General features: G+C 47.4%; 2 protein-coding genes and 1 long non-coding RNA gene across 5 annotated transcripts; 1 reads left to right on the forward strand and 2 right to left on the reverse strand.

Annotated features, from left to right (window-relative positions):
• Nucleotides 1-11126: 11126 nt before the first annotated feature.
• LOC122382608 lies at nucleotides 11127-12238 on the reverse strand. The gene is made up of 2 exons (XM_043368165.1): nucleotides 11938-12238; nucleotides 11127-11395 (listed from the first exon to the last, which is right to left on the reverse strand). Exons 1-2 carry the CDS (start codon nucleotides 12229-12231, stop codon nucleotides 11240-11242), a joined length of 450 nt encoding a protein of 149 aa, XP_043224100.1. The 5' UTR covers nucleotides 12232-12238; the 3' UTR covers nucleotides 11127-11239.
• Nucleotides 12239-24523: 12285 nt separating this feature from the next.
• Nucleotides 24524-37396, reverse strand: LOC122382609 (WASH complex subunit 1-like). 2 transcript variants are annotated; one of them, XM_043368167.1, is made up of 9 exons: nucleotides 36863-37396; nucleotides 36160-36428; nucleotides 35783-35935; nucleotides 35356-35483; nucleotides 34021-34162; nucleotides 33248-33655; nucleotides 26443-26574; nucleotides 25402-25470; nucleotides 24524-25082 (listed from the first exon to the last, which is right to left on the reverse strand). In XM_043368167.1, the coding sequence occupies exons 2-9, from the start codon at nucleotides 36424-36426 to the stop codon at nucleotides 24933-24935; spliced, it is 1449 nt and encodes a 482-aa protein (XP_043224102.1). In that variant the 5' UTR covers nucleotides 36427-36428; nucleotides 36863-37396; the 3' UTR covers nucleotides 24524-24932. The 2 variants fall into 2 exon arrangements, with proteins under 2 accessions (XP_043224102.1, XP_043224101.1); XM_043368166.1 differs by having other exon boundaries at nucleotides 36160-36469.
• Nucleotides 37397-42470: 5074 nt separating this feature from the next.
• On the forward strand, nucleotides 42471-45575 carry LOC122382610. 2 transcript variants are annotated; one of them, XR_006256706.1, is made up of 3 exons: nucleotides 42471-43754; nucleotides 44068-44313; nucleotides 44725-45575. It is a non-coding gene; the product is annotated as an uncharacterized LOC122382610 (long non-coding RNA). The 2 variants fall into 2 exon arrangements; XR_006256707.1 differs by having other exon boundaries at nucleotides 42471-42757.
• The last annotated feature ends 20986 nt before the right edge of the window (nucleotides 45576-66561 follow it).

Genomic DNA, 66561 nt, shown 5'->3' on the forward strand with positions numbered 1-66561 from the left:
CTAACTAACTACATGAGATGGCACTACAAGCATGTTAGTGATTATCAAGTTTCAAACTCAATCGTAAAATCACTGCCGAGTTCATCCTCAGTAAATTGTTTGTATAGATACGAACAGCCTCTACACAGCCTCATCCAACAGTGCGTGCTTGTGGCACGCACACATCGCTATCGTGACTTCCTGACATGCATTAATTCACTCGGGTAAATCACGATTGCGACTTACTCACAAGTGTAAGTGTGTCGGAAATCGGTCCTTGTCACACAACAGTCGCCGGGTGGCAGCCGAGTGCCGGGTGGTCCTGTGGCACGCAATCCCCAACACCTGTTGACATTACCTCTGAGCCCCTCGTGTTGGCAGGGTGTGTGGAAATTCAGCGCCGACTGCATGACATGATGGATGACGTCACAGGTCAACTATGGAACGTAGACTAACAAAACGTCCGTCATCCATTTGTGAGTTGAGGTAGTTTGAAGTGGGGGCGTGTAGGTGGCAATAAGAAAGTTTGCAAGTTAGATACATAGGCGTGCATTTGCGGCGGTTAGAGCCAGCATTTATGGGTAGCACAGCTACGCAATTTGTTAGTTGATTGAGTGCAAAGTAAGAAAGCTTAGCAAAGTTTTGCCATCGTACTAAAGTACATACATAAGAAGCAATCTATTTGTCTTCCATGTAGATTTGCGGTGCCTTATGCCTCATAAGCGTGATAAAATTTTCATGTGTGCGTGTTTGAGATGTTTGAAAGCTACTTACCTACCTTATGCGGTCATATTTTATGGCTCTTGTGCGAGTTGATGCTGTGGCTACCTGTGGCGCAGTTTAGCAAGGTGCAACGGTGCATTTTGAAGCCGAATAAAATATCCTCGCTCGTAAACCTCTGTTGAAATGCAAGTTATGGTATGTGGTAAAAGCATATTTTGAAACTTTGTCTTACAACATTCAGCTTCGCATTGATTCATCTTTTATGCTAAGTGACCATTTCTCATTGACTAAGGTCGTTAGGTATACTACCGTTCAATATCTTAGTAGAGGTACACTGAAAAGCGATAAAACATTGGTTATGTAATAATGACTTTGTTATGAGTTGTAACATTTTAATCAAGAAATTTCGCCGATAAAATATGATTTCAACAAAAGACAAAAAACATTACAAATACTTAGATGAAACAATCATTTGAATTTCCTTCTCAAATCAATGTGTTTAACTCGAGTTAGGTTAGGTATAAATTACATTGAATAATGAATATTGTTCATTGCAATGTTTCCGATGGCCCTGCTCTATCAAGTGAGGCAAAAACATTCATTTCATCGTGTCAGCGTCCATCAAAACTAAAAACATGGCCTTTGTCGAAAGCCATTGGTAGCTCAGGGCTGAAATGTGGCTAATTAAATCATTATTTTCAACCACCTGCCAGAGAAACTACCGAGGGCAAATGGCAGCCTTTTGAGTTCAGGTTTCGTTGAGGGACGCAGCTGGTGATTTTCGCCCTGTGAGGCCGCACGTCTGCCGTCCTCTGACCCGGCGTTACAGTGTCTCCTCGGCAGCGGCACGGACAGGGACGTCGCCGTGTTACGGCCAGGGTGACAGTCCTCGTATTGATCCAACAAACTGGCCAGCCGAGCTCTGCACCGTCGTTCAATGTCCTGCGGAGTGGCAGACAATGTCGTGCCGTGCCCCACCCCGCCCCGCCCCTTCTGTGCCTCCATGGGGCAGGTTTCGACCTCGAACTGGCCAGATTTGTGTGGCCAGCCGTTACCATAATAACGAAATCAATACATGCAACAAAAGGCCGCCGACCGGGCCGTCGTAAACGCCAAACAATCGGCGCATAATGACACGGCAATCTGCAGCCGGCTGCCCGACTCTTTCGAAAACAGCCTGGCCACGGTCGAAAGGGTCCGTTTTTATTTGATTGGGCTACCCTTGAACGATATTGAATCACTGAACTTATTAGCAATCTGTGGAGAAAGGATTGTGATCTGTGATAAAGAAGTGATTGCTATGCGCATGAAATCTGCCAGGATCATAGCATTTACGAAAAACAAAAATAGACTTATTAGATGTATCGATGTTATAGATTAGTTGGAATGCATAGCGCTGTTTTTAATTTCCCTTAACCCGGTAAATGGTCAGGAGCTAGGTCGATCATGTTTACCGAAAGGATGTGTGTCTGAATGTTAGCACTATGACATATACGACGCATATGACATATACGAGAAGTTGGATTCGCCGTGCTTATCTTAACCCTCGCCGGACCTATTGGTTTTCTACATACGCGCCGGCCGAGGGGGGGGGGGCGGGTACGACCCCCCCCCCTCGCCGTTTCGCCCCTGGTGGAGCTAGCGCGTCGCGGAAAAAACGAGCGTGTGCGCCGTTACGAGACGCAGAGATTGGTACCCGATTTTAAGGTCCTAGGTCAACCGGTGACCTCTGAGGTCAGGTCAAGTGCCCCAGGGTACGGTTCAGTTTTTGGTGAATAACTTCGCAAAAAAAACGGCCGCAGAGCGCCGATTTTGGCAGCATCGTGTTCGCCTCGCTCAAGCGCGTCGAATGATATACTTTTTGTCCGGGTCAGGTCAACTTGGGGTGTTGACCTCAGGTCAAGGTCAGGTCAGCACCCCCAGGTCACGAAGTTGGTCGAAAGAGGTCATGTCGCATATCATTCGATTTGGCAGGCCTTCCTGAGTCCATTGGTGCCTTTCCCGACTCGCTAGCTCAATTTGATCAAGAGTTATTGACGAAAAACTAATTTGACCTTGATGACGTCATAAATGACGTCACGCAAGGTCAACATTGCAAAAGTGACGCATCTAACCTTGCAAGGAGTGCATCAAATCACGATTCTGTGTGCTTGAGATAGTTAGAGATCGTTCCCGGCGCCAGAATAGCAGTTTGAATTTTTCCCCATTGACTTATAATGGTGAGGTCACGAAAATGACCTGACCTCATATGACCTTTAGGAAAAATCCGAGATATACAAGTTGTGGGACTCATAATGGATACTAGATCCTGCAAGTTTCATTTCCCTGTGACATCTCCTCTGGCAGTGAGGGCGTTGCGAAGTTGCGACATCTGAAGACCGTGCAGAGGTTCACTTATGACGTCATAGGTCAGTGACCTGACCTGACCCAAAAATGCGGTTGGTGTCAAAAGATCCGGCTTGGATCAAAGGTCAGGTATGCCAAGTTTCAGCTCTCTATCGCCAGCGTGTTCGGAGCTATCGCGAAAAAACCCTATGGGGGGGGCGGCACCCGCCCCCCCCCCCCTCGGCCGGCGAGGGTTAACCTTCAAATTTTCAGCGCTCAATAATTCACTTTTATGGGTAGCATAAATTTGTGAAAAAGTTCGATATTCAATATTTGTTGCTATTTGCTGCTTATATATTTTGTCATCATCTATCTACATGCCTAGCTTTAATAAAAAGTGGTGAAATAGGGAGGAAAATTTATTTGCCCCAACAATCAATGCTAGTTCGATAATGGAAGCAACTACCAAGTTACCTGAAAACCGTAGAAAAGTAAGACTTTTACTGAAAACGAATGAGGTTTTATAATAATGTGATAATTCTATCAAATCTGTCATGTAGCTCAGTTGGAAGAGAAGAGCCTTAGGCTACCGGTGGTAAGAGCCCGGGTTTGAGTCGATCCGGCGCTCGATTTACGAGACTCTTGACGGAAATGATCTACCGGGTTGGTGAGAGCGACCGCAACCAGTTGAAGTTAATTGAGTGCGCCGGACCACATTTGGCTTTGATGGACTCGCTAAGTCTTATCCTGCGCATGACTGGGGGGCTCTACAGAGCCCCTTCCCATTTTTCGGCAATATCTTCCAAACCGTTCAACGTATCAACACGAAACTTGACGTACAGCCCACCGCTAAAGTAATGTAGGGTTTTACCAATCTCAACGGTTGGCTTTGACTGGCGATTGTTTAATGCGGAGTGATCGAAAAGAAGATGTCAATAGCTAAAGTTGCAGCTGCAAGGGTGACGATACATATAAGCTACATTCAAAGTTTCATTGTAGTCTGGTTAATCGTTCCTAAGCTTCAGAAGCAGAACATACCCATGACTGAAACCTCACATTACTTCTGCTGTGGAGTGTACCTTCAGCAGCATTAATTTGACACTTTATATTCAAATTTCAACTTTCTTACTACCATAGGTCGACCGAAAATGACGTCACAGTGACGGAATGTCGACCGATTTTTAAGCAAAACATTGAACTACGCAATCGCTCTCAAGAGCTCAGTTTTCAAGCTAGATCTAATTTCTTTGCATTAGTGGACTCAAGGAACATGGCTATCAAACTACTCTCCTTGATTTTCAAAATTTTGAAAATTTCTTAAAATATACATATACAATTACAAAAAATATATTTTTTCTAAACGTTTTTGCCTTTTCAAATAGACCAGAATATGTAGGCAATAGACCATCCATCGATGACCAACTTTAAAGCATTTGAGCGCAATATCTTCAAGAATGGCCAAGTTATATGCATTATAGTAAAAAATTCACAAATATAGATTTTTAAATTCATTTTGCAGTACGTCTTTGACATCATACAGCAATATGTTTAGCACCAGCGTGTTTATGAGCTCAAATTGCATCTGATAGGCACCTTTTTTGTTGAAAAATTTCATTTTCAAAATTTGACCTTTTTTACCCGAAAGTGGCCTGCTGACCTCAGGTAAATTCAGCTGAAAATGACCTCAAATGACACAGACGACATTGTTTTGAAATCTTTGAGTAAAATGGACCATAAAACATGCGTCACGTGACCGATTCATGATATAAAATTACCGTGACCTAAGATGACTTAGCTTTGACCTTAAAAATTCGAAGTACAAGCTCAGCAAGGCATATACCTATCAAGGAGTGCGTAAACCAAAAAAGAGCCTGATCGGACTTGTTAGCCGGCGGCCAGAGCCTGAATTGTGAACAAGCCAAAATGCTGATGATTTTTACTTTGACCTGACCTGTGACGTCAACGGTGACCACGAGGTTAATGAAATTAGGTTCCCATCGACAGTTTTTCCAGGGCTATCAGATGCTGTTTGAACTTTTGACGATCGGCCTAGTGGTTTTGGAGATAGGAGGGGGTAGCTCTGTTCAAGTCCCCCCCCCCCCCAGTCACTCGCGTTATCGAAAATACCCCAGCCATGCGCGGGTTAACATCCGAACTCTACCGATCCCAGGAATCAAGTCCGATCGGGGGCCTCGTAACAAGATATGTTTAACTTAGGTTCCGGCTCGGTCAATCAGCCTTTTTAACCGTTTAACCCTATTCCTGGCGGGGGGCCTCAGGAGCCCCCCCCCCCTGAGGTTTTTTTGTTATTTCTCCCAAACGCGTTGAGCTAGGAAGCTCAAATTTTCTGACTTTTCCTATAAGGCTTCTACGCAACATGTCTGAAAATTTTGAGTTGATCTGACCTCAGGTCAGGTCACCAGAGGCGGTTTGGTGACCCTACCTCAGAAAAGTTTGCAATCACGCCAGAGCTAGAGTTTTTGACCGATCAATTTCTTCTCTTCAGGCTTTAGTTAGGGTACCAGTATGTGCAATTTGTATATCTCGGAATTTTGATATCGGTGACCTAAGGTCAGGTCAGTTTCGCGACCTCCCCATTATAAGTCAAAGGGGGAAAAATCAACTCCCTGTTTTTACCACTAAAACGGGTCGGAATGGCCCCATATACCATACATGACTTCATATACGATCAACCTTCACTACCTTGAGGTCTGTTTTGCTGTTGGGCAGCTGTGAGGTCATGTGACGTCATCAAAGGTCACCAAAGGTTTTTGGCCAATAACTCCGTACAGGAACAAGATACAGACGCGTGGATGGTCTCATTGTGTTCAGCTCGTCAAGACGCATCGAATGATATACATGATGACCTCGAGGTCACGTGACCTGAGGTCAACCTTTGACCTTGACCTTTCGAGGTCAACATATATATCATTCGATGCAGATTGACGAGAGGATCACGATGATGCCCTTAGTTTGTTCCTATCTTGACTAATTCGAAAGTTATTCGAGAAAAACTCTCTCCATATCTAGCGCCGCCATTTTGACTTTTTCGACCCCTGTGACGTCATCTTTGACCTGACCTGAAAATGACCTTAGTGAAAATTGTAGACCTTGTTCATGCGTATCCGATGCCGTTTACCGCTTGTCGCTATCTTGCTTCGTTCTCGAGATCTCAGGGGGGGCCGAATCGGCCCCCCCGCCAGTTTCTTGTCCCGGCGGAGCCCGCCAGGAATAGGGTTAAGCACAGATAACAGTAGTACTACTGTACTACTGTTATCTGTGGGTTAAAGGTAGTGTGCCACCTTTGAAAGATTTCCCATTTTATTTTTCCTAGGATAAGAAGCTTCTGTTTTTACCTAATATCGCAAAAAAAATCAAAAATGGGCCTGGAATAGTGCCTTTTTCGCCTAAAAGTTTATCGGTTTTTCGATATGTATAACAACTGTAGTGGGCTGACCTGCAAACAGGCGTCGGCAACAATCGCGAATGCGGCGCACATGTGACAATAAGCAAAGGTCATTATGGAGTTACGACGTACGGGAATGAGTTATCAGCTGTCTAATCGTAGACAACACAATGTCGAGCCTTAAACTGCAAGCCTGTATTGGTATTGTTTCTTTTATTTGGCTGTCGAACATTATTTATGGTTTGAAATATGATTTTATGTAAAATAATTGATATGAAAAAGCCGTCTCTTAAGTTATGACCCCATTTCACCACACGCAAGTGGCAGAAATGACCATGATCAGCTGACGCATTTTTCTTGGCCGAAGTCAGAGCGCGCGGCCCGACGCACCACCACCGCACCACAAAGTATGAGCAGAAGCCGCGCCCAAAGCCAGGGCCCCGGTAACGTGAGGTAGCCGAGTCGGGGCAGCGTGCGCTGACCCAAGCCGGGGCCGCAGCTTTGGGCGCGGTCTACCGCATCCCCGCGGGCAGCCCCGGGCTATCACATGACACCGGGAGGACGCGCGGCCCCGGCTTGGGTCAGCGCACGCTGCCCCGACTCGGCTACCTCACGTTACCGGGGCCCTGGCTTTGGGCGCCGTCTACCGCACCACCTAACAGGCGTGTTCGAAACCGCAGGAGATGATGATGAACGGGTTTATCGAAACTTGATTGGATGAGCATATCGGTAATAGCGATTTCAGTGTGTGCATTCATAGTGGTGTGAAATGTGGTTGGGGTACGACCGACAACCCGTCGGGGTGAATTTCGCACTGGGGTACTCAAAATTTGAAGAATTTAAGACGTTTCCATGAGTTTTGAAGGTATGGATAAATTCTAAAAATCCGGTTCTCCTTATCTGGCCCATTAACTCCATACGGTCCAGGAAAGCTGGCACACTACCTTTAAGCTAAGAGCGAAGTCCACACTCCATATGAAGGCTAATGATTACGGAGCGAGCGAAGCGAGCGTAGTCTTTCCTTAGATTAACGGAAATTTCTGAGTATGAGCGGCCGGCCGGCCGGCCGGCCGTGGTCACGCTTTTGCGAGGCTTATATCTCAGCAACCACTTGACCGATTTACATGCGGTAATTTTTGTAGGGTAGCTTCATTCCTTCTACCAAGTATTGCACTATTCCCGATGCATGTGGGTGACCCCTTATGCGCGTGCCACGTGCAAAACCAAGAGGTGTCACTTTTGTAATTGTTGCAATATCTCGGTAACTACTGGGCCGATTGCGCTGAGAGTTAGCATGTAGGTAGGCACCCACTAGGCAATGCATATCCATGTGCCAGAGTTGGGGTGCTGCTGCACGTGCGCACGTGCAGGGGTCGTTTCCAGATCTCGAGAACGGCTGGACCGATTGCGCTCAAATTTGGTACACGGTTACGGAGCAGTTAGTAGGGTGCCGTGCACAAGTCAGTTGGGACCCATTTTGCACGTGCGCACGTGCAGGGTGCTGCTTCCAGATCTCGAGAACGGCTGGGCCGATTGTGCTCAAATTTGGCACATCGCTAGAGACCGGTTAGTAAGGTGCCGTGCACAAGTCAGTTGGAGGTACCCCCTCGCAATTTCGCACGTGCAAGGCCCACCCTCTCGCTCGCTCCGTTAGTCGCCACAAAAGGCGTTATACTGGTATTAAGTAGTATCCATATCTTGACGTCGATGATTCTCGTCAATCGTGGGAAAATGAACATCTTGTGCCAATTAACGTCCGTGGACTTCTCAGTTGTCAATGTGTCACATGCTAACCTCTCCCCAGGTCTCATAGTTATTGCCATAGTGCCGGTTGCGTGTTACAAATAAAAACGAAATCAATTGCCAATTGCGTGATACCAACAACATCTCTTTACTATGCCTAATTATAGCTAATGAAACACACTTTTTCCACATAGGTGTATCATTATGTGACGGTTGATAGTCACGTGTATTTGACATAGTCGCTAATAATTTTTGCTACATTTTTTAACGTTTCGCGACGGTACAGATACTTGATGCAAAAAAGAAACCACTTCGATATGAACAAAATATAGATTACATTGGATTAAACAGCTGCATATGAAGTAAACGAACAATGTATACCATGTTGGGAAAAGAGTGTAATAGCATTTGCGTAAATAAGGGCGCCATCTACATTCGGCATACAATAAAACGGACCATAAAATTGTATGCCTGTAATACAATGCACAACTGCAATCGGGCAACAGAAAAATCATGCATATGTTCAGATACATGCAATCATACATGCTAGAGACCACAGGACCAATACTTTACCATTACAGGGTGTCTCAAAAGTTCGTTCACAGGTACCAGCCATGCTTTTTTGTCAATAATTCTGAATCAACAGGAAATTAACAGTCGAAATTTTGCATGGGAATTGGTGACAACCTTCCTCAAGCAGCGATATTGTTTTCAAGTGCATTCGACCCTTCATGAGCTCACAAAAAGGGTTCACCTCAGACCATGGGTCAGGCACGAAAATGTAGGTTGCAAAGTCGGGTATGTTGTGAAACTCTCTGTTTCAGGAGTAATGGGAATGGTTAAGTCGGAAATGACACATGGCTAAGTGTCGGCGAGGATGAGTGCAACATGATGATCATCTCATAAAAACGGTGGCTAAAATTTTTGAAGGACGAAACCATGCGAGACTAACGGCGTTTTGAACGACCCTCGCACGACAGCAGACTCGTGTTTCGGAAAGCAGCTGAAAATGCGGTCATAACTATTGAAAACTGGCAAGAAGGTCACAGACAGAGGTTACCCATTTTCAAAAAGTGCAGGTCATCGTAAAATAAAGACAAATTATAATTTAAAATTGTTTATAATATCTATAACGCTAATTTTTGGGGACAATAACACAAAAATCGTCAATGCCAAGGACACCTGACCCTCCAGAAGTGTCAGTTATTGTAAAATTTTATCTAACGAAGTTTCAAGAGGCAGATCTGCAGCGAATAATTTTCTTTTAAACACAAAATCCCGATAAAACCACACGATGGACAGGTTTGGGCCGTTTACAAAGCAGAACATCTCCCGAGGAAAACACTCCGCAACCGAGCGAAGGTCTTGGCATGGGGAATGACGAGCGCTTGGAATTTGCAAAATTTGCACAATGTGTCTGAGAAACAGACGTCCGACACATTCTGCTACCATATGATGCGAAAAATTTACTCCTGGTACTTCCCGTTTGTTCAGGACTGGGGTCGTTTTGAAAAGGAAAATGGCGCTTGGGATGTCGGCGCCAGTCATTCATGAAGGAGTTAGCGCCAGAGAATGCCTACAAAATACTCAAGAATGGTGTCGATGCAAGCTGTCGGCTTTCAGGGAAAATCAGATGTTGCCGGGGAGCTAGTCAAAACTAAATCCGACGCAGAAACTGCAGGGGATTCCCCTGCAGGAGCTTGAAAGCTGGTAACCTTTTATCAGCCTCCAGCAGCTGACGGAGCAACAAAAATCGGTATGGGCAAATATTTTTGGAGATACAGCAAAGGGGTTGGTTTCCAACCTTCTTAATCAGTTGTCAAAGCATGCATATTTGTCTAGTGTAAACACAGACACCAAAACCTTATACTTTTGGCCGGTTCTTATATGCTTTATTGGCATGGGAAATGTGTGAACGAACTTTTGAGACACCCTGTATACTAGTATGCTAGAAGACTCATTCGTCATAGAAAAAGCTTTTGTCACAAGAGTATCGACGAATGCAAGATGATGAACGTCAGTTACTTACAGTAAACTCAATCACCAAGACACTCAGGCCTCATCGGCTCACCATCTGGACTTGACCTGACGTGGGACACTTTAACTTCCTATTATTCGCCGAATGACACTGCACGTAGCATGTCAATGTCATGCAAGTAATGCTAGCGACACTGGACAACACACCAATAACACTGCACGCTATACCTGAATGTATGACGGGTGTGACACCATGAGATGTGACACACCTAACGATCAGCCACCTCGCAAGGTCCGAACGACTCACACACTCATAAATCTCTTCTGAAGAGAGTGAACCTCCCTGCAAGTGTTTTTCACTTTTATGACCATTCACCAGCATATTTTCTTAAAGTTAGCACTGCACCGATAACAGAACGACGGTTACTATGGACGTCAAACCCCTTGAGACCCCACTTTTTTGCGATAACTTTTAAATGCGTCAACTCTCGTTGACAATATTCTGGCAATGTGTGTTTCAGAACCTGCCGAAACTTTTATTACTAAGGTATTTTGACGCCAAACGATTATGAAAGGTACTTCTCATTCACTCGTTATGTTAAATTTCACGGAACGAATCTGCTGTTTGGGTAGAGGCTACGCGCTCATGGGGCGGAGCCACGTAATGACGTCAGCGCTAAGCTCCGCCCTACCCCTCCGGCGCTCCTTGCCCGGCGACCGGTCACTCGCGTCTCTCGCTCCATTCAGGCTTGATGGTGGGCGGTAGCTGGTAGCGGTAGCGGGCGCTGGTAGATGGCATTTAGAGCAGATGGCGCTGGTGGCGGGGCTCGAGTGTGGCTGAGCGCAAGCCTCTGCCCGGGCCTGAATTGACCTTAACATTACGAGTGAATGAGAAGTACCTTCCACAATCGTTTGGCGTCAAAATACCTTAGTAATAAAAGTTTCGGCAGGTTCTGAAACATGCATTGCCAGAATATTGTCAACGAAAGTTGACGCATTTAAAAATTATCGCAAAAAAGTGGGGTCTCAAGGGGTTTGACGTTCATAGTAGTTCGCTCCCTTCCCCCCCCCCAAAGCCGCACCCCTTCAGGGGTGCGCGGTTGACCTGGGTCGGGACGGCGCCTGGGAAGAACAGCTCGGTTCGCTCATTAGCGCAGATTCCGTAGAGAAACTGCTGTCGTTTGTGACATCCCTTGCGGCCGCGCGGCGGTTGCAGGGAGGTCGGGATACCACGCGGCAAGCCTGAAACGAATGACCTTACATGAATGACCTTATGTACATATATCACTGGTTGGCGACGTCAAATCATATGAAAGACATCATATTGCAATGGATGACATTACATGGTAGAGCCAGTAACCTTGCATCACTTAACGGTGTGTATTTGTTATGATAGGTGAAGTCGTGTTAACGATGCAGCAGTTATATCATTTCGCTAGTAGTGACGGGCTCAAGCCGGTGCACCGGGTTGAGCGTCGTCGTTGCTAAGTCATTCCAGTGGAATCTGAGTATTCTGGTGCGATAGCTCATCCATATGCTCATGAGTTTGAGCACCAAACTCCTTCATGACAACTTCCCTGGTGGAGGCTGCGGACGGTCACCTCACCACACCAGACGTACACCCCTGATGGGTGTGCTCCTATTGGAGCTACCATTCTTGGTCGTCTGGTGGCGTGACCCTCAGCCCAGCTGGAGCGTGATCAAATATGAGGGTGGGCTAATCATGAGGACAGAGAGGACGGATATCGTTCATCCTGGCCAATTCCTGGCTATGCAATGCTTACCTGCAGGTTTCCTCTCGCACTGTAGCTCAGGCTGGTCCGGGACCGCAGCAGCAGCACCAGACAGAACACGACGTAGAAGGTGATGACCAGAACGGCGTACACGGTGCCGTACCACGAGGCGGTGCTGTGCAGCGACTCCATTTCACGCAGGTAGCGAGCCTCACACATCCGCCCCAGCGCCATCTGCATGCACGCGTCCGAAACTGGCTCCGAGGGCGCCGCCGTGTCCGCGGTAGGTGGCGCTGTGGTAAAACTCATCGGCGACGGAAGACGGGTCGTGCTTGGAAGCTCCATGGTCTGCCGAGAGCCGTGATCTGAAATGAAATAAGAAAGAATGTTACTAACATTGCGAAACCATATGCGATTGCCAGGAGCATTCCCTTTTTATTTGATGATTGATAAGGAGTCAGGATATGAAAAAAAGTTTTCGGGACTTAAAAAATGGCACGATATTGAAAACGGTGACAACTGACAACACGTAAGCATTTTCAAGTTTAAAACAAACATGACCGGGGAGCTTCATGGTGTTAATTTTTAGGCGCGACTGAAAAAAAACGGTGTGAGTGCGTATCTTTATTGTATTCCCGCCATTGATCCCATTTGAGACGCCGTTTTATGTACATATGTACTTGGTGCATGGTGATGGGATAACACAAGAACGACACAAAGAGCCAAGGGGGTTGGTATATAAAAGAAGGGGACTCCGGAGTCTTTCCAGTGTCTGTCGAAAAGTTGACACGAAGATCGTATAGACCAACAAGAACCTAGAAACCTCTAAGGGATAAAAAGGATGTCATAGAGAGGCATCTGACTCATCTTTATTTGGACCAAAGAAGGTATGTTTACGTGTAGTGTTTATCCTACAGCCAAACACTAAAAGGTCAGAAGATGTTTGCAAAACATTGCCAAACACGCGGAGAATGAGTGGCAGCTATCAAACACTATTCGGAATTCGGGATGTGTCTAAATGTAACAGATAAATGAGGTTCCAGATTTAAGTCCATACGGTTTGTGATATATCTGCCAAATGAGCATGCAGAACAAAGACGGATCTCTGCATCTAATCGGTGCCGTGAATGATCGCAAAAGTCGGGAGAGCATTATCTGACCCTTTCAAGCGTCGCAAAGTTACAAGGACACGCCTAAGTTGCCTAAAAGTGGCTGTGTTAGCCATTGGTTAGGCGCCCATTGTGCGCGTAATTGTTCGGTGCCTACATAGAGCGCGCTAAAAGGTTGAAGTGTTTCAAGTCGTTAGGAGAAGTAAAGTAATCTTCAGTCGTCAGCGCGTGATTCGGCACCCGACAGGTGACCAATGATCAGCTGACTGCGTTTCATGATTCATCGCGCATTTGGCACTGAACTGCATTCGGCGCGCAGCTCATACACTCTATAGAGTGTATGAGCAAAAAAAAAACACGCGCTGAATTTAACCTTATATGTTAAATTCAGCGCGTACTCAAACAGAGGACGACAGCCTAAACTTTTAACGCCTAAGATATCTGCCAACAGTCGGAATTCTCACCCCCGCTCATCGATTCGTACTGACGGTCGAGTTAAAAACAATTGCGGCCACTCCTTCCGTGCTCAGCGACTTTTGCTGCCGGTTAGCAGCTATCCGACGCGCCCTCGCTAAACTACCGGCCAAGTTCTGCTCTCCCCTGGTACAAAAAAACTTACCATTACTTCTAGATCCGCACGTATGCCCGAGCGTAAAATACACCGAGCCGCGCGGGCTGTGCTATGCGGCACAGCATCTTTTAGGCGCTTGCTTTATGAGACATCTAGCGGCAGACGCTGAAACTAGTGTCGTGCGGTACAGCATGCGGCAGGCGCTAGCTTTGAAGAACTGTGTCAGGTGTGCCCAGTGCCTGTGTCTGTGTGGGCCATGCGTGTCTAATACATGTAGGTATTTGTGCTATGTGTGCATCTGTGTCTATATTTGTGTATCTATAAGACACAGCTATTTATTATTCAATTACTGTACACTGCACTGTAAAGAAAAGATGGCTGCATCAAACGTTGACTTAACCACTACTCTGCTGCCACACTGCGCCCTTGTCTGCCTGCGAGCCGATGTCTGTCTTTGCTTGAAAGAAATGTGCTTGTGTCTGTGTTGCTGTGCCTGTGTCTGTGCCTCTAAATGCCTGTGTGTACGCCTGCGAATGAGCCTGTGTCGTGTGCCTAATAGGCACACGGCACACGACATAGGCACTGCCTATGTCTGCGCCTGTGTCTGGCAGTCACCGGGCCTTCTATGCGCTTGTAGGTACTTACTGTGTCTGTGTCTGCCGGTCACTGTGCCTGCTTCTCTATGTGTCTATCCCTGGTCTGTGTGCGTATGTGTCTGTGTATGTGTCTATCCCCCGTGTCTGTGTCTTTTTGTGTCCGTGTGTGTCTTAGTCTATGTGTGTCTGTATCTATTTCACGTGTCTGTGTCTGTACGTGTCTGTGTCTGTGTCTCTGTGTGTCTGTGTGTGTCTGTGTCTGTGTGTGTCTGTGTCTACCCCCGTGTCTGTGTGTCTGTGTGTGTCTGTCCGGCCCGCCATCCGATCGGTAAACAGAGACCGTGTGCTATCCGCCCGCTCCGGGGCTGGCCGCCATCTGTCGAGCCAACAATGACGCTGCCAGCTCCCGGCACAGGCCAGAACCACTTAGACACAACGAGCTTCTATGACTGTGACGCACGAGAGAGAGAGAGAGAGAGAGAGAGAGAGAGAGAGAGAGAGAGAGAGAGAGAGAGAGAGAGAGAGAGAGAGAGAGAGAGAGAGAGCGACCTCTTGATCTTCAAGCTGAAGAGATCATCAGGCGTATCGGAGCTCCCAGCCAGCCGACTTATTTTTCCGGTGAGAAGTGGGAATGAGTAGGTGTGTCGTTCTTCTGACCTGACAATCTTCTCTCTGATTGACTGCTGCCGGGTAGCGAGGTGGGAGTGTGTAGGGGGAGGGGTCGAGGATGTGAGGGGTGGATGACTCGCGACACACCGTCACTCTGGACCGAGTGACCCCCCCCCCCACCCCAGCCCACCACCCCCACCCACCGTGCTGTTCGCTGATCCGTTCAAACATCACTAATGAAAGGTCAGCGGTGGACTCTGGCCAGACAGGTATCGGGCTGACGCCACCAGCATGGCAGTGCAGACCACACAGATGTGAGGGTAACGTGAGATAACGGTCACTGGAACTGGCGGTGGTCCAGGCAGGTCAGTTTTCATTCAGGTTATTTTCTTTCAAAGAGTGCCGGCTCATGAAAGACAGGTTCTTTGTGAAGGCAAAAGTCACAAACAAACTCATTATCGCTATCAAGCGAAAATGCGAAAACAGTCAACAACTCGATGCATATTGCATAATGCATCTTCTCTCATCACTTTGTCCCTATTTCCTCAGGCCTCACCCATGAGAGAATCGGCCTGGGGCGTAAGGAAATGAGCGCATATTGTTCCATTCTGTTGTTTGCGCCATCCTGCGGCGCATGTTATTCAGATAATGGTGGTCTGCGTTTGCTCTCTGAGTGACGACAGACACAAGACGATCGATGAGGGACGACCAGCGCGAGACCAGCTGGGCCATTGGGAGCTCAGCGAAACGCTCCGCCAAAACGGAGGCGCCATCAGTCGAACACATGCACTAGTGCTACCAACAAAAACAGTCTTTGAAATACATCACCCGAAACTGAACTGGGTCGTCGAGAGAAGATTTTACAAAGAGGATGGCACGACCGTTGAGCCTTTCTGTCTATTTTTACAGTCCACGACTTCCAAAGCAACTAGATACGGCCAATAAATATATGGGAGACATGTGATGTTTATAGCATTCCACGCCACTCGGCAGACAATTCGTCACGGTCTCGGTCCGGCTGCAGTGTGCCAACAACTGCCGTGAGCCACGCTCCGTAAGCTATGTCTGAAGATAAAGGCTTCAATCTGCTGGTAGCCCGAGGTTCACAGCTTTCAAAAGCAAACTCGATATGTGAATGAAGTAATCGAGGCTTGGGATGAAAGTTCTTGATAACAGTGTACTCATTGATTCTTACAAATACGTCGGCAAATACCCGCAAATTTTCCTAACTCTTTTTCCTAGGTTATCATAATGCCCTTACTAACAAGTGCTCTCATACCGTAATATCCATATATGTACTGGCTTGTTGTCAAGGCTTGAACATTAAAAGAGAACAGTACCGTTATAAATAAGCTTATGGGTAACCGGGTGTACGATATGGCGCAACAGCTGCTCAGCGCTTCCGGAGACGCGCCTCTTATTACATCTAAGTCATGAGACTTTCCACCGTTTCGGTGGTTATTATTCGTAAACGGGAGGCACAAAGGGATAGCTAAACAATTAAACATACATATAAAACTAAATAGCATGGTACTTCTGTTTTTTTTTTTTTAATGAACAGACGAGATCTACTAAGAGCGTCAGAGTTGCTAACTTGGATGACAGGGTCTCTTGATACTTGTACCTGTCTTCTGCGCCTAATGCACTTCACACATTTGCCATCCTATTAGACGCCAGCCGGCGCGACAATTATCTGGCTAAAGGCAGCAAGCCGGCTTTTATTGGCTCCGGGCTCCCCAACCTCATTGTCTGTCACTGCTTACGTAAATTAAGAACACCAAAGCCGAGTCAAACTAAAATTTTGCAAGGTGTCCGAGATGTGAATTCATGGTTCTGTAAGTTGACGTTTGTTGCTTGTTGCTGTTCTTGTTGTTGCTTTTGTTACTTGATGACGTTGTTTTCCCGCCTTCCAGCAAATGGCTGTTTTGTTATTGACATTGTGTCGTTCAATTTGGCATTGGGATCAGCGTCCTAATGCTTGCAAGTCGCAAGTGAATGGAACAAATGGCTAATTATCATCCGAACATTCTCACTATAATAGGTATACTGAAAGCTGAGGATTATCAATAGACAGATGTAATTTCATGCGTTTTTTCCCCTTTTAACCCTATTAGTGGCAGGGGGGTTGTTTTTATCCACCCCTCAGGTTTTTCGGGAATATCTCCGAAACCGCTGAAGCTACGATGCTGAAATTTTCTGACTTTTCCTAAAACTAAATTGGGCACATTCCCTGAAAATTTCAAGTTCATAACTTTACCAGGGGCGGCTCCAGAGCACTGGGAATTGGGGGGTCCTATTCGTGAAGCGAGTCATTTGGGCGAAGATCACGATGCTGCACCGGTTTTACGAACAGTGAATGAAAGGTATTATGTGATAACATATACAAAGTTATTGTGCATCCTCTTTTGACACATTTTTGCTGTAATAGGCGGATCCAGGCGTCCAAAAAGAGGGGTTACTTTTTACCTCCCAACATAGGTGCCCTGACACCGCCTATGCATGACCAATACAATTTTAGTCGTTCTCTCATAAGAAAATTGTAACATAACAAGACCATTGCCACCCTTTTTAGAAACAGTACCAACAAAAACCTTATTTACTATACTTTTTGTGTACCCCCAATCTCAATGATCTGTATCCGCCTATGATTTTTGAAAATGCATATTTTTAGGATCCATGTGAATTCCTGGTTCATTCTCTATCGATCGGAAAAAGTTGCGTTAAGCTTGGTTCAGAAACCTGGCCGTGATAAACAGTCTAAAATGTATCTGCAATTTGCCCGTTTTTACCCCCCTCTACCCCCCTATTGACATTTTTTTTAGAAATGTAGATCTCGTTGAGCGAAATCGAATGCCGTTTGAATTTTGAAAATCGGCCCGTTAGATCTCGAGATATCAAGGGGGGTCGTAAACAGCCCCCCCCCCCCTGCCACTAATAGGGGTAGCCAGGAGCCTGCCACTAATAGGGTTAAAATGAATTCAAAAGTTTAGGCCATACATGCACTATAATATGTCACATACTGAAAGCTGTTTGACAAAAATGTCGAGAGATGGGTCGGTGCTGCAATGTGCACTATGTAACAAACTTTGCTGAGAAGTTACTTGACGCTGAGACACAAAATTGTGACAAGAAAGGCTAATTATAAATCTTCCTTTAAAAAACAGTGTTCAAAACTTTAGCTTGCATTTCCCTGTAGCAGCTGTGGTGTGATGGAGGGAAGGTAAGCATTATAAAAAACACGTTCTCGATCAAGGAAGCTATCTCATTGTCTTGTCTGATGAAACGTCACGGTGCGGCCTCACAAAGGTCTCCTAGTGGCACTTTTCACAAAATGATTAAAAAAACTGCTTTTATAAAATGTTTTGTCAGTTATATGACTCTTTTTAAGCGTATAAATTTGACAACTGACAAGGCTTACCAATTATATCACCCAACTCAATCGGGAGAGGTTTCGATATTTTCTCTGTTGGGTTAAGCCCTTCGGTCAATGAAGACCATTTCAGGGCCGCATGGGATGAAATATTATAAGAGGAAACATTGGGTTGAATGGACCACCGACTGGTACACCATAGTGACTGAGGTTATCTAGTTGAGGCAAAAATATTCCTATAGAACTGACCACAAAGCCAGTCATAAGGTCACTGTGGAAAGGTATGCTCCTACTGGTGCTGCCCTTTAACCAGTTGTATGACGGTAATGACGGTCAGCCCGTATAGAAATGGTCACCACGGAAAGGGATAAGACGGCTCTGAAACCAGAGTCTCATGTCAATATGCAGCCTTTAAGGCTAAAGGACGTGCCCCTGTGGCCTTCGTCTCTTGTTCTTATGAACTGAAAATAGTGGATATATTATGTTTGATATTGAGAATTGTTACGAGTGTGACAGCAATGTATAGCAAAAAGAAACAATCAATGGTGAGTGGCGGCTCTGAACAACAATAGTGTGTTTGAAGTGAACAGTGCTTGTTGTGAACAATCAATGCATGGTCATATAAGTTAGGTCATAACACCTAGGTATGCACCGCTACGTCGATAACGGGATGCGTCGCAGACGGCGGGCTGGAATTTATCGTGAACGTGCTGTTAGCAGTGATGATATATCTACGTTGACATTGAGCGCCGTCGGTCGGTGGTTCTGTGATACTTCTGGCCTTCTATAGAAGGCCAGAATAGGTCTTCGAGTAATCCTTCTGAACATCAATTACATGCGTTCTTCTGCAGCTCGTATTTATCTGTTCTTGCAGTGCTCGTGAGCTAATGAATCTCCCTGTTGTTTTGGCCCACAAAACTCTGTCTTCCCGACCATCTATTGTGCTGTTGTCTCCGACACAGATCTGGCCGCTGTTGACCGCAGAGTCGCCCCGCGGGCTCGGCCGCAACCTGTTGACGTCTGACCGTGTTCTGTTTGTTACTGGCGCTGCTCACCGCCGGTCTGGGTTGCTGTTTGGCTGCCAAATGTAGTACGGTAAACAGCTGCCGCTTTTCAGACGGCGACAGCGCAGCAGGCAGAGGGAAACGATTGCCTGCTCACGTTCAGTAGAGCTGTGGGGATTTACCAGCGCAGTCCAGCATATTTGTTTCAAATCAGTTACCAAGAATATTTTTCACGAACGGACAACAGATCGGTAGAGTGACGAAACAATATCACTATCCATCGGGAGCTTTCAGTAATACGGATACATAATGAAAAAAGAAATGAATCTTTCATTTTTGCAATTTTGTGACACCGCCCTGATATAAATCGAACATTTTGAGCTTGATACTTCTGGCAGGTAATCGGAATAACATCGATTTGCCCCATCGATGTGTTCAATCGATGCGTCCCATTGTCATGGTCAAAAAGCCTAGCAAAGCTATGCCATACGATTTAGCGCATAATTGATTTGCAGAAGCTGTCGAGCCATTTAACTAGGCATGCTACTGTCATGCAGATCCGTATCCCATTGCCACTGAGCCCTTTCAGGACATGCCACCGGGCCGTTTGTTTCGGTTCACTGAGTCAGTATGAGCGGCAGAGACAGTGCAGGAAGCAATCTGGAGCTCGGAGAAGCCTATGAAGTCGGGTGGCACCCGGCCAGGTTACAGCTGGCACGCGAACTCCGTTATACACTTCGGCAAGCGGAACCGTGAGAGACGAGATAATGAACGCAGAGTTTGTTACCTGTAAGGTTGAATATCATATAGGACTCGGGCATAGAGAGTCTCTCAGCATCCGCACATGTGATGTGGTGAGGCTGGTTCAGCCTGTTGGTATAAAAGAACTCGCACACAGAGACTTATTATTATTTATACCGCACTAACCAACGTTTGGCGCGAACACATAACAGAAAACGGGGTAGCCAAACTCTCTTGTGGCTCATTAAAACCGCTGCTTAAATTGAGCGTTCCGAAAGGCAGTAGTCATCGGCGCTGAAACTATCGAACGAGTTTCGAGGTTCTTTCAGCACGGTGAGTGCCCCAGAAAATACGGGCCAATTAACCTCTAAATATTTGAGGAATTAAGTGCGCATTATAAACGAAGTTTGCATTAAAGATCGACTTTACTTTGAAATATAAGGTAAGGTAATTACTTTTAGTGAATGGTATGAATGAACCGAGCTGCTTTCTAACAAAAGGGTTTCAATTATTTCCTGCTTCTCATTACTTTGCAGTTTTTAGTAGTTATCTTTGTATTTCTCCCTATTCATCATAAGAAATTAGCGTGAGGATATTAAAGGCGTAAATCATGACACAGCATGCCATCCATTTAGGACTTCTAGGTGCCAAACATAGCAGTGACCTACGTAACAACCTGCATAACGATGAGCTTGAATCAAACTCCTGGTAATATAAAGCGGTGAACTTACCTGTGTAGTATTCTCAGCTCCCCTCTGTACAGACGCCGTTCACTCCAGTATCAGATCCCTCTCGGTTAACCAGACGAGCCTCCGACGGCGCGCCCAGTCAGAGACGAGACGAAACGGCAACTGGACGGGCAGCCGGCCGGACCGGTGACCGGCCTCAACCGACGCGACGGTCAGGAGAGGAGGGCACCCTCCCTCCCCCTCCCCACGGCCAGGAGAGGATGACAGACCACGGCCAGGAGAGGAGGGGAGGGCATCCCCGAAGCTCAGAACAGAACTATGAGAGCAGGCCAACCCACGGCCAGGAGAGGAGAGGAGGGCATCCTGACAGTCAGTGGAGGGGGACACTTGAATGGTCAGGAGAGGGGAGAATCTCATCTTGCCGGTCGCATAGCTCAGACAGCTCAGTTGGTAGAGCGTTGGACTCCGCGTGGTGAGAGCACGCGTTACCGGTTATAACAGTCCGGGTTTGAAGCGCGACGGGCGCTTGACATCTAAGGGCCTCCAGCCTCCTGACAGGTATGTTTGCGGTTGGTGGCAGGCTGTAGCCAGGCGAAGTCAGTGAGGGGACCGGCCGTGCGCGGCTATGTCAATGTGCGCACGTTAAACTTTGAACTCTAAATTCTGCCATAGAACTGGAATTGCGCGATCGGAGGGTAGAGAGCAGGGTCACCGCAAAAGGATTCGTCTGGCTTTGTCCTTGTGAATCCTTCCTATCAAAAGGTTCGGACTAAATTTATTTTTTTTTTTTAAATCTCGACGGTCAGCAGAGGAGACCATCCCACGACCAGGAGAAGAGGGGAGAGGAGGGCATCACAACGGTCAGGGGAGGGGGAGGGAAGGGCATCATGACGGCCAGGGGAGGAGCGCGTCCCACGGCCAGAGGGAGCATAGGCGACGGAACGGGGAGGGCACCGGGGCACCGTGCCCCCCTTTGATTTTGGCATTTTAACATTAGCCCTATGGGCGTTGCATGGAAAGAATGGGACCAAAAGTCGGCAGTGCCCCCCCCCCCCTAATTGAAGGTGTTCCGCCGCTACTGAAAGGGAGGGAGAGGGAGTCGAGGACGGTCGGTGGAGGGGAAGGGCATCCCCAACGGTCAGGGGAGGGTGGGTGAAGAGGGAATCCCGAATCCCGATGGTCAGGAGAGAGGAGAAGGGCAGCATGGGGATCAGTGAACAACTGTGCTGTATGCATGGACAGTCGGAAGGGAAATAGGGACACTTTGTTGGTCGGCGAGGGGGTATCCTGAAGGCCTGGAGGGGTAGGTACTTTAGTAACGGGGTCGGGACTCGGGAGGAGGGGGTCCCGTCGACCAGTCAGCAGGCAGGCCATCGCACGCTTACGCAACACGCCTCTCGTATCGGAGCTTCAGTAATGGGCGATCCGACGTTACATCGTTCGGGCTGCGAGCAATGTTGCGAGGAAATTGGAAGACGGCATACCCATTACCCAGCGCATGATTTACAGTCAATTTGACGCAGTTTCTTAGTGAACTGAACTGCGTTTCAGCGTATTATTTATCGTCCATTCGTCAGCGGATCAAAGTCTTAGGTATGTATTTAATTTACAATTTGGTTTGAAGAAGGTACTCCGTATTTGAAAGGATTATTATTTTGAAAAGAGCTGCTAGATTGATTAGACTGCTAGATACGCCTTAGTTTGTGTGGTGGTGAATTTGCTGATTTTTTTTTATTTTATAATAGGTGCAAATTCGAAATTGTTAGCAACTGCAGGCAGAAAAGTACACCTGGGAGCGTTTATCAAAACAGTAGGTATGTGTCGAGCAGACGGATGTCGGATAATAATTCTTTTTTTTAGACGTGTCGCCTGGATTAGGAAATAAAAGTTGGAAAACGGAAAGCCACTATACAAGGCGGTACAAAACGATTTATTGTTCAAAGCGTTGTGCTGAAGGAATAAGACGGCGATTATTCAAAGCGAATGGAGCAATGGATTCCAAAAACCCGTACCCTGGGCAAAGTGCATACTAGGGACTAGGGACCCATAAAGACTACAAATTACCTGAAAACAGACACTGGAAAAGAGACGCCAAACACCCGATCTCTTGCGAGCAATGTTCATCCCGTCATCAGTTGGGCGCTGCACCACGCGAGTGGGTTGCAAGCTATAACGTTATTTTGAGCTTTTTACACATATTTCTGATAAATGTGAAACATAGCCAAACGCCCATAGTTCACATTTGTTCATCGGAAGAAAAGGGCATGAGGCTCCGAACATCGAACATGGGACTGAAGCAGCGTCTTTTGCGCTGGTAATAAAAATGACGCCCTCAGATAATATCGCCAGTGAACACCGGATAATGCATGGCGTCGACATAGTAGACGCGCTACGTAGTGGTTCAAAGTCACGAAAATAATCCAACGTCTTAATAATGGATACTCGGACTCTGGTTATATTCAGATGGGCTACATCGTTTTGACTTATTATAGCCTCGATGTCGGATGACTGTAACACTGGAAACTTTTCTTCGAAATAATGTAGCACGACAAAGCAACAGCCCGTGACAGCCAGTCCTTTAGCTCTCGAATTGTTGCACCGAGCGTAACACTGGGACTGTGGCGATAAACTACAAGGACGCTGGCTTGTCGAGGAACTGGGCCGGACAAGAATGATCGACTTCCTTGGTTTAGTTTGGACGTCATATAATTCATGAACCAATAACGGAACCGGTTTATAACATACATCGAGTCTCGATCACGGCATGTCGAGGAAGAAGTCGTTGCATGAGCGTCAGCTGAAGGGAAGATGATGGGCCGAGCCAAGGCCCTGGCCGAGCAATCCCGGACCCTGGACAACGGACGGACATATTGTGTGGAAAGAACTGTGGCCTACTTATCCTTCAGTGAAGAGGACCGAAACAAAAATGACATCGTAGCTTACCGAAAGAGCCAAACTAGCCCTGCACTTCACGAACATGTCACATAGTTCGCATACGTATCCAGTTATTTGATTTTCACGATTCTCTTATAGCTACACCATTCTTGCACAAAGCTCTTTTAGTGCCTCTTCATTTCCGGTCCACGAAAACTATTTCGACTTACCATTTTTTTCTTTTCACTTCAAGTCATATCATCATCGTTATCGCATCTGTGAGCCGTTCATTATATATGAAAGATATTGACACATCCGAGAGCATCTCATGCCCATTCAGCCGTCTTCAATGCCCGACATTGCCGTTGATGCGAGGATGTGAAGAGCTCCCTCAGTGAGAATAAGTCGGCGCCTGGTCCCATCCGGCCAGCCACGTGACAAGATATTACTAGGTGACGGCATTCGAAGGTGCTTAGCAACAGTGGAGGCGTCAGATGCTCGAATCAACTCACATCCAGATATGACATCAGCGATTCAGCAAATTGAACCAACGTTATCTGAAATTGCGGCATAACCTGTCACTGTGCTTCTAGAGGTTCATCGTGTAAATACGAGTAAAAAGCATTATCAGTTATCATGGTCACCATTACAACTTGGTAGCATCATTGCGTCTCGTAGATCGAGTGCTACGACGTGTTCCAAGGATAAAAACCATATCAATGTAAGAGCAAAACACAGAGACGAATGCCATTTCCTAATCACCATCCATCCATGTTGCCATGGAGCTAGCACAGTAGCACAGTTGACCTTTTTACGACTATTTGCATTGCTTTTGTTTTATAGTTCAGATTACAGAAGCTCCATAAGATCACAATCCATGCGAGTGCTCAATGCACTTGTTCGTGAAGTAGAAAGGTTATCGTCGTGGCGCATATGCTGCGAAACGATGAATATTGAAAAGAAAGTACGCTCAGATGGAGACAAGAGACAATTTGCCTTGCTGTAAGTGATTTGAACATCCTGCTGGTCGCATTGGAAAATCGAACAGTCGGAGAGTGAAAAATCAAAGATAACTAGTTTGTCGATGATGGTATTCAGCGATTCAGAAAAATACTTGTGTACATTGTTCAATACATTTGACATACAAATGCACATTGCACAGTGCTTACATCTGATAACGACGATACAAATGCATGCATTAATTCAAATTGACTATACTCTCAGTATAACATTGATCCCGGATAATTTCCAGCCTGCCATGATATATCACCCTGCGTTATCCTCACCAAGCAAAGGCACATTGGTCCAGCATCTGACCAGCAAATACCCCTCCCTCTCACAACGCATCTCTCGGTACCACGAGTCTCCACCTCTAACACCAGAATCTTCACACCTTCAGCGCCCGGCTCTCTCAATGAAACTCCACTCGGTACAAGTCTCCATCTCTGACACAAAAGCCTCCCACCTTCCTCGGTCCAAACCTTCAGCTCCAGTCGGGGTCTATAGCGGCCGGGTCGTCACCGGCGTCGTCCCCCGGCCCGGGAGGCGGGGGCGGTATGAGGGCCGATACCCTGGCCAGGGCGCCGCCGGAGCCCTCCGCCCAGTCCTGACGGGCCTTCTCGCCGGAGATACCCTGACGGGAGAGGCACCGGTCACGAAAGGGTTGCTACATATGGGACGGTTTCTGGCATGATTCGCGCATCCCACCCAGCATGGGACGGTTTCTGGTATGATTGGTTATAAAAGTTACCCCTACATGTCCTAAATTGTACCAGCATCTCATCAACGAATTCTAAATCAATCCAAGAGATCAATCCACCTTGTATCACATGAATCCGAGGATTCAATCAGCCCAACACCATTGAAATTAGCCAATCGCCTCACCCTCAAATTACTTCCCAATCGTCCCAAGCCACCTCCCATCTCGCATTCTACCCAACAATCTCTCTAACCTTTCGCCGAATGGAGAGCTTGGCCGCCAGGTCTGCCATCAGGTCCCCACTGGGCGGTGCCTCCGTCTCCTGCAGTACAGGGATGCTTTCATCACCCATCAGTGTCACAACCGTGACACGGTGTCAGCGGCAGTGTCACCTGACACCAGCGACAACTGGTAATAGTGCAGCTACGATATCAACAGACGCGGATGACATCTGGTGGCAGCTGTGACGCACACTGGACTAGTTCGTGGAATTCATATGGACGGTGGAAATAGAGCAGGAACGGTAGAGATGATGACATAAGCACTATCAATGTCGGTGAGGGCGCAAAAACAATGACACTTATTATGGTAATGAAAGATGAGCGACACATGATAGGTGATTGTGTGATGAACGTTCTTTTTAAGTGGAAGAATGAAATGAAATCAAAGTAGATTATCTTTTTATTTCCAGTACGCTCACATTGTCTGATGTAACTATTATTTCAGCCGATGCCTTTCGCATCACAGTCCATCATCAAACCTTTTAAAGGGACTACCCCACCTTTAACATGGGGTTTGAGTTGAGATAGCCAAGTTTGCGGCGAGGTTCAGAAACCACTATCTATCTAGGTTGCAACCCCCGCGGCCTCTTGGTGTTGAAGAAATTCGTTCCCTTCATTTGAAAATGGGCCTTGTACAAGGCCCTATCTTCAACATGGAGCGACCGTTAGTGTGACGTCACCTCGTTTAGTCATTCTGATTTAAATGGGTTTGTTCGTTGAAAAATCGCTTAAAACTTGGTCTGAACTTTGTTGTGGTGCCTACAGAGTAAAAAGCATCAGCTTTATGACAGTAATGTGGCCTGGGGAAGGAGGTAATTTTGGGCTGTGACGTCACATATTTGAGTTTAATGAAAAATAAATACCAGAACCGTGTTCCTGGTCATCCAATCTATAAAGTCGGGCACAATTTAACTGGTTTTAACAACATTTTAGAAGGTGGGATAGTCCCTTTAAGAGCCTCCACTGTCCGTCTCCTGCCACTCAATCTAACGCACCCTTCCCTTAGTCCCTACCTCAGTCCGTCGCGGTGGCGGCGCGGCCGCCACAGAGCGCAGCTTGGCCCGGCCGCGGCCGCCCGCCTGCCGTATCGCCTCCATCAGGTCCGAGCGAGACGCAGAGCCGGCCAGATCGGGCACCACACTCGGCTGCCGGCGCCGACAGACAGACAGACATACATCAATAGACGGCGACTATCAAAACACACAGACGCAGATGAGACACAGCTCAGCGGCCGAGGCGGGCTGGGCGGTTTGAGCCACTAATGGCTGGATGAGAGAGTGAGTGAGTGAGTGAGTGAGTGAGTGAGTGAGTGAGTGAGTGAGTGAGTGAGTGAGTGAGTGAGTGAGTGAGTGAGTGAGTGAGTGAGTGAGTGAGTGAGTGAGTGAGAGAGAGAGAGAGAGAGAGAGAGAGAGAGAGAGAGAGAGAGAGAGAGAGAGAGAGAGAGAGAGAGAGAGAGAGAGAGAGAGAGAGAGAGAGAGAGAGAGAGAGAGAGGAGAAAAAAGAGCTAGCTGTTGAGTGTGCTGAACATTGCATACCTAGCACTCAGCCTAACAGTGACTAGCAGCTTCACATTCACTCCAACTGCAAATTACATGATGCGTCAGCTGATTAAATGTTAATGTCTTATTACGGATAACACTCTAACAATCCCAATACCAGCATCTTATAACGTCATTCGATTATCCAGAATACCTGCGCTAAAATGGCGTCGCTTAAATCGTACGGGTCGCGTGATATATCCTGCGGTCGTATCAGTTGTGGGATGAAAGACGCTTGCATGTTATTCACGTCGCCTGTATATACAGGTCTCGCGAGATTAAGCGGTAGGTTTTGCACTTTTACATTTCCGGTTATATCTCAGAAACTAATCGATTTACGATGAAGCCATTTTACACGATCATGGCCGGCTTGTTACCCAACAAGTCGATCGCATCTTCAACACTTAAAAGCTTAAGACGACGAAGATATAGCATAAAGTACACTAAATTTTCTAGGTGCAAAACCTACCGTTTAAACCCGCGAGACCTGTACATACATACATGGCTAATATTGGCTAATAATGTCATTGGAAATGTCATTGAGAGCGCGCAGTTGGATGAAGCGGCTCAGAAATCATGATTGGATCAGATGCAGCATTCCTGGGGTAAAAGTTTCCAAATAAGCTACTAAACAGAATATTGCCAATAGCTAGATCAAAAGGCTAGTTATTTAGGTTTCTCGGAAGTCTGTAATTTTCAACAACATGTGAATTACTTCGTACAATTCGTTAATAATGTAATAAAAACTGGTGTAAGGGCTTTACATGAAGCCCTTGAGAGACACAGTTCTTATAAACATTTTTGAAAGACGGTTCCTTCGCCACGGGACCGAAAGCAGCACGACCATGTAAAAAACGGATCCGCAGCCGCTGCGTGACGCTTGTTTTAAAATTAAAAACGAATCTTAATCTTTGAACCATTATTGATGTGAGCCCAAAGCAGGCTGACCTTACACGAACTCTCAGCGGTACCATTCGAGAGATTGCTGTTGCGCAACGCCAAAGGTTAACAACCCCCTGAAGCTTTGGTGTCAAAGCCATAGAACATTGTCCCCATGTTCAACGTACAGGCGGCTCGCAAGAGATTTGCAGGGCAGTCAAGCTAAATTGTTTGGTCGTGAGAACTGACTACCTGGCAGTGAAGTTGCACGTTAATGATTTTACCGTAATTACCCTTTATGATCATTAACCTTCAGCATGATGGGGCTGAATGGGAGACAGAGCCTCATTAAACTATGCATATGACATTTAAGTACCTAGGGATGAGAAATGATCAAAGTACGAGAGTTTCGGAAGCAAGCGGGATTGGTATTATCTGTGTAACTAGTTTCCTTCGTTTATTACAGGGTGTCCCAAAATTAATGTCACACCCTCCCACCACAACCTTTGTTTTGCCTTCTACTGCGCAATATCAATATAATTTCACCGGTACTGGCTCCCAGACCATATTGGCTACATTCTAGTCACGTGACCTTCGAATTTTTGTGACCCTGACCGGTCAAGGGGTGTACCGAGGTCATTTCCGGGGCAGTACCCAGCGCGCGGACCAGGTATCCAGGATGGCGAAACTGCAGAGCAAATCGTCCCGCAGCGGGGCAGTCGGCATGGTTGCCGGTGGCATGACCCACGGCCAGGTCGCCGAGGTACTGAGCATGAGTTGTCGCACGATTTGGCGCTGGTTATCACGCGACAGAAGCGAATAGACGCCTGGGAACAAGCTAGGTCGCGGCGGGAAGACTTCCGCCAGCCGGGTATAGCGCAGATCGTCATCGCGAAGTGCGGAGCTAAAGACGGGCTTATCTACAAGGAAACTGGCAAGGAGGCTGATTGCCAACAGTCATCCAGTCTTTAAATTGATAATCCATCGGTACCGGGGGATGTCTCTAAAGCTGAAGCCCAATAAGCCACGTTTCCAGCCGAAAACTTCTGCTGAACATGTCCAGGGTCATCTTTCAACAAGTCGGCGCCACGGCTCATCGAGCTAGAACGACGAAGGACTGGTACAGATCGAACTTCCCAGCATTCTGGGAGAAGGACAAATGGCCGGTGAATAGCCCCGACCTGTCGCCGATAGAAAATCTTTGGGAGATCGTCCTGTAAGAGGTGAGCAAAACGGCGCCAGGATAACCTGAACGCACGCTGACCAGGAACGTTCGATCTGTCTGGTCCAAGATCAGTCCACAGAATCTAGACATGTTGATGTCTGATGTCCCGGACCGTATGCTGGCCCGCATCAGGGAGAAGGTGGGATGCATAGGTACGTAAGAAAAGCGCGCCTCTCATGTTTGTTATTTTCATGAAATTGACGCTGGAAAGGTGTGACATTATTTTTGGGACACCCTGTATATACAAAGGTCAGATCAAGATTACTACATGTATATAGAACGGTCCGATGTCAGATGTAGACGTGCGCTAAATGGAAGTTTGGGAATGTATGTTGATGGACTCAGGACGTATATTATATGGACAATGGACACTAGACGCTGTACAATTTTGTAAAATTTTACCAAACGTAAATATAAAGAAGCTTTTCATCAGAAAAAGATGTTTGGAACTGGCTAAGCCGCATTGCAATAAAATCCGTAAACCACAGCATGGGAGCAAGCACTATGCATTCAAGCCTGTTCGCCTAGCTTGGTAAAAAAGGGAACAGGAAAATGGGCAGATAGCAGACAGAGTAGCTCTCATGGGTGTATCATAATCAGAGTATTAGCAAATGGTCATTTGCTCGACATTATTACATGGCTTCCTCCTATCGGACGAACAGCTTCCATATCCATCATTGTGCCTAGCTCCCACTTCTCATCAAATTAGCCAGCGGCCCACCTTTCAACTCTCAGCAACGTTACTACAGCTTTCTGTAGCTTTCTGCTTTCGTCGATAAAGCCATATTTCACCGCTCAGCAGTAAACAATTCTCATCGCTCGCCAATACAAACAGCTTCCAACACCCGTTATTGAAAAAAGAACTCCCACCGCTTCTCAATTTAGCCGGCTTCTAACGCGCTAAACTACGAGGCTTATTGGCGCCGCACGCTGGCGGCTGTATGAGCTCGTGGGCGGCTCCATTTCCGGGGGAGTGCGCCAATAAGAGAGTGGACAAATCCCCGAAACGGTTCGACAATTGACTACCGATGTTTACTGTGATCCATGCCGCTGCGTGCCGAGGGTAACGGCACGGGTGGCCTGTGGGGGGTGACACGTGCGGAGGAGGGGGGGGGGGGTGTACGTGAAGACGTAAAGTGACCAAGACCGGCGAGCAATGACACATTTGAGAGTAGCTTCATCATTCGGCCAAGTGTTAACAGAAGAGGTTTGCAGAAGGAGATTATAAAGAGATAGAGATAAGAGATTATAGGCATGCATGCATCTTCAAGAAAAGAAGCGACCGAAAAGATGGCAAGCTTAGTTATGAAATCCATCCGGCAATCTCCCGATGTAAAAACGACAACACGTCATAGCTATATTGGACTATTCTACCCATAACTGATGTAATTTGCAGATACAGCATGTCATATTCCTGGAGGATCCACAAGGAGGAAATTTAATTTGCGATAAGGATGCTTTATTGACTGGAACCCAGATAAAGTGGGGTCTAAGCTGGTTGTAATTTTGCGACTATGTTCATCTGTGACACTTTACCGCGTCATAAGCAGCATAAGTAATGTAAGCACCGTAGGATATTGCATTGCGGGATATAAAAGAAAACGGTATGGCGAGCATATTGCGGACGCCAGACATTAGTATAGTTTGCCACTGTTGTAACAGTTGCATTATATTTTTAGTGTTGACATCGATCGCAGGATATTATGATTTAAGTAACTTATGGTGATTATAATAACACAGAAAGGGAAAGAAGAGAAAATTTAGATAAAAACGATATATTGTTTAAGATTGATGACGCTAAATAGAAGTTGTACAGTAAATAACACTCAACATTTAACTTGTCTGTATGTATGTCTGGCTTTCAACTTGTCTGTGGGATTACGTCTCAGCCCCGGAGAACAAGACAAACAAACATGTAATTGTACTAGCTTTAGTCTGGCTTGTGTGCAGAAATGCAGTAAACAGTGGGAACAACTCTTATTAGACTGTCGCCAGTAATAAGCTTCCCGGAAAAGTCGAGGGCGAGGCTCTTCCAGATTTGAGAGCGGTAACAAAATAGTCTGCTAATCTACCAGCACGTGTAACAGAAAAGTGTAACTATTTATTGGCACTTGCATCATCCACATAAAAACCTTTTCAGTTCAGGTCATTTCATTGCGAATGGATGAATGATTCCGTGGACTTTTCCGTAGTGTTCGCCGCTTCTCGCCACTGCGTGCGTAGTCCTGAAGATACTTTGGAAATGATTTAATCTATTCCGCCCGCGCACATTTGTGCGTTGGCAGCAGAAATAAAACGCTATCGAGAATCAGTGGGACTCTATTAACCTTCGCCCGTATAGGGGGGGGGGGGTCGAACGGACACCCCCTCGATTTTTCGCGAATAACTCGCGTAAAAAGCGGCCGATCGTAACGAAACTTTCAGTACCCTCGCGTTAATCAATTTTACACATACCCTGAAATTTTCATGACCCTGACCCTAATGACCTTTGACCTGTGACCTACTTTTCGAGACCATGTTTGGCTGGAATCGCGATTCGGCGTATGTCGGCTCGCATTAGCCGCGCGTTTGCAGTCTTTTCGTGGTTTTAAGCGTTCAAACATGGGATATGATGTTGCTCCCATGCATTAGGGTGGGTGTCAAGGTCACCGAAAGGTGAAGTCAGGTCATTGACCTTTGATGACCTCGGTTCACTTTTTCGAGTTTTACATGTTTCTAGGGCAGTTTTTGGAGCTGAATTAGAATTTAGCAACCATATGAACATTTACGAAGTAGTTTTGGCGCCTTCGTAACATGTTACGAAGCTGTCAGAGGTGGTTGCCACCTACTACGAATACCCTTACTGGTTGACCTGACCTAACCCGACCTGGCCTAAATGCATGAAGACATCATCTGTGATCAAAACTAACATGATATTCGTGAACAGCACCCAGAAAAACCCCATAGCAGCCACGCTTTGCGACTTTCTAACAGGTCCCGCTTTTCCCGACTTTTGGGTCATTGACCCTGATCTGGAAGGTCAACCGATGACCTAGGACCTTACAATTGGGTATCATCGGCTTCCTCTAGTCACGGGCAACACGCTCGTTTTTTTTCCGCGAAGCTCTAGCTCGATCAGGGGCGAAACGGCAAGGGGGGGGGGGTCCAACGGACACCCCCCTTATACGTTCGTGGCTGGAAAAACACCAATACGGGCGAGGGTTAACTTATCAGCTAGCCAGACAATATCAGAGGATGCGTTAAACAATGTTCCCGTTTACATGACGCAGTTGTCAAACATGAGTCTTCTTGAGAACCCCTTCCTCATCAGACCGAAGACGTCTTCCCTCATTAGAAGTAACTCAGAAAAAAGAACCAATCAAATGCGATCATAACCATGAAAGAAGCATGTTCCTCAATCAATATTTTTTTCGGTATCTTCAAAAAAAACGCGCTAATGATCAAGCGAGGATAAGTTCAGACAGCTGATAAGGAAGACAAGAAAAATTGCGTAAGCTGAGACGATTACCACAAACTCAAAGTTTATGACTATTCAATTACAACAAAGTGACACGAGACTTATGTCGCTTCATGGCCTCATATGCTTATTGCTTAGTTTAATTATAACGATAGAGATACGTTTGCATGCACACACAATGCACATAGTGACATACATATGAAGCTTCCCGCAAAGCCAACATCTTCTCAAATAGACTGAGCTGATCAGACTGGTGACTGATGAACGAATTAGCAGCAGCCTTCTTAAATAACAACAAAATTAAATAGAGCTCGGCGTTTGATTCATTGCCGGCATTAAATGGCTCTCTGGAAACTGAAATATATCACACTGGTGCGTTACCTCTGGCATGTTTCTCGCGTGAGTGAAATCGTTCGAGTTCATTTGTTCCTTGTCATAACTGCGCAATAGCTGGGTGCCTGGATAAGCTCAAGATAAACGCCAGTGGTCATATATCAACCACCACCATTCTATAAAGCCTACCAATGCATCAACTACCCTGGTGGTACCAATCTAAAAATTGGTACAACTTCGAGCCTGTGTTCTAACTTCTAATATCGCCTAGGCTGTATTTTTTTTTTCATTGGCGCTCATGAATTCGGACGAGCATTTTCATCGTGCACCATACACTACGATGTGAGATACGGCTCTCCAACCTCCAGTAGCTGCATGCTCCTCACCTTTTCGGGAGTTGAAGCCGACTCCGGTGGGCCGGGCGATGCCTCTGTCGCTGCTGGCGCCGGTGGTTGCGGTGGAGGCGGCGGTGGCGGGGGCGGCGGCGGCGGCGGAGGCGGGGGCGGAGCGGTCACCACCCCATCCCCCTCCCGTCCTGCCGCTGTCACCTGCCCGCCCGCCGGTGGCGGGGGCGGGGGCGGCGGCGGCACGGCAGGATCCATGCCGCCATCGACTGCCGGCGGCAGCTCCGGCAGCGGCAGATCAGCAGCGAGCAGCACGGACGGCGCGATGGCCGGCCCCGGCTCGGTACAGAAGGTCACGTCGGCGGCGATACCGGGCAGGTGGGGCAGCTGCAGCGGCGCCGACAGCTCCGGTAGGTCACCCAGCTCCGGCCGGTACAGCAGCGGCTCGGACTGGGACGGGCGGGAAGATCACGGTGTGTCAGTGATTTGAGAGCATATCCAGACAGAGACACACGCGTATACGAAACACTAGCGACAAGGCGGTATTGACCTATGTGTGAGAAGAGGTGATGCGTTTTAGCTACACAAGATACATTCTAATTGAAGCTGCTATAAGATAGTTTTCGTTTTTCATACGATGTCCTCTGCACCTTTCAATTATGCATTGGCACGGAATTTTTGGTCACGTGGCGCATCATTCACCAGAAATACAGCGATAAGACATGATGCAATGAGCAATCACGCATAAAGTATCCAGTATCCACTGTCCCAGATACTAATGACCATCCCCCTCCCCTCCCTGTCCATATACTCACCAGCTGTGTGGAGCTTTGGTCTCGGTAGAGGGACACCGGAGCCTCAGCCAGCTGCTCGCCCGGGTTGGTGGCGGAGGTCGGCGCCCCCTGGCCGGAGGAGGGTGCTCCCCGCAGAGGGTCCGCCCCGGTACCGCCAGAGAACCTGCCGGGAGAGGGTCAAAGGTCGGGTGAGGTGAGGTCATTGATTACATACGTGGACGAAGCAAATGAAGTGAGGTTTACGGGTTACATACAGAGCTGCAGAGTTTGCTCCACGATGAGATTGCAGTTCTAAGTCACCGTGATCTTGCACATTTTCAGCGCTAAATGGAAAATGTCACAAATAGTTCAAGAACAATACGAGTAAATGCGAAGAAATGCTTCAAATGGCATCGCTGGAAAGCCATATCTAATATCTATGCTGGGCAATGCAGCTCTTATGTGCCGCGATAGAAAAAAAAAACGCACAGACGCATCACACACCAGCGCCGCAGCAGAGCCGCAGCACACCACCGTTTCACACCAGCCGCGCACCCCATTCACCGATTTCACCACCACACACACCACACACACCACACACCCGCGTTCTGCCCCAAAGCCTCGCTTCACACTGAACCACCACGCAGATCCGCGAGACCAGATGTCCGTAGAACACCTCTCCTCGAACACGCAGTGGAAAACCCAACACCGCACTTCGATGCCGGGCGAAAAGCCGCGGCCTAAAAGCGCAAAAACAACAGTAGGGTGATGGGAAAATTGTATGTAATTAGCTGTCATTACTTGAAGGGATGGCGATAACATCTGGAACTTCGCATCCAATTAGTATGAAGCGTCGGAACCACTTAGGTATGAAGTGTGTCACGACCCATTTGATTGGATGTGTGAGGGAAGAGACAAGAGGAGGTTGGTCGACGAGAGATGATTGGAGAGAGAGAGAGAGAGAGAGAGAGAGAGAGAGAGAGAGAGAGAGAGAGAGAGAGAGAGAGAGGGGGGAGAGAGGGAGAGGAGAGAGGTTAGGGGAGAGAGCGAGAGAGAGAGAGAGAGGAGGGGAGAGAGGAGAGAGGAGACAGGTAGAGGGAGAGCGAGGGGGATAGAGGGAGGGAAAGAGTGACTAGGAAAGGCGGAAGAGAAGAGGAATCAGCGCTGATGGGGGAAAACTGGTGTCGATAAATGTGATGAGTTTTTCAATAAAGGTGAGAGAGTACATACATAAATGATGAATCATGAAAGTGACATCATGCAGAATCAAAGAGATGAGTAAGCAGTTGTATAATGTGCAATAGGTGAAGCTGCGGAACTGGTCACTGTTATTAGCATAGCACCCCGTATAGAGCGTTGAACATTCAGTCTACTCACGCGTTCTTGTCGGTGTTGAAGACCAGCAGGGAGGCGGCGGACCGGAGTTCGTCCGGCGGTCGGCGGATGGAAGGGTCCGGCGGCTCGCGCTCCGCAGCCCGCTTCACGTGGAAAAACTGCAGCTTCTCCTGGTGGAAGAAACGTAAAGTGATAGTACCGGCGGCGACCCCTAGGCTAATTGCGAATAAAGAACGTGAAGAGCGTAAGAAATAAGAATACGTTCTCCAAATGCATCAAGATGTCACAAACTGTCATCTTTCTATTCTGCCTTATATTCTTCCATATCGTCGTTATGGTTGTCTTTAATTCGCGTTTTTTTTTTTCTTCAAATAACTGTAACACGACTAGACCGCAGCAGACAAAAAGTGTTCAGACAAAGCATAAATAAATCAATTATAATCACATCCAGCCACCAGGCGCCTCTAACCTTCGGAGGTGTCTCAATCCAGGCGTCCTCGCCGTTGGAAGGGACCTCCGTCCACTTCATTTCCAGTTTGTCGGCCAGTTCGAAAATATCCTCAGAGTCAGAGATGCCAGTGTCTTCCTGCGGCGGCGACGGGAACTTGGAGCTGGAGAATATCTGCCCAGGTGGACCGAAATTACGGTGAATTCATCGCGATGAGAGATCAAGTATAGACAAGAAGTTGAACGAATCTGTCAAGGCAGATTATGAGAGATCAAGTATAGACAAGAAGTTGAACGAATCTGTCAAGGCAGTGGAATGAACACTGCGAATTTTTTTTTATTAATATGTGTCACTTACAAAGAAACATTATACCCTGACTTCCCGCCACTCCCACTGACCTGAAGTGCCTTGGTGCCTCCCTCCAGCTGGCGAACCTGCTCCGACACGACCTCCGCGCGCCGCTGGAGGCCGCCGAGCCGGCGGCGGCAGGCGGCGGCGCGGCGCGACACCCGACTCATCACCATGTCGGAGACGGCCTGCAGCTGGTCCAGCACGTCCGCTATCTGCAGCAGCGTCTCCTGCGGCCGCAGGTCCGAGGAGACCAGCGGCACCGTCACCGGCACGGCGGCCGGAACCGTGGCCGGCGTGGTGGCCGGCGCGTCCATCGCTGCCGCGGTGAGGGCGAGAGGTGATCGGAAACAGCTCAGACTGGAAGGGTAAACACAGATTCTCAGTTGATTTGAAATTTCGCAAAGATATCAATCTCAGTCAAACTGGTTATTCCTGCCAAAGTGCTGATCTGGTAAGGGTTGGGAAAGGACCATCACAGTCAATGCCAATTGCCAATATCCATCCAGTCCAGCCATCATCCATTCTGACTTCTCCTTGCATTTAGATGTATATTTAGCTGCTGCTGCGGCAAAAGCTAATCAGATCCTGGGTATCATCAAACGTTCGTTCGAGCTTATTGACAAGTCCACCCTCCCACTGCTGTACAAAATGATAGTACGCCCACACTTAGAATATGGTAACGTGGCATGGGGCCCATTCAATCACGCCGACCAACTTCTGATCGAACGTGTTCAAAGGAGAGCAACGCACCTGGTAACTTCAATCAGACATCTTCCCTATGAGGAGCGACTACAAGTACTGAAACTGCCTTCGCTGTTCTATCGTCTGCGTTGAGGCGATATGTTACAAATGCACCAGCTATTCCACTGAGGTGTCGACCTGGCTCCAGAAGACTTCTTCTCTGCGGCCACGGACGGTCGTACTCGAGGTCACTCACGGCAGGTCCAGAGCCAGAGGTAAGGTAAGGTATATGTGCATTTGGGAGTGGGACAATTTTCAGTTGGAATTTTCAGTTTTTCAGTGACTCTGGTGATATGAAGGAGCCAGACTGGAAAACATCCATACACTACGCCGGACGCCCGTGAGACCCTCTTGCGCCAAAATTCGGCGCAAGCGATTTTGCGCCAAAATTTCTGCGTGATTTGTGCTAAAAATTAGGTGCCTATTTGTGCGAAAATTAAGCCTTTTTCATATAAAACACATGTGCACATCTACTGATCAAGGCTATATCAACCAGACAGAGTGTTTCGGGGCCTTGTATGCTCTCCCATGTTTGGGCGTCCGAATGAGTTTTTTTTATTTCCACGTAAACCCAATACCTCGGCGGGAGCCAGCGAGGTCCGGGCAGCGGAGCAGCACGTGCTCCGGCACATCAGCCTCTTCTCGGCTCACGGTTCAGACTCAGAGCGCCGCGGGGCACCGCTTGTCTGGGCACTGCTGGCACGCGGCGGAGTGGAGACAGCCGATTCGCTGCCGTACTGGAGCGAGTGGCCCCGGCGGCCCGCCCTCATCTGGTGCACCGAAATGGCATCATCTCGGTCCTCTCCGCCTCCGGGGATAGGGAGCGGCGGCGTGCTCCCGAGAAGTGGCTTGAATAGTGATTCTGAGCAGTTGTCGCGCCACTGATGCGAGGCCGCACAATGAACTGCCCTGGTCAGCGATCGGGCGTTTGAGGGCAGGGCGGCCACCTGTTTAGCCAGGTCGTCCGCGCTCTCATTCCCCTCAATACTGCAGTGAGCAGGAACCCACTGCTATTGCTTGACAGCACTCGGCGACACTCAGCAAGGTTTTCCATACCTATCTCTACGCCGAAGGTTGAAGCCTCATCGGGGCAACCGTTCCTCCACTGAGTACTCAGGGCAGCTCGCCAGTTCGAGCATGGGACGACCGGGGCAGGGACGTCTCATCCCGCAACATCTCCAGTCTCCAGAGCCGCCCGCGGGGCGAATCTGCTGCTAAATTGACCAGCGTACCGCATAAATTCGGTGACCGTCTTTCGTAAAAAAATATGTGACCGCCCTGCGCCGAAAAAATTCGTCCGCCGCCATGCGCTGAATTCGGCGAAGCGAAGTTACGCCGGACGAGCACTGAAATTTTCGGCGCAATCCCGCTACTATGCCGGACATATTCGGCATAACGCGCATTTTTTCCAATCTGGTGAAGGAGTACAATCCCCACATAAATGACCTGGTTTAATGCAGGAAAATAAACAGAGCCTTTAAATGAAAAAAAAATGCTTGACATAATACATTACTCTCAATTTCTTTCCTCTAAAATGCAGTATATGCCCAAAACGAGCTTAAATGGAGTTAGAATGTGATTTATTGAATTAGTGAAAAGATGAAAAATGGATGTCAGAAGAAGCCACCTTTAAAAAGTTAACTTCGTTAACTTGCTTGCTGGGTTGGGTTGGGATCAAGGCTATATAAACCAGGTAGAACGCTCCGGGAAAAAAGTTGGAAACAATAAATTAGTTGCGGCATTCCCTGATGACGCGAATGTGGGTCAGCGGCCGGTGGCCTGGCCGGCCGCCGCTAACACTGTATGAGGAGGGATGCGCGGAACTTTTGCTTGTTGGTCATAGGCGGCGGAACGGGGGGGGCACCGGGGCACCGTGCCCCCCCCTTGAATTCTGCAAGGGGGGCACCAATAGCAAGGTGCCCCCCCTTAAATTTGATGTATTAGTACCAGGGGCGGATTCGGGAAAACTCCAAGGAGAGGGTCATGAATCGAAGTGGTGCCCCTACCTATGCCCAAAATTAAAACCTCAACGGATTTCGGCCAGTTAATTTTGGTGGTGCCCTATTTTCAGTTTTTTTCTTTATTTTTGGTTACTCATGTGATGACTGGTGCCCCTGCTAAGCCGCTGGTGCCCCTGGGAAGACTGTGGTACCTACCTACCCTGCCCCCTGACAAGCCTACGGTGGGCCCTGACATGACTTAGGTGCCCATGGGCCCTGACAGGCCCGTGGTGCCCCTGACAGGCCTGTGGTGTCCTTGCTAGGCCTGTGGTGTCCCTGGGCCTTGGCAGGTTTGTGGTGCCCCTGTTAGAACGCAGGTGCCCTTGACAGGTTTGTGGTGCCTCTGACAATCCTAAATTGCCAACGACAGGCTTGTGGTGCCCTTGACAGGCCCATGGTGCCCTTGCGAAGCCGGTGGTTCCCCTGCGAAGCCGATAGTGTCCCTGACAGGCCTCTGGTGCCCCTGGCAGGTCTGTGGTGCCTCGGGAAGACCTGTAGTGCTTTTGCTAGGCCGATGGTGCTCCTGACAGGCCTGTGGTGCCACTGACAGGCCCGTGGTGCCCCTGCTAGGCCTTTGGCACCCCTGGCGGGCCTGTGGTGCCCCTGTCGGCTGTCAGGCCTGTGGTGCTCCTGGCAGGCATGTGGTGACCCCAGGCCCTAAGTCATGACCCATGTGACCTCCACCCTGGGATTCGCCACTGATTAGTATTGCGATGGCTTCTTGGGAATTATACATGTAGGATAAATGGAATTTATCAAACGACAATAAGGAAGAGACAAACACATAGGTACTTTTTTTTAAAATTTAGTCCGAATGGCTGAATGGGCGGATTTGAGGAATCAGAGTCTGCACTAAGCATAGCTTGTTGTGCTGACCCTGACCCCACCACCCGATCGCGCAATGCCAGTTGTATGGCAGAATTTTGTCCGAACGTTTAACGTGCCCTCACGATTGGACACGGTCCCCTCCGCTCACTCACGTTACCTGGCTTCTGTGGGGCCCCTGCCACAGACACGCACGCCATTACACGTAGGAGCTAAATGTGGCCGCCCGCACCGGGGCTTGAACCGGGCTCTCACTTCCGGCTAGGCGTCGAATTCCGGCGCTTTTATCCACTCGGCCACGGAGAGGACTTCAGTACTTGAGTACTTGAGGATCAGCTTAAAGTTAACCACACATACGGGCAGGGGTGTAATTTTCCTAAAATGATTGTGGGTGCCCAGCTGTAGGGGCGCCCGGCGCCAGGCCGTTTTGGGGCGCGATAGATATTCTTTATGTGGGAGCCTAAATTAACACCGAATTTGATAACATTGCTAGCCGAATGGCGCTTCAAGTGACGTGTCTGACTAAGCAAATACACGCTTAAAAGTGGAAACTGACCGGAAGGACGTAAAAAATATGTAGAGAGGCGCTATCCAGTAGGAGGGGCACCAAATGTGGAGGCGCCAGACGGTTACGACTTACGAGGGCGCCGTGAGACGATGAAAAGGGCGCCATTCTCTTAGGAGGGCGCCGAGTGATTGAAAACGCTATGTGGTCCAGGGGCGCTAAGAGGCCAGAAGGGCGCCGCACAGTCAGTAGTGCTACGTTGGTGGGGACGTGGGGGCGCCAGATGGTTACGAGGGCGCCTTGAGATCATGAAAAGGGCGCCATTCTCGTAAAAGGGTGCCGAATGATTGAAAACGCTATATGTGGTTCAGGGGCGCTGAGAGGCCAGAAGGGCGCCGAATAGTCGAGGGATGCACGGTGAACAGAGACCTAAGGACGCGAGGCGGTCAGGAGGGCGCCGTTAGACCATGACAATGGCGCGGTGCTGTCAAAAGTGCGCCATTCTCCCAGAAGGGCGCCGAGTGATTAAAAACGCTTTCCATGAACGCGAGACGGTCAGGAGGACACCGTTAGAGCATGCGAAGGGCACCGTGCTTTCGAAAGGACGCTTGCAGCCTTGTAAAAGACTTGTGGGTGCTTTTTCATCATTGTGGGGGCATAATTCAGGATTGTGGGTGCATATGCCCCCACAAAGAGATATAAAATTAGGTACACCCCTGCATACGGGGGTGAACTGCCATTTTCGTTTAGTAAAAAAAAAAAAAAATCATCGTGTCAGGGCTGTGACGAAAAATAAGTGGCCTAAATCCGATGAGAAAACAGGATTTGGGGGTACCCTAGGTTTGGCTCCTTGAGCCATGGTGCCCCCCCTTGTCTCAAATCGTTCCGCCGCCTATGTTGTTGGTGATTGCGCTAGGCAGTTAAATGGTAATGTTAGGATATGTTTCGAGAGTAAATTGAACGACGCTTCGAACGCCGTCAATGAATTTGCGATACGACGACTATTTGTTTAGTTAGAGCCGGCGAACTTTTACCTTCCGACCGCGCACGGAGGCGACACGGTATATAGAGAACTAGGTAAAACCGGTTTGCCGCCACAACACTAAGGTATTTTAACCACTATTTTCAGCTGGCCTTCTCAGTCCAAAAAAAGAAACTAGGCCACGTATCTTTATGTGTTTTATTATTTATATATAAATTGGCAATAAAGTTGCACAGGGCAAGACTAGCGTAACTCTGTAAAGTATTTGCGAAGATAATTTTTTGACCGACCACGCCATTTCGAAAATAATATATCTTTGGTTGTAGGAGTTTGTTATTGATTAAATCAAATTTTATTCCTTAAAAATTTAAATTAATAGTAAAAAAGTATTATCAAGTGCCAATATTGTTTCTTTCAATTTCGAAACCACCAAGCTCAGCAAATGGCGGGCCCACCTGACCAGCCAACGTTTTACCACAAATTATCGAATAAAATCAGTTGTATAGGTTGTAAATCATGATCGAACAATATCAAAATTGAATATTCTTTCCGATTTTATGTGCTATTTCATTTGTTCATGCTCAAAACTAGAATAAATCGATGTTGAATGTAAAACCACCTTCGGTGATCTTGGTCACACTGTTTCACTAGATGTAATGGTTTTCAAAAACAAGACCGAGTCGGCGTCTGAAACGTTCACCAAAATATGCAGAAATGCTGAAATTATAAGGTGTCAAAGTATCAAAGCTCATCTAATGGGGGAACATTGTCAATTTTGCTTCCAAATCCGAAAGATGGCATTTTGGGTACCAATCAACTCCGAACAAAAAACATTGATGCTCGGTAAACATGGTGGTGATGGGTTCGCAAAAGGTCCTAATCAAAATGAAAATTTTATTTTCTTCCCAAGTATGCATGTTTTATTGCAGTTTCGGTGCTATAAGTTATATATTTTTGGTCTATAATGTATCAGCCTCCTTGCTGTTTGAGGTCACACTGTAACAGTCGGTGGCATATTACTAAAAAATAAGACCGAGTCGGCATTTATTGAGGGTACTATATGAAACAGAATTTAATTTTCTATCTGATGTTATAAGTTTCAAAACATGACTAATGGGGGAACATTACGAAATTCGATGTTAAAAGCTGCTGACCACGATTATACACCCACAGCTGCTCACGGTTTCGTGTACTGCAAATGCTGCTAATATAGTTCTGACGCTAGCAGACGCACGTTTTTGCATTCAATTGGCTGCTACGGCGTTCCATGTGATGATGGAGAACATCCCTGGTTTTCGACTTTTGTGTGTTGTGTATATTAGGCACATTTCAATTCAAATTTGAATTTGCTTCTCTCACTTCTGTGGGTCTTGGAGTTGTGGATATATTTTGTGGAGCGCGGAGCATCGGGGATTTGTGGAGTATTGGATTGACGTTTTCTTGGTGTTTTTTTTTTTAAGATATTTTCATAGGCTACAATGCCACCAGGAAGACCAAGACAAGACAGTGCTCATGCCCGAATCATCGGCAACACAGGATGGCAAACTTCGCCTCCCCTGGCTTGCATGAAGCCTTGATTTCCATTTAAGGAAGTAAGTCTGTGCCCAAATGGATGATGCACGTGTTGGGCATTTTTGCAAAACAAAGCGGTTGAAAGGGTTCATTTGCCGAGGCTGTATGGAGTACGCTAAGCAATGTCATGCTGATGGGGAGACGTGAGTATGACAATGAAACAGACTACAATTCTTGGCAAAAGGGCTAGCAAAATGCATCATTGAGTTTGACAATTCTGTACCAGTCATTGTCAAGCTGGAAATCTTGGTAACGGTAAAGCTGGGGTCACCGTCAGCATATAGGTATCAGTCGGGCAAACTGCAGAGAGGTAATCTAAAATAAGATTTATCTAATTTAAGAATATGACGTCACCCAAATGTGCTGAGTGATGACCATATAAGGAGTGATGATCAATATTTAGACTATATTCCCGACATGTCCACATTTGAACCCTCCACAACCATCGAAGAACTGCTCATAACCACAATATTTGTTTTGCTGACTGACAGACAAAACATGATCCTACAAATTGTGAACTGGCCAGCTCATTTGAGATTGGAATTTGTCACTGGTGACCAAGATATTTGGGCATTAGTAGAGCAGATGTTACACAGAGGTTTTACAACTGAGGAGAAGTGCTCATATGCTTCTTGCTTCCAGAGATGCTTCTTTTTAACACCAAACCAAACCTTACCTGACATAATCTAACCTACAAGTCAGCATACAAACTAAAACCCTACAACCTACAAACCTACAGCTTTGCCTCTCCTTGGTTGGAAACCCTTCCTATGAGCATCCTGCTCTCTTTGCCTATTTATCTACTTGGTAAGCATAAGCGCCTTCATTTGACATCTGCTCTACTAGTGCCATTAATGTTAATTTGTAACCTAACCAAACCTAACCTAACCCAAACCCTGCTCATAACTGTGATAAGTTGCAGTCCTAACTCCTAACATCACTTTGATTCTCCTCAGCCAATTACATCAAGAGGGAGACCACACTGACAGGGGTCCAAGATCCAACTCAGGCCCTACTGTAAGTGTGGATGTCCTGACCTGTAGCCAGAAGCACTGCCACTGGAGCACAGCAGCTAATTCCCTATCTTCCTTCCAGCTCCACAATGGTCTGCATTTCTGCAATGGTCTCAACAGGCCTAACTGAACACAAAAGGCATTTTCATTTGCTAACAGTTTAAGACTAATATTATTCTAAAAACGGTTGTAAAGCAATGTATAATGAAATAGATATACGGTGTATATGAATAGAATTAGGTGTGCTGATACTTGTACTTTGTGAACTTGAACAGTGAACACTAGAGTAACTAATTCAACTTTTTCTTGTTATTCAGACTGGCCGCCAGCGGACGGAGGCCCGGCGACGGACGCTAGCTCAATGGCCAACAGTGGTCCGCCCGCCGGCTGATGGTGGCTCGCCGACCGACGCCGGCCCGTCGGCTGACCACGGCATTCCGGCTGATGGTGGCCCGCCAGCCGACGGAGGTCCGCCGGCCATTCGTGGCACGCCCGCCGACGGTAGCTCGACGACACGTCCTGGCTATGTCACCCCCAAGATTACTTCGCCCCCCAGTCCCTAGGTGAGTGGCTGGAGAGTGGAGAGAACTTTGTGTGTTGCCGGGACGGGATGTCTGCTAATGCAGATGCCGTTGCAGGGGTCGTGACGTATGATGGGTCTCAGACTCGGGCCTCGACTTTTGAGTGAGAAACGTATAACAGGCTAATGTATTGCAATTATGGGCTATGGCTAAGTGTGCGACAGGAAACGCTATGAGCTATGAGTTATCGTCGCCGTGGCGGAAATTTGAGGACCGTCGCAACCTGTGATGTCGCCGTGACTGCTAATTCACGGTCGCCTTGGATCGTGTGTAACGGTCACTGTGCCTGGTATGTGACGGCCGCCGTGATTGTTTATATAACGGCCGTCGAGACTGAAACGTGACGGTCGTCGTGAGACCTGACGTGAGACCTGACGTGTCGCTGTGTCACAGGTCACCAGTTGCGGGCGCTTCATCTGACGGTGTCGTCCGACGGCTCCACGGTGACCAGCGCCGCCACTGCGGAAACCATCCGACCCCGAAAATGCTGCTAGCCGTACACGAACAAAGGGCGCCGGGCACCCAGGACCAGCGCCCTGCTCCGAGGCGGTGTCCAAAGAAGGCTGCACAGTGCACTTGCTGTGCTAAGGCATAGTGCCCGCTGACTGATAGGAACTGACGGTCAGTTATCAGATTTCAGTATGGAACTCAAGATGGTCGGAGCCGACCTGGCTCGGTGGATGGTGTGCCAGGGTTGATTAAGTGTCGAAAGGAGTGAGACGCCCAGATATGTGAAGGATACGTCGATACGAGCCCCGCCTTCGACTCCCCGTCCCAAAACGATGTTGGTTGTGATTGGAGGATCCCCCACCCCCACCCCACCCACCCCGGAATTTGTGCTATGTAATAGGACGATAATATGTCGTGGTCTCATTCTGGCTCGATATGGTAATAGGTACTTAATTGGACAGATGTTGATGGTATTGGTGGTGGATGTTAATGGCAGGTTTGGCGAGCGCGAATTAATAATCGTGAGTGCACTAGCTGCAATCAGTCGCGCGCTTATTGCTGAGCACCTGTGAGCAAGAAAATTATATGAATGTGGTAGTTCGTCGTGAAATCTGTGTACTTTTGGATTAAGTTGTCAGAACATTAGTGTATTTTTGCCGTGTCCACTGCAGCTCTGAAACAGCAACATGGAGATCGGCTGTGTGCTGTAGCTGCGGGGGCAAGTAGTCCGCGCGTGCCAAAAAAATCAAAGGTGGTTTGTGAATTTAAGTGAATATACCTCGCTATATTTTCAACTTTATTATTGCAACAAATGCGTCGACTGCTGATTACCCTCGGGTCCTAACAATAACGTTTGCGATACTGGAAAGTACATAGACAATAGATACCCTTGCAATAGATACGATACAATAGATATAATACAAGACAATAGATATAAGACAATAGATACGACTGGCGCGATCCGAGAATCTCTCTCACTGTTTTTGCTGACCTACACACGAAAACACGGCCGAATAGCTACCATCGAGAGCACGGAACGATGCTGGTGACTGACGGACCAGCGAAAATAGAGCTCCCGTCTACTCGCGGAACAGCGCTGATTGGCGCGGCTCACAGACTCCATTGGCTCATCAGAGTTCAGACTGTTGACGGTTGTTGCTCCTCCCTCCCCTCCCCGAGAGGGCGTAGCCAAGTAGCTTACAGGGTGGGGCAGCATAATCGGGAATGCTTTTTGGGCTCTAATCATGAGTAGGCATGACATTATTTTGATAAATTATAGCATGGCAATGAAACGCCCAAAAGTTGTGCATCATCTAACATGACTACATCCATGAGCATGCAACCTCCTGGAAAAGAGCAGCAAAATAGTTCGACGGTGCTCCAAGTGCTTTGCGCGCGCCCATAGACACTAATGTTAAACGAGTAAAACAAGAACATTTTGTTGAAACCCCTGCAATTCCACGTAAAGGTTGCTGGACAGGTCAACGTGTTATCACGGACAATAAGGATTGTGTGGGAATACTTAGGACAAAAGGTTAACGTAATCGTCGTAAAATAACTCTTAGCAGAGGACATACAGATGACTCACTTGAATATAAGGAAGACGCTCTTGAGCATATTAAAAAGAAACAATGTTCAAAACTTCAGCGACCAAAAATCTCACCACCGACTGGAATACGACAAAAAAGAATGGCAAGCCATATAGGGGATTGTATCGAGAATATTCCAGCGGTCATGCAAAGTAAACATCCTGTTGGGGTGATGGACCTATGGGTGGTCTTCAAGGGAGGTGCACGTGGTGCACCCTACTTCATCGAGCCCAGATAAAATGAGCACCTCTGGTAAATACATCCGCACTGTGGCAGACTCATGTGGAGCCGTCGGAACAGAGGATCACTGACGGTCCAGATCACGTCTTACGAGGACTCTGTCCGTGCTGGTACTGCAGTGAGGACGTCATGTTATTGTGTAGGGCACCTCCACCTGAGATGAACCAAAAACTTCTGGTCCTTCAACTCCGCCGATTTAAATCCGACCAAATTCTTTACATGGAGCGTTTTTTGGTAGAAGGTTAATGAACAACTTATCATCAGTAAAGACGGTCTTCAGTGCAAGGTACGATGCTGATGGGCGATCATGGACAAGCAGGAGGTTGCACGTGCATGCGCGTGCTTTTGGACCCGCCTTGAGAAGGTCATCGACGCCGAGGGCGGTCACATAGGATGAGAGATAGGTAAAAGGTGACCAATTGATGGGATGTTGCTAAAATAGTGCTTGGAGCTGTATTTTTAAATTCATGACCAAATAATCCCGTTTGATATTTATTCCCGATTATGCTGCCCCACCCTGTAGTTGTGTGCGCAGCGGGCGGCCAGCGGGCGGTCTTTTTGCATCTGTGTAACCGTTGAGTGGATGGTATCCAGACGAGCTAGGCGTCGGCATCGCCCTTCCAGCGGCCGGGCAGCGCAGGTGGACGTGCCGCGCCCCGCGGATGGTCCGCCTCCGATCTCGGCACACTCTGCAGAGTGCGGCTGGACGCTCCACGGAGTTGCATAGCGTCGATAGGCCGTATGGTGTCGCTGTCGTAATTATAAAAGCGTAAGTAGAAGGTTGAAGCAATATAGAATGCTATCTTTTTCGAGCTTTGTTGCACATAATTTAGTAGGTATTGGCCGTTTCTTTACAAATAATATCGCAAAGCACAGCTTTATGTGCTGGTAACGATATGTGCGCGTCGGTTGCGGCGGTAATCGTCGAAAAATACATAATTTATGAACGTTTCTTGATCATTGAATGATAAACGTGGCAATGTTTGCCTGTTGTGAAGAAGACTCCTATACTGCCGCTCTATCGTCCGGAATTATTCGTGTCTGATTACGGGGATTCCGCCACTCTATCAGCTGATTTTTGTTTCCGAGTCACGTGACCAACCGGTGTCTCCCTGGGAGGCGATATGGTGCCACACTGGCGGTTTTTACGATAGCTCAAAATTCTTTTGAGATAAAGAGATGAAATTTGACATGTCCTATCTTTTGATCAAGCTGGATCTTATGGTACAAGTCGCATATTTAAGGTAGGTCAGGTTGTTGACCTATGTTGTCGCTCGTGAGCCTCTGCACAGTCCAAAAACAACGCAATTTCTGAACACTCAGTGCCAAGAAATCCTTCACAGAAAGATGACACTTGGCAGAAAGAAGAGTTGTCGGTTTCTTACCGTTCGTATGTGTCGTGTTTTCACAAGAGTTTAGTAAGGTCAGGTCCGTCACGTGACCTCCCCTCATAACTCAATAGGTTTACTATCATAGAAGCGTTTGTTAATCACCGGAAATCTTAGCCAATCCCACTGGACACTGGATCCATACCCACATGGGGCCCTCCTGACCGGCCACTCCCTCTGAAATCAACAATAACATTGGGCTGCGGCCACGGTTATGTATTAATGCTCTTCACTAACAGAAATACAACTTCAACCAGCACAGTGCACGCCGCCACAACAGTCCGACCCACGTCCCTGATATCGACTAGCTCCCGGCCGGATGCACATACGCGGAGCCAATCAGTCCGAATGTGACCTGCAGCTTACAATTGCTGTGTCGCATGGCGCATGGCACAGGACGATTCCTAGCAGCTGTCGGCTGGAGTGGAGAAACAGCACGTTGCGACACACCGCGCCGGCGACAGAGCTCAGCAGGGCTGGTTGGAGGCTGGAGCCGGAGGTAAGGGCGGACACAGGCACAGACATTGCAGGACAAATAACAGGATGTCAGTTAGGGATATAATGCAAGACGAATAATTCAAGACGGACTGAAATAATGCACATTTTGCTCACTTGGATACCAACTTCAAACTTGACGTTTATGCATAGCACCATGGAAACAATGGGCACACAGGAAAGAAACAAAAGATGAGGGTTTTTTGACTCAAGGAAGTAAAACAGCCCGAAGTGCAGACAAGCACATACTTTTGGTAATAGCTATCAGCTGTCCTACTCCTCTTCTCCCTTCATCAACTACTGGACACATTTGAAGCATCATATATTGATATAGCACCAAATACCAATGTCCATAACCAAAGCTTGCAAGTAGTTTTAACTGCTATGAAGCCAAGGGAAATGGGCCTACATGTAAACTCAAAGTAGTGTCAATGATAATAGACATGACATTTTTGTCCTTTGACATACATTTGTTGAAGTACAAAAAGGTACAAAATAAATTGGTTTGTTTCAAGACACGCACACTGCACAAAGCCGCACAGACATTACACACACACAGGCATATGAAATTGGTACACATAAAAAATTGATGATTAAAAAGGTCAAAACTTGCAATAATAATTGAAGTAAAAGTTACAATCACAATCACTTGATTTAAAATGACTTGACATAAGTCACAAGACGCAACACTCCTATTCTTTTATGCTTTCATTATCCTCCACATATCAACCAGCTTGATACCAGGCTGTGCAATAGTGTGTACATAACCCCATGTTGCCATTTTATTAGAGCAAGTGGGGTTACAACAACAATGCTAATGTCAAACCCACATTTGCAACACGTACTACAGTTTCAATCACCTTACAAGCACACCTTCTGGCAGTTTGATAGGCAGAATGGTAATTACTACTTTCCCCTCATATTCAACACATATTCCCTTTATACAGATACAGTTTAGACCTGGTTATGGCAAGCACTTTCGAGAAAAGATATGATTAAAGTCCAAGACAAAGGTCGAGAGAAACAACACCAACATAAAACACCGACTATGTAGCACTAATACTGTCAAATTCATAAAAATATATACATGAGTCGATCAGAAATTCACTGTAGATTTCGAAAATGGTGTCAAATGCCACTCAAATACCCCCATTCGCATGTACGAAGCAATAAAACACTGACCTTCAACTCCGCGTGCCATTCTCCATAGGCCACTGTGTATTAAATAACGCGTTCACTGATAGCAAAAAAAGAGACCCACATATGACGCGTTTGCTACCAGCCAATCAGCGCTCGAGTTACCGAGCGCTGATTGGTGGAGAGGGCCGTCGTCAGCAGCTAATTGCACGTTGTTTTCCTTGAACATGTGCGTGAGCGCTGATGCTGCTCACGGGCTGTTGCCATTTTTCGTAATGCTGAAGGCACGGGAGCGAACCCCCCTGGTTGGGATATAGCCTTGGTTGGGACGCGATGCATTGCGGTACAAAATAAGTAGTAAGGGCCTGTTCGAAAATGGAAGTTTTCAAATAACGACTTTGAACTGATCGCCAATTGCCCGGCAACGACGCAAGAATCGCAAAGAAAGGCTAATGTTGCTAGGCAACTGATCTGTATTCTGCTATCAATAATGTATACGTAACCAATTCAAACACCATTTTTCGAGCATTTATGCCACAATCACGTCATAGTCGTATACAATATTCCCTTCATAATGACTTGAAGGTTTTTGGGCCTGGAATAAAAATTGTTTTTTTATTTTCACTCACTCCTATGTTCTAACTTTTAAATGGCATTTGAATCACACTTATCATTTTATTTGATATCATACATAATAAATTGGGATGCTGGTGTTTCAAATCACGTTATTGCATTTTGAAACTGACCAGTTTCTTAGCTATGCTGGAAGAATTTCGCTACCATATCGAAATAATAGGCTACCATATGGGTTTGTTCCCGTCGCTCCTCTAACCTCCTCCAAGCTCCTCTAACCTCCTCTCGTTTCAAAAATCGTTCCCGTCGCTCCTCCAAGCTCCTCCAAGCTCATCTTGATTTCACATCTCACCACCACTATTTGCCTCCTCCCTCATCCCAAACGAAAGTTGGTTTTTTGGAGGAGGCTCTTGCGTAGACATATTTGGCGCACGTAATACAAATGTGAATTGTTTATAAATGAGATTTGAGGGAAGTGGAAATGATTTTAGTGATTGATGACGATTGGATATCTTTAAATAGTAATGTTTGATATTAATCTAAGGTTATTTTATTAGAAAGCGATTATTATCTCTTGATTTATGTTTGCGCGCCATAAATCGCCGACCGTTACAGCCCGCAAACAGCTGATTTCCTCGCGAAAATGTTCCTGTGGCTCCTCTGAAACGGCTCTCCTCCAAGCTCATCCAACCTCATCCGAGATTTTTTGGGAGGAGCGACGAGAACAGACCCTATGTTCCCTGTCTTCCACACATTTGCAGGGGGACATTCATATGTGCGACAATTCAAATTTGCGACACGCACGCAGGTGCTACAAATCCACAGGGGCGGATCCAGCCGATCCGTTTGGGGAGGGCAAAAGTTTCCGACCTATCCGACGACCCCTATCCGCCCCCGCACTGGGAGGAATGTAAGATAAATTTTGGATGGGGATGCAAAATTTTCTCAAGGGGCCCCACTGAAGGTTTTGGGCCCTTTTACTTTTTCAAGCCGTCAATCATCGATTTATGAAAACCAAAAGTTAAGGAAACAATCCATACAGGAAGTTATCCAAAATTTTTGCATATTTCAGCGAACCTAAGAAAATCACAGCATACCTAAATAAGTGAAATGCAACAAGTTTTTTTTTACTGGGTGATTTTTCTTATGCTAACCACCACCCGCAAGCCTCAAACCACTTTTCTGGATCCGCAGTGGACCTTTGAGAGCCCTACGGGTCCGCTCTTACAAGACCGTTAAAAAACCTCTGGAAACTGAATGACTCAATGGAGGCTCCTCCAGAAGCCTTCACGACTTCTCAGATTGAATGAGTCCCCGACCAGGGTCGGTTCCTCAGAAGGTGCTGAAGGGTTTCAGAAAGCAGCGTAGGCTCGAGAGTCTGGAAAGTTCTTAAAGACCGACCGGCATCGGACCCAAAAAGCCTGTATGGAGGCCCTCAAAAACCGGGATAGAGGCCAAAGGAGCTGATGTTTAGCCTAAAGAACCGGTATGGAGGAAAGGGTAGGAGTCTGAGTGGGGCCTTCAGGGGCAAGCGTTAGGGCCCCAAAAGTATGTGTGAGGCTCTTGGAGGCAGGTAGGTCCCTGTAGCGTGCATGGGGTCCCAAGAGCTCGCGTGTGAGCCCAAAAATTCGGCTTCATGTCCGTGGAACATGCATGGGGATTCTTAGAAGCCGCTTGGACACATATTTGATGGGTCGTGGGTACCAAGGTCGATGTAATGGTCCTAAAAGCCGGTGTAGGGCCGAAGTTCCGGTGTTGAGACTCTCAGAGGCCGGCGAAGGGGCACCAGGAGCGGATACAGTGTCTCAACAAGCCTACATGGGACCTGACAATCAGTGTGGAATCCCACGAGACTGCTTATAATCCCTCAGAGACCTTTGTAAGGCCCTCAAAGGTCGTTGTGAAGGGCCTCTGAATCTGAAATCTTCGCGGGGCCCCGAGGCCAGCATGTCCCCTGCCTGCGTTAAGGCCCTCCAGAGGCCGTCGTAGGGTTCTTCATAGGCCAGCTTGGGCCCTTGGAGCCTTCGTTACAGGACTCTCAGAGGTCAGCATGACCCCTGCAGTCTGCCTGCGTTGAGGCCAGATCAGAGGTCATCGTGGGGCCCTCAGACGCCAGCGTGGGCATTTAAAGCTTGCATTGGGTCCTAGAGGTCGTCGTGAGGGCCCATAGTTGATAGAGGTCGTCGTGAGGGCTCTCAGGCCTCAGGGACCGTCTCGGGTGGGATCACTGTGGAAGTTGTTGTGAGGGCCCTTAGAAGCCTTCAAGAGGACCATCAGAGGTCATCATGAAGATCTTTGGCCATCATGACGGTCTTCATAGGCCCTGGGCCCTCAGGTATCTTTGCAAGGCCCTCAGAGGCTGTGGTAAGGACATCAGAGTCCATCGTTAGGGCCATCAAGAGACCGTCACAGGTTCCTCAGATGCCAGCATAGCCCCTGCAGCCTGGTTGTGTTGGGGCCCTCAGAGGCCGTCGTGGGCCGTCTAAAGCCCGATGGGCACTCAGACCTGAGATGGGTCTAGGACCGTGTCACGAGGGCCCTCAGAGACCGCCGTGGGGCCCTCAGAGGCAGCGTAACCCCTGGAGTCTCCGTGGGGTCCTCAGATGCCGTCATGGGGCACCGAACGCGGTTCGGGACACTCCTAGCCGGTGAGGTCCCCAAAGACCAGCATAGGGCGCTCCTGACCAACAACTGGACGTCTGATGATCGGTGATCCCACATGATCGTTCGTTTCCCGATCACTGGTTTTTAGGATAAAATGTATTTGGTGGTGTGACAGGCCTCTTATACGGCTATTGGAGGGTGAAAAAAGCTATGTTTGCACTCCAATGTTTTCCATGGGTCTGGAGCTGAAACCCCTGCACCCTCTATCCGGATTTCCGCTACCCTTGAGCACCGAGATGACCAAACGACTTTACAACGCCACACTATCTGCATACAATCAGTTTAGGGAGTTCGATCTATTAACAGCATTCTGGCATAAATCATCAGCAGCGAGCGTCCAGCTCCTTCCTTCGGAATGGCCGTCACCGAAAGTCCTGCTTTTCGTCCAGATAGTCCTCGACGCCGTATTCAATTCTATCATCTCTAAATGCTTTGGGAGGGGCAAAAGGACTGTCTTGCCCACATGATTTAGCTTTGGGGAGGGCAAATGCCCATTTTGCCCTCCCCTGGATCCGCCACTGCAAATCCAAAAGTGCATCAACGAAGAAAGTGCGATTCGACGGAGGACCTAATCGACCAAAGTTCTACAAAGTGCTGCACTTTCATTGGCTGGCGCAAGGCTGGAGCTGGGCGGAGGCGGGCGAAGCGCTGGCCAATAGGAGGGAGTGTCACAGCCACAGCTAACTCGGTACTCTCTCTGCGGCCGGCCGGGACGGCCACGCCGGAGCGCGGCAACGGAGCTCGGACGGAGGGGAGGGGGAGCCGCCGCGCACAAAAATAGCCGCACCTGGCCGGTCCGCGCGCATACCTGGGACGGGGACGCCGGCGTGGACAATACGGGTGTATATCAAATATGCGACAGTTCATTAGTGCGAATACTACACGAGTGCTACAGATTCAGAAGTGCGACTGCTCGTTAGTGCGATTAAGTGCTACAGGGAGCCTGACGCCATTAGGCCCTTAGGCGGTTCAAAAAAGCGACGGTTTTGATTGGCTAGCGGTTGACCAATGAGGCTGCCCGTTCCACTGTGCTTTGTCAGGTACACTCCTCAACAACGCGATGGGACGAGGCCGGTGCCATCCACAGCCGCCAGACCCGCCCGGGCCGGACCATGCGGGCCTACTCGGGCCGGCGCTCGGGCCGGGTGGGTGTGATTCATGGTTTTAGGGCACCCGCGCTTCAGAGCTCAGCGGCACGGATGAGGGGAGGACAGCACCAGCCGCCGGGCCGGACCACGTGGAGCGCGGGCGGACCCGCTTGGGCCGGGTAGAGTATAGGGGGCCGGGGCGAGAGAAAGAATGGGATTGCAAATTCTGGGACGATTTGACGTTTGTTTATGTCTATGAAGTGTAAGAAAACAGGTAATTATATAGAAGGAGCTAAATAGAAATTGACAAGTGTCATTTTATCTTCATCGGAACACTGCCGTGTACAAAGTACAAACCAATGAACCAGTAGGTTATAGGTAGTTAAGTGGATGAGGCCGAAATATTTTTGAAGTGTCTCACCTCACTGTAGCGCAAAACCAAACATGAAACATAATAGGCATAGCTAAATGTGTTGATGAAATTGGACTGAGAAAGCAAATGCAGTTTTTGCAAATCGTTACTCAATCGTCATAAAATCGTTCATCGTAGCAACACGTAGGGTAGGGTGGGGTAATTTGAACATGTGGGGCAATTTGAACATAGTGTGAATAACAGAAAATTACGGAAAATCCATAAGTGGCATGACAATAAGACCAATGCGAGCAATCATCGTAACTAAAAGGGCTATCATATGAGTGGGGTTTAAAGTTTCAGGGAATGAAGATGTTGACGCACAGTGTAAAAAATCAATTTCGCAAGGAAAAACGCCTAACAACACGTCATTGCAACTTCATTGCAGCGCAAAATCTTGCATTGCTAGCGCCTAATACGCAACGGCTTTTGCTGTATAATGACCTAATCAGTGCCTTCAATCCAAGAAATTTGCTTTTGAACCCTGTTTTTAAAAATGGCAAAATAACTTTTAGCGTGGGGTAATTTGAACATAGTGTGAAAATTTGAATGAAGACAGGGATAGCTCCGAAAAAACAACGCTCCCAGTTTTTTTTTGGCCAATATTTTCGACCCAAGGCAGTAGCAGATAAGTGATGCCAGTTTAGAAAATTTACGTCTAATATCCGTCTAATGTCCGGCATTTTTGTTGATTTTCCGTCCAAAAATGTTAAAGTCAACTATTTGTCCAAATATGTCCGAAAATTATGCAGCTATCAACACTCAAAACCGTCATTTATATTGCTTATCATGTAATTTTACCAGCCGAAAAGTGTTCATTATATTGAGATCTTAACAAGCTTTCCATTCGCCAATCAATGCTATGCACGATTACTTTATAAAAAGCGCTGAAGTGTAGCAAGCCATCGTCCAATGTTGTCCAGTCTGCTACCTTTGTCCAACCAATTCCGAATTGGACATTGGACAAAATCAGAACTCCAAATGTCCAGGTTTCCATTGGCACCACTTTAACAGATGTAGTACGGTTGGGAGAGTTTTTATCGAACAAAAATGATAGACGTTCTGTTAATTGAAGAGGGGCGAATTCTGTCAACTGACCGGTGTGCAGCGTGCAGATATTGATACTCTGCAACTGTTATTTTTGCTGTTGTGTTGATTTTTCAAGTGAAGGTATGTTTAGAATTGTTCTGCCTATTTGTTTATGGGTCAAACAACATCGGTGCTGGCGAGACTATCGTTTTTATGACAGGTAAAGGCAGTATGTTCAAATTACCCCACGGTGGGGCAATTTGAACACACCGTGACTTGGTGGAGAAGTGAGGCTATGCTATTCAAGGTATGCTCGGCTCGTCCAAAAATGAGGCTTGCATGGTGAAAGCAAGTGACACTTGCGCTACTGAAGCAGTTTTTCTTCATCCAGGGTTGAACTGGAATTTGGTAGGTACAACGGAGAAGACGTAAAAATATGTTCAAATTACCCCACACTACCCTAACCCTTTAATTGCGAGAATTAAAGATTCCGACAAAACTTTCCCTGGTATCGTTCTCAGGACGTTTCCCTATGAAATTACTAGTTACCCTTATAGTAAACACAATTAAATTTCTGTTGTAGGCACCTACATGCACGGCCTACATAGCCTGCCAATTCACGGCGCCACAAATGAAGGTTTTCCATACTAAGCCACTTTTCTATGAGAACGTCGACTTTGATATGCAGTAGGTATGCACTCGTAAGCTCGGCATTCTCCACACTCCAGTCTCCCTCTTTTCCATTTTCTGTGGAATTTGGTTTGAATGCGTGTCTCTACTGTGCCTCGTCTGTCCTTCGGCTGGCCGTCGCTGCGCCGGTCGTTCGGCTCGGCGAGATGTATACCTGAGTATACCTAAGCACTATACTCTGTTCCGTTTCAAGCTTGCAGCCGAAGTGCCCTGCTGAAAGCAGCGCCTGATTTCTGTATATACAGCTCATACATTTTAAGCGCAAATTCTTGAGCGGAGGAGCGATCTGCCGAAGAAACTCCGACTGCAAACTTGATATGGAACAGACTATAGTAGTAGTAACTGCATAGGTGAACTCTAGGTAGGTACATATATATTACAGTACAAACCTAGTAGGTATTAAAAACGATAAAATATTTTTTATCATTTAATAAAAGCAGGAAACTCATGCTTATAAAAATTCCTCGGATCCGACCCCCCACCCCTGTTATCTCGAGAACCAATGGTCGTATCGAGCCCCGCGAGGCGGCGTTCGAAAGGTCTCTACGAGACTTTCCCAAATCACCCTTAAGATTTTAAGATTGAGGTCAACTTTCGGGTCCAGGCCAGGTCAAAGGTCAAATTCTGGGGTTTTGCATGATGAGGCTTACGGACAGCGGAATCGATAGCTCCTGCTCGAAACTCACCAAAAATGACCTCAAAGGCCTAGTGAAGATACCATGTGCGTATAAGGGTCATACTAAGCACGGGTCAAGGTCAGGTCAGGTCACGAAAGGTCACGGTTTTCACTTTCTGCTACATGGGCGTGCGACACATGTTTTATGGCTTATTTTTCACGCCAAATCCGTTATCCGAATCCGTTAGCCGAATCCGAATTGACAGGTCTGTACCTTAGAAACCGCTGGGGCAATTAACCTGAGATAATTTTAGTTGGGTAGCTGCATCTTTTCTACCAAGCATCGGATACTTTCAATGCATGCGCGTAGCTCCCAGTGCACATGCAAAATTCAAAATGAAGATGTGTCAAGTTTGTTCCCATTACAATAACTCGGCATTAGGGTGTGTCACTAGAAACAGATCAAGCGCTTCCGCTGATTTTCCTTGTCCCTGTGTCTATGGAAACCCATTGGTGCAGTTCTTTTTCCCGTGCATCGAAAATTCGATCGGCGCCGGCTGAAAGAAGTTCGGGATTTATCGTGGCGCCCGGCGTTGCAGTCTCCATGTTTGGCGTAATGCGTTTGATGACACTAACACCAGCCGCGCGCGTCTTCGCCTGTTCAAGCGTCGACAGACGCTGTCAATACGGATGTAAGCAATGCAAACGAGGCAGTATCCTCTATTTAGACAACGGTTACACAGAAAAGATGCATCTTTGCCATTCAATAGCAAACTGAATTCAACTCAATTAGCATTTGCCTACCTTGCATGGTTCAGGGGACCGATTTTCTTGCAGGCCTCCTTTGCAGAGATGTTGCCCGTCCGCACGGCTCTGGTGAGCTGATACAGCAGGAGCTTGTCGCTGCTGAGGTCGGCGATGATGTTGCCCGGCAGATCCAGCTCTGGGCCGCTCACCGGTCGGAACTTCACGGGAGAAAGACGGTGCACGGAGCCGCCGGCTGCCTTGCCCAACGGCCCCGTGAATGATCCGGGACCCGGGTCCACTGGTTTTGCCGTCCAAGTTCTGGAACACTTCCCTGAGTACAAGCTCATTCGAGTGCAGCTGGCAAACAAACCAATGGACCGTTTGCCTTGAGCTCAGCGTCGCTGTGTTGTTGGTCCCGCGCGGCCACGGTACTTTGTCTCATCCGGCATCTTTCTCTCCATACTTTTTCGGGTCGATCAGCAATTCTGTTTTGCCGCTCGCTACGCGACCGACATCCATCTGAAAACCATTGATGACGGCCGCTACAGCACGGTTGGATAAAGCATACCTGTCAGTCAGCTGCCAGTGCAGTGTTTGTCATATCATCATCGTTTGAGTCTTTGATGCATTTCTTCATCTCAAATTCACTTGTGACGTCTTCATTACTGTCGTTGGTGTCGGTCGTTGCCGACGAGTCTACCTGGCCTGTCTCGTCGATATTGACGCCGTTGGAATAGGTACGGAGGTGGGAAGGACGAGCTTGACCCACGTCGCCCCTCCCCTCGTTCCGCTCCCGTCTCATTCTAAGGCTCGCAGTCTTACGTCGTTTCCTCGTCTCCTCGTAGTCCACACCACCCAGTCGCATCTTCCAAACTCCTCTCTGGTCTCGAAGGAATGCTATTTCCGCTGGCGGTACCCCGTTTGAAAGTAGACAGGTACAGCTTCGCCGATCTTTACAGCGGCAGCGGGCGATGTCAAAAAGCTTACGAAACAGACTCGCTTCAGAAACACTTTGTTTCGTTTGTCCCTCCCACATTCTTTCGGACACCTTGTTCGATTGGCGAAATCTTTCGTAGACTTGCTTTACCTTCCGAGCCACATTGTGCATTTGTATCGTTGGTATGCCCTCACTCGACCACATTGCAGCCACCGCTTCCGCTGCTTCACGTAAACATGCAGTGACTGTCCGCTCACTTTTTCTATCCTCTGCCAAGAGTCTCACATAGTTCACTACATCTCTGTTGGTAGGCAGCTGATTTACCCGCAGCACACTGGGAGACCCGATAACAAAATGTTTCGCCTTGCTTCACCACGGCATCACCGCGGCACGTATAGTCCGATTCGATTGCACCACACGCACTTTTGCTCACGCCGCAGCTGAAACCAGACTTACTCACGTTCTTTGCAAGCTCGTGTGTCTCGGGGAGACAGCACATGACTCGAAAGCCGACACATTGTGTTGCGACGGAGGGGTGATACCCGAGACCCCGCTCACGTTGCCCTCTGTCCATCCGTGCTCTCATTCTCCCTGCCCCACTCGTGATAGTCTTGCCAAGGCTGCAACGTGATCCTATTACGTACCTACAGTAGCGGCGGAACACCTTCAATTAAGGGGGGGGGGGGCACTGCCGACTTTTGGTCCCATTCTTTCCATGCAACGCCCATAGGGCTAATGTTAAAATACCAAAATCAGAGGGGGCACGGTGCCCCGGTGCCCTCCCCGTTCCGCCGCCTATGTCCTATTATATGGATCATCTGTGGGTCCTGAATGGCCTCAACACATTAACCCGCGCACCGACGGGGGGGGGCGGATATCCGCCCCCCCCCCCCTGAGGTTTTTTCGCGAATAGCGGGAAAACCGCGGCGCGTAGCGCCGCGAAATTTGGTATGACTATTCCCTTATCAATTTTACACATGGTGTGCAAGTTTGAACCTCCTACCTTTCAAGGTCAGGTCACCAGGTCACTTTGAATGACCCAACCTCAAGTCACTTTTTTGCAACTTTGTCACCGTGCCAGAGCTACAGTAGATGTCGGAGGCCTTTGAAAGTCGCAGGATGTTATTAGGTCATTAGTAGCTACAATTTGTTTATCTCGGAATTTTGATATCGGTTACCTAAGGTCAGGTCAATTTCGCGACCTCCCCATTATAAGTCAATGGGGGAAAAATCAACTCCCTGTTTTTACCACTAAAACGGGTCGGAATGGCCCCATATACCATACATGACTTCATATACGATCAACCTTCACTACCTTGAGGTCTGTTTTGCTGTTGGGCAGCTGTGAGGTCATGTGACGTCATCAAAGGTCACCAAAGGTTTTTGGCCAGTAACTCCGTACAGGAACAAGATACAGACGCGTGGATGGTCTCATTGTGTTCAGCTCGTCAAGACGCATCGAATGATATACATGATGACCTCGAGGTCACGTGACCTGAGGTCAACCTTTGACCTTGACCTTTCGAGGTCAACATATATATCATTCGATGCGGATTGACGAGAGGATCACGATGCTGCCCTTAGTTTGTTCCTATCTTGACTAATTCGAAAGTTATTCGAGAAAAACTCTCTCCATATCCAGCGCCGCCATTTTGACTTTTTCGACCCCTGTGACGTCATCTTTGACCTGACCTGAAAATGACCTTAGTAAAAATTGTAGATCTTGACCGTGCGTATCCGATGCCGTTTACCGCTTGTCGCTATCTTGCTTCGTTCTCGAGATCTCAGGGGGGGGGGCGGTCATCCGCCCCCCCCCCCCGTCGGTGCGAAGTTGGCGCAGACCCCCGTCGGTGCGCGGGTTAAGATAACAGTATGTTTCGTCCGACGTCCATTTAAACATGAAATAGCAATCGAATTTTAACCGTCAGACGGTGTTGGCCGCTACAGGCCGACGGCGAGTCATATGGCTGGTGTTAGCGCTACGGTACGCATTGTGTTCAGTATGGAGACTTCAACGCCGGGCGCCACGGGAAATGTCGAAATTGAATGGGCTCGCGCCGCCTGAATTTTTGGTGCAGCGAAAAAAGAACAGTGCCAATGGGCTTCAATGAACCCAGGGACAAGGAATATCCGCGGAAGCGCTTGATCTGAGACAAAAATATTTGATATGACACACCCTACTCGGCATTGTTTCACAGGTTGCACAATAGTGGGACTCGTACAAATCAGGTGTCATAAGGGCGTACATTAGACGGGCCATGAAACACTGCTCTACTTGGGATCTACTTCACACTGAACTTGAGAGGGTTCGTAAGATCCTATAGTAGATAATGGGTACAGCAATTCCATGTTTGACGACGCTGTAAAAAACATGCTTGAGAACCATGTGACAAACAAGGAGCCAAAGACAAAGAAAGACGAGCTAAAAGTGTACTACCGCAGCACGATGTCCCCAACATGGAAGACGATGAGCAGGTGATCCGCGGTATTGTTCGCCGTAACTGCCAACCTACAGATGGGGAACAGCGACTGGTAGTTCAGGTCTACTACACTAGCCCCAAGACATCCTCACACGTCTGTCAAGACAGCCTCAGATTCAGATTCACTTTCAGAATCACATTCGGACCCCCTTAGATTTTCATAAAAACTGGTCCATGGGTACAGTTTTGGACGCTGATTCCAATGGTGAAGTCTGTTTTTCGCCACATATTATACTTTGGCCCCTAGAGGCATTCAAAGTTTTTTGGGGGAAAGGGGACCCCCTTAGATTTTCATAAAAACTGGTCCATGGGTACAGTTTTGGACGCTGATTCCAACGGTGAAGTCTGTTTTTCGCCACATATTATACTTTGGCCCCTAGAGGCATTCAAAGTTTTTTGGGGCGAAGGGGGACCCCCTTAGATTTTCATAAAAACTGGTCCATGGGTACAGTTTTGGACGCTGATTCTAATGGTGAAGTCTGTTTTTTGCCACATATTATACTTTGGCCCCTAGAGGCATTCAAAGTTTTTTGGGGCGAAGGGGGACACCCTTAGATTTTCATAAAAACTGGTCCATGGGTACAGTTTTGGACGCTGATTCCAACGGTGAAGTCTGTTTTTTGCCACATATTATACTTTAGCCCCTAGAGGCATTCAAAGTTTTTTGGGGCGAAGGGGGACACCCTTAGATTTTCATAAAAACTGGTCCATGTGTACAGTTTTGGACGCTGATTCCAATGGTGAAGTCTGTTTTTCGCCACATATTATACTTTGGCCCCTAGAGGCATTCAAAGTTTTTTGGGGGAAGGGGGACCCCCTTAGATTTTCATAAAAACTGGTCCATGTGTACAGTTTTGGGCGCTGATTCCCATGGTGAAGTCTGTTTTTCGCCACATAATATACTTTGGCCCCTAGAGGCATTCAGATTCACTTTCAGAATCACATTCGGACCCCCTTAGATTTTCATAAAAACTGGTCCATGGGTACAGTTTTGGACGCTTATTCTAATGGTGAAGTCTGTTTTTCGCCACATATTATACTTTGGCCCCTAGAGGCATTCAAAGTTTTTTTGGGGGCGAAGGGGGACCCCCTTAGATTTTCATAAAAACTGATCCATGTGTACAATTTTGGACGCTGATTCCAACGGTGAAGTCTGTTTTTCGCCACATATTATACTTTGGCCCCTAGAGGCATTCAAAGTTTTTTGGGGCGAAGGGGGACCCCCTTAGATTTTTATAAAAACTGGTCCATGTGTACAGTTTTAAACGCTGATTCCAATGGTGAAGTCTGTTTTTCGCCACATATTATACTTTTGCCCCTAGAGGCATTCAAAGTTTTTTGGGGCGAAGGGGGACCCCCTTAGATTTTCATAAAAACTGGTCCATGGGTACAGTTTTGGACGCTGACTCCAATGGTGAAGTCTGTTTTTCGCCACATATTATACTTTGGCCCCTAGAGGCATTCAAAGTTTTTTTTGGGGCGAAGGGGGACCCCCTTAGATTTTCATAAAAACTGGTCCATGTGTACAGTTTTGGACGCTGATTCCAACGGTGAAGTCTGTTTTTCGCCACATATTATACTTTGGCCCCTAGAGGCATTCAAAGTTTTTTGGGGGAAGGGGGACCCCCTTAGATTTTCATAAAAACTGGTCCATGTGTACAGTTTTGGACGCTGATTCACATGAAGAAGTCTGTTTTTCGCCACAAATTATACTTTGGCCCCTAGAGGCATTCAGATTCACTTTCAGAATTACATTCGGACCCCCTTAGCTTTTCATAAAAACTGGTCCATGGGTACAGTTTTGGACGCTGATTCCAACGGTGAAGACTGTTTTTCGCCACAAATTATACTTTGGCCCCTAGAGGCATTCAAAGTTTTTTGGGGGAAGGGGGACCCCCTTAGATTTTCATAAAAACTGGTCCATGTGTACAGTTTTGGACGCTGATTCCAATGGTGAAGTCTGTTCTTCGCCACATATTATACTTTGGCCCCTAGAGGCATTCAAAGTTTTTTAGGGCGAAGGGGGACCCCCTTAGATTTTCATAAAAACTGGTCCATGTATACAGTTTTGGACGCTGATTCCCATGGTGAAGTCTGTTTTTCGCCACATATTATACTTTGGCCCCTAGAGGCATTCAGATTCACTTTCAGAATCACATTCGGACCCCCTTAGATTTTCATAAAAACTGGTCCATGTGTACAGTTTTGGACGCTGATTCCAATGGTGAAGTCTGTTCTTCGCCACATATTATACTTTGGCCCCTAGAGGCATCCAAAGTTTTTTTAGGGGAAGGGGGACCCCCTAAGATTTTTATAAAAACTAGTCCATGTGTACAGTTTTGGACGCTGATTCCGACGGTGAAGTCTGTTTTTCGCCACATATTATACTTTGGCCCCTAGAGGCATTCAAAGTTTTTTTTGGGGAAGGGGGACCCCCTTAGATTTTCATAAAAACTGGTCCATGTGCACAGTTTTGAACGCTGATTCCAATGGTGAAGTCTGTTTTTCGCCACATATTATACTGTGGCCCCTAGAGGCATTCAAAGTTTATTGGGGCGAAGGGGGACCCCCTTAGATTTTCATAAAAACTGGTCCATGGGTACAGTTTTGGACGCTGATTCCAATGGTGAAGTCTGTTCTTCGCCACATATTATACTTTGGCCCCTAGAGGCATCCAAAGTTTTTTTGCGAAGCGAAGTAGTTTTGGTGCCTTCGTAACATGTTACGAAGCTGTCAGAGGCGGATGACAGGTACTACGAATACCCGTCATGACCCCTACCGGTTGACCTGACCTGACCTGACCTGACCTGACCCGACCTGACCCGACCTAGTCTAAACGCTTAACGACATCATCTGTGATCAAAACTAACACGATATTCGTGATCAGCACCCCGGAAAACCCTTTAGCAGCCACGCTTTACGACTTTCTAACAGGTCCCGATATTCCCGATTTTGGGGTCATTGACCTGACCTGGAAGGTCAACCGATGACCTAGGACCTTAAAATAGGGTATCATTGGCTTCCTCTCGTGACGGGCAACACGCTCGTTTTTTTCCGCAAAGCTCTAGCTCCATCAGGGGCCAAACGCGAGGCCCCCCCCCCCCCTTGTGCCGTCGAAGGACTCAAGATGGCCCGTGCCGGCGAGGGTTAATTAATTTTACACCTATCCTAAAAATATTTATGAAAAAGTTTTTATGAAAATCTAAGGGGGTCCGAATGTGATTCTGAAAGTGAATCTGAATGCCTCTAGGGGCCAAAGTATAATATGTGGCGAAAAACAGACTTCACCATGGGAATCAGCGTCCAAAACTGTACACATGGACCAGTTTTTATGAAAATCTAAGGGGGTTCCCCTTCCCCCAAAAAACTTTGAATGCCTCTAGGGGCCAAAGTATAATATGTGGCGAAAAACAGACTTCTTCGTTGGAATCAGCGTCCAAAACTGTACACATGGACCAGTTTTTATGAAAATCTAAGGGGGTCCCCCTTCGCCCCAAAAAAAATTTGAATGCCTCTAGGGGCCAAAGTATAATATGTGGCGAAAAACAGACTTCACCATTGGAATCAGCGTCCAAAACTGTACACATGGACCAGTTTTTATGAAAATCTAAGGGGGTCCCCCTTCCCCCAAAAAAACTTTGAATGCCTCTAGGGGCCAAAGTATAATATGTGGCGAAAAACAGACTTCACCATTGGAATCAGCGTCCAAAACTGTACCCATGGACCAGTTTTTATGAAAATCTAAGGGGGTCCCCCTTCGCCCAAAAAAACTTTGAATGCCTCTAGGGGCCAAAGTATAATATGTGGCGAAAAACAGACTTCACCATTGGAATCAGCGTCCAAAACTGTACACATGGACCAGTTTTTTATGAAAATCTAAGGGGGTCCCCCTTCCCCAAAACAACTTTGAATGCCTCTAGGGGCCAAAGTATAATATGTGGCGAAAAACAGACTTCACCGTTGGAATCAGCGTCCAAAACTGTACCCATGGACCAGTTTTTATGAAAATCTAAGGGGGTCCCCCTTCGCCCAAAAAAAAAACTTTGAATGTCTCTAGGGGCCAAAGTATAATATGTGGCGAAAAACAGACTTCACCATTGGAATCAGCGTCCAAAACTGTACCCATGGACCAGTTTTTATGAAAATCTAAGGGGGTCCGAATGTGATTCTGAAAGTGAATCTGAATCTGAGGCTGTCTTGACAGACGTCATCCTCACTGGTGATGCAAAACAATCCCACACGCAGCACGGCAACACTCAAGCAGACCAATGTAGTATACCAGTTTAAATGTAGGGTGAATAGGTCAAAAACGCCCCCCTTAAGCGCGAAACCTTCTGACACTCAACCCAACACAGATTACTTAAACCTTTGGGCACCATCGTGTAGCTCATTCTTTTTACTACGCTTTGAGACCAAGAAAAGAAACCTGCGTGTGGTATTTAACCCCCCAAAAAGGTTTTCGCATACCCTTACAAAAGGGCGTTTTGCCCCATACCCTGGGTAATACGCCCACACCCATGTGCAAAGCGCCCCCACCCCATCCATCAACAGAAAATGATGAACATGGCAGAACTTGACGTCATTCTGACGTCATTTGTGGTCAACCTATCATAGCCTTTGGGATGAAATTTTGTTGCAATGTGTAAAATTGATGCCCGGAGGAGTCCTGAAAGTTTGGTGACGATATCTGCAGTCGTTTAGGATATATCATTAAAAAAGGACAGGGAGAGGCCTTTTCGGCCCCGACCTACAGGGCGCTACCCTGCACTCTCACCACCGTGCAAAACGCCCCCCTTTCAGAAAACTGGGGGCGTCTTGCCCCATGCATCGAGTAGGCGTCTTGCCCCATCCACTCCATTTCCGGTCAACAAAATATTGACAAAAAACGCGCCACTAACGCCGCAGCATAATACGTTCAACAGAATGACAATAAAACGCAGTTTTGAATGATATGCACAATAGCAAGTTTTGTGATATAAAGAGGGCATCAAAATATTAAGAATCTTCTGTAAAAACAACAAAAACAACACCCAAAACCAACATCAGCACCTACCCACGCTGCTCCTCAAGACGCAGAACCGGAAATAGAGACCTACGTAAACAAGCAGCTGACTGTTCTGAAAGACAGGATAAAACACCTATCCGTCGATAAGAAATACGATTTTTTTAGGGGAGGCGTTTAACCCAGGGGTGCGTCTTCCCCACAGTTACCCTACGTACAGCCGGGGACTGCGCGACCCGCGAAGTATACTACATTGGTCACACCACAACGTCTCTGAGCAGACGTCTCACAATGCACCTGCAGGACGGAGCCCCCAAGAAACACTACACAGAGCATCACAACACCGCACTCACACGTGACGATCTCGTGACCAACACATCCATCCTAGCACACTGTCAGGATCGTAGACGGCTCGTCACACTTGAAACAGTGTACATTCGCGACAAAAAGCCAATCATCAACATTCAGACAAAGCAGAACACATCTCTATCACTGTACGACAAAGTACTCGCGGCGGGTTGACTGAGTTATCTGTCCTATGCGCGTACGTATCTCGCTATGGTGTTTTTGATGTGACCTTCCTTCGCGGAGGATGAACGAATGTGTTTAGGGTTATAGCTCATGTACGAAAACAAAAGTGTGTTATTTTGTTTTGAATGTTGTGACTCGTCGACTGAATAGTTTTAGTATCAT

This window comes from Amphibalanus amphitrite, unplaced genomic scaffold, assembly GCF_019059575.1.
Source record: "Amphibalanus amphitrite isolate SeventyFive unplaced genomic scaffold, NRLGWU_Aamphi_draft 000143F_arrow, whole genome shotgun sequence".
Lineage (NCBI taxonomy): Eukaryota > Metazoa > Arthropoda > Thecostraca > Balanomorpha > Balanidae > Amphibalanus > Amphibalanus amphitrite.

Coding starts and splice junctions, on each gene's coding strand:
- LOC122382608 (XM_043368165.1), bottom strand. CDS start 12,231: ATGGAGCTTCCAAGCACGACCCGTCTTCCGTCGCCGATGAGTTTTACC. Junction 11,396..11,937: donor GTGCGAGAGGAAACCTGCAG/GTAAGCATTGCA, acceptor CATTCGTTTCAG/GCTTGCCGCGTGGTATCCCG.
- LOC122382609 (XM_043368167.1), bottom strand. CDS start 36,426: ATGGACGCGCCGGCCACCACGCCGGCCACGGTTCCGGCCGCCGTGCCG. Junction 33,656..34,020: donor ACCAAAGCTCCACACAGCTG/GTGAGTATATGG, acceptor CGCCCGTCCCAG/TCCGAGCCGCTGCTGTACCG. Junction 25,083..25,401: donor AGCTCTCCATTCGGCGAAAG/GTTAGAGAGATT, acceptor CTCTCCCGTCAG/GGTATCTCCGGCGAGAAGGC.